Below are 72089 nucleotides of genomic sequence, written 5' to 3' on the forward strand. Positions count from 1 at the left end.
GATTTTTAAGACAAAATTCAATGAACTTGGCGAGGTGGAAAAATACAAAGCAAGATTGGTGGCCAAGGGCTATTCCCAACAGGAAGGTATTGATTACACTGAAGTTTATGCACCCGTGGCAAGAATGGATACAGTTCGTATGATTATTGCTTTGGCAGCTCAAAGAGGATGGAAGATTTTCCAACTTGACGTGAAATCTGCTTTTCTTCATGGAGAACTAAGTGAAGAGGTATATGTAGAACAACCAATGGGATATGTGCAGAAAACAAATGAGCAGAAGGTGTATAAGCTACGGAAAGCCTTGTACGGATTAAAACAAGCTCCGCGAGCTTGGTTCAGTCGACTCGAAGCACATTTTGAAAGTGAGGGATTTCAGAGGTGTCACAGTGAACAAACCTTGTTCATTAAAAACAGCGATGGAGGTAAAATTCTTATTGTAAGTGTTTATGTAGATGACTTATTATATACTGGTAATAATGAAGTTATGATGAAAGATTTTAAAGAATCCATGTTAAGGGAATTTGATATGTCTGACTTGGGGGGCATGAGGTTTTTTCTTGGAATAGAAGTTTTTCAAGGTGCCAGGGGTATATACATTTGTCAAAGCAAATATGTTCTGAATGTTCTCAAACGATTCGGTATGGAGGATAGCAATGCTGTTGGTAGCCCAATTGTTCCAGGATCGAAGCTGCATCTAGATGAAGATGGAGTCAAAGTGGATGACACATATTTTAAGCAAATAGTTGGTAGTCTGATGTACATCACTACCACGAGACCCGATATGATATTCGTTGTGAGTTTGATTAGTCGGTTCATGTCCAAGCCTACAGAGTTATATTTGCAAGCTGCCAAAAGGGCTCTCAGATACTTGAAAGGGACAATAAACTACGGCATTCTATACACAAGGGATGAAGCTAAAAAACTTCTTGCTTTTACTGATAGTGATTATGCAGGAGATGTTGATGATCGCAAAAGCACCTCTGGGTATGTGTTCTTGATGAATTCAGGAGCTGTTTCATGGTCTTCAAGGAAGCAACCACTGGTCACCCTATCAACCACCAAGGCTGAATTTGTAGCAGCTGCTGGGTGTGCATGTCAAGCTGTGTGGATGAGAAGGATATTGGAAAAGATGGGGCACAAGCAAAACGGAAGCACTACAATCATGTGTGACAGCAGCTCGGCTATTAAGCTCTCAAAAAATTCAGTCATGTATGGCAGAAGTAAGCACATAGATGTGCGTTTCCATTTTCTGAGAGATCTAGTTAAAGATGGTGTTATTAAGATGGAATTTTGTGGCACAAGAAACCAAGTTGCTGACATGATGACTAAGCCTTTGAAGTTGGAAGACTTTCTGAGATTGCGACAGATGCTAGGAGTTTGTGAAGTGATAAACTAAATATTTACAAATGTTTAGTTTAAGGGAGGGAATGATAAGTTAATAGTTGTATAGAATAAAATCCCTATTTATTAGGAGTTAGTTGCGTATTCTTTTGAGTTATTATCGCACCATATTTTAGTGGGTTGTTATTTTCCTTTCAACTTTGTAATGACTATTTAAGCCAAGTACCGTCATTAAATAAGTGAATCATTCACCCAGATCTTCTTGTTCTATTTTTTACACATAAAAGCAATTTTAAGCCACATGGTTTAAAAAATCTCGATTATTAATCATAACCTTCCATCCTTGACAATCCAGTTAGCAGGTTTGGGCATCTACGTTCATGTTATCGTGGGGTGTCATAACACCCATCGAACCCCCTTGCGTTCTCAACAATTAGCGTGTTAAATGAAATAAAAACAAATAAAATTGCATTCTGGTACTCACATGCACACGCCACTCGCCAGCCACAGCTTGAGGCGCATACGCACACGCCTGGAGAGCGCGTGGGAGTGGCAAATGGAGCTGACCCACTACCACACGGGCATTCTCTCATTTTTTTATTTTCTATTTTTTTATTTACATCTCTTTTATCTTTTTTTTTTTTTTTACTAAATCTGATTTTATGAAAAATATTTAAAAATTCAGAAAATTCCTACCGATCATCTAAGCAACGGTTGTTCACGAAAAAATAAAAAATTCATCTATAAATCATTAATTTCTACAAATTATTTCATCAATCCAAACACATTATTCTACTGCATAAACCTCTCCCAAAATCTCCTCTACTATTTTTTTTTTTGATAAAATCTTCTCTACTATTATCTTCTCACAATTCACAAATCCCACCAAATTATTTGTATTCTCAATTTGGTTTACACAATATTTACCTCAATTTCCAAATTTTCCGTTTTTTCCACAACATAAGAAGATATAGAGGTGTGTTGGTTACTTGTCGATTATAAAATCCATAAAAAGAACACGACATGAAAATATTCGTGTGTAGGTGTTTGGTATGGAGCTCAAAGGCGTTATTCAGATAATTTGGAAATTGAGGTGGAAATTGCATACAACCAAATTGAAAATTTTGATAGTTTGATAGAATTTGTGAATTTTGGGCTAAAAAAAATTTCTTCTCACATGTTTGAAAAATTCACGAAATTTCTAAAAAATTTCTTGATATTTTCGTCCATTTCGGAGTAAAAAAAAAAAATAAATTACATAAATAAACATTAAAAATGAAACTGAGATGACGAAAATAGTAGAGAAGAGATTTTGGGAATGATTTATGATGTAGAATAATGTGTTTGGATGAATTAAAATTGCATTAATTGATGATTATTTATAGATGAATTTTTGAAATTTTTTTGTAAATGGTTTTGGAATTTTTTTTTTTTTATATATATAAATTTAGATTTAGTAAAAAAATTATTTAAAAGAGATTTCTAAATAAAAATAGAACATGTTGGAGTGGGCCAACTCGCTGCTCGGTCAGCCGCTCTCGCGCCTCCCCAGGAGTGCACGTGCAACACATCTTAAGTTTTGTGTGTGGCACATGCATGCAAGCGCCAGAATGCGATTGTTTTTACAAAAATTCAATTAACGTATTCATTGTTATGAATACAGAGGAGTTCGGTGGATGTGTAAGTGTTATAACATCCATTCACATTGGTTGTAACGTGACTTGGATGCTATAACATCCCATGATAATATGAATGCAAATGCTTTGATAAAAGAGAGGTGGTGATATAATGTGCACGTGACATGTGGACCTCATACTTTTTTAAGAAGTGGCATGTCTTATAACACAAAAGAATATGGATGCCATACCGTTCATGAATCACAAATTATGCTTACAGTTAACTAACTGTTCGGTTCGAGGGTTAAAAGAAGCTCGACCCATAATCAAAACCTTCTTTCCTTGACAGTTTTGGTCAAGGTTCATGAATAGTCGGTTATGCTTATGGTTAACCAACATTGATTAATCATTAAAAAAAATCAAAGCAAGTTGACCCTTGAACTATGTTGCATGGATACGGGTACGGGTATTGGATCGGATACGATACGGGTACGACGATACGATAAATTTTGAAAATATAAGATACGATACGGCTAGGATACAGCTAGGATTTAAAAAAATAATAATAATATATATATCTAGGATACGGCGGCGAGCAAAAAACTTCAAGGTCCAAGGAGTGGTGTTGGTTATGATAGACGATGAGAAGCAGATAAAGAAGAACTGACGAACCGAAGAAAGAATCGATGACTTATGGCTTTTAAGCCCAATTCATATTAATATATTTATTAAGTAGTCCTCATACATTTCTAATTTTTCAATTGAACCCTTAAAACTTTTAATTTTTTGCGATTAAACCCTAACGTACCCGGAAAACGTACCCAAGCCGTATCCAACTGGTCAAACTTGGAAAAGGTCAACGACACGGGTTTTGCCGTATCCGACATACGTATCCGCGTGTCGTACCCGTACCCGATACTCCAAAAAAAAAATTGAGTACCCATGCTACATAGCCCTTGAATAATCAAAATGTATTACATGTACATATAACACGACCAAGAACGCACAATAAAACTTTATACACTATAGCTCTGTGGTAGGGAACATATTTAATAATCAAAGCTGGAGAGTGGAGAGAGGTTATGAGTTCAATTTTACATCTACACTTTGTTTAAAATCAAAGCCCTGATCCAATTTAAACCGGGGCCCAGCCCATTGGCCAAATTTGACAGGTAGGAACCATTCAGTTTGTCTATAGGCGGGCCAATTGCAGCTCATCACGAGTAAACCCATGATTTTTTTTTTTTCAATTTAAAACAAGTGTGAACGTAGAATTGAGTTTCTGACCTCCAACTTTTATGAGTAACTCTTTACAAGTTATAAGATCTTATTATATTACACATTTTGATTATTCAAAATTCAATTCACTTCGGTTATTGTATGATTAATTTATTAGAGAAACAAATTCAAGTGACTCTTACACTTACTTTGTTCATGTTCACAATTATTTTATTTTATTTTTTTTAAAAAAGGATCGAACTATATCGGTTGGTTGACCATAAATGGCGGTTTATGAACCGAATTCAGAATCGTCAAGGAAGGTTATGGCTAATGGTCGAGCTTTTTTGAACTGTCTAGCCAATTATCCTAAATCGTGGTCATGTCTAGTTACTAGCTATTCAAGTCAAACCTTAGAAATTGTTTGAACCTAGCTCCAAATTGGCCTTCTCAGAAAGACTGAACACTAGAGAAAGCTTATTAGCTTGGGTTCAAGCCCAATCGCCCAAGCATAGTTGTTCATTCTTGTAGAGAGTTCCATCACCCCACAAATCAATGTTCTCCTGATATATTGCTTAAAAAATAACACACGACCAGTATCACTAAGTAAGATTTTTAAATCTATTGGGGACAAAACAATGTAGTTGGGGGGGAGATGCAGTCATTAGAAACACCTAGAAATTAGTAAGAAATACCTGAAATAAATTTTAGGTTTGGTGAAGGGAAAATAAGCATCAATCCAGTGCATATCCACACCACCTGGACATTAAAACATGAGGATTGGGGTTTAACAAAAACATAAGCATTCAGGTTATCATGAATATCATTAGACAAAGTAGACAATAGATAACGCGTTGAATCTAGTCATTTACTTGGCATATATGATCCTTATATCTTGCTGTTCTGTGTCACGTGTAGGAATATCGCCGCACATGAGAATCCCAAGGCTCAAACATGAGAATCAGTTGGTCATTCAATACCAGTAAAACAGTTTCTTTCCATCTCCTGCTTAGTCTCCCACAACTATTTCTTTACATTTTCTTCAAGAAAGCATGTGTTTAATAAATATCAGATGAATTCTGGAGGAAATTATATAGTTCTGTATCAAAGGAATCATCAGCATGGACATCATTCCCACTTAATGTTTCTAACTTCTACCCGAGATTAATTGTTTCCAAATTCATACAAGCACATAATGAGAGCAACTAAATCTCTTTGTTTAACATTCACTTCAATATTTTCAGTTTCGTGGTACCAAATTTCCCCCAAGAAAAACCCACTTGAGCTTGATGCGCACTTGTATAGCACCTATGAATAGTGTGAGGATCAATACAAGGCACTAACACATCACAAATTCCGGAAGAACACCGTATCTTATTGTACAGTTGTTGGATTAATTTGAAGGTTTTAAATAATGACCACACTGGAAGTGAAATATGAAGTAACTAACAATCCACCAAGACAATCTCGTGACTAGACAAGTGCAGTTGGTTAGTGAAGTATTTTGTCACCAGTACAGGCAAAAGATATATGAAGAGAAATAAATCGGTTAAGACACTAGTCTAGTAAAAAATTTCCTTGCTGGAGGAAATAGCTTGGCCATGTCAACTAATTTTAGAAGGAAAACAAATTAATTAGCTAGAATAAATTACAGAAAACTTTATAATCAAGTCTTGTTCCAACTTTCAAGATACTAAAATTAAGCAGAAAATTTGATGAATATAGTTTTCAGCTGACTAGCTAAGATATTTATTCTTTTACCAAATTCAAAATGATGTCGTTGGAAACCATCATATATGTAAGGCGGATGAAGACAAAAGCCAAATATAATCAGTGAAATCAGAAGCTTTCAACACTCCAAATAGATAGAGTCAAATAAATTTTGTGCACATGAAAGTCTAGCTTACACTTACCTCAAGAAAAATTTGTTCTTAGGAATATGAAACTTACTCATTGCTATTTCATTGGATTATTTATTAGCGATTTATTAGGTCTATGACTGGATCTCGTAAATTAGAATATTCTACACAATATGAGTGGGGTTAGAGCATTATAGACTGGACTTTAGCAGGAGAATGTTTAAATGTCTGTTATAGATTAAGAGTTTTAGTCTATAGTTCTTTTTTGCATGAATCAAAAGTTATAGTGGATTAATACCAAATATAGTAAGAAAGGAATAGAATGGTTATAACATCTTCAAACCTCTATAAAATCACTATCTTATTGTTTAAAGTTCGCTTCACCAAGAAACTACAAAATCTTAATCAGTTCTAACAATAAAATATTTTACAAGTCCAAAACTATTTCACCAAATCTTTTATGATCCATTGACTCCATTACTGTTTCTCTTCGTAATCTGGACAAACAAGTGATATCAAGGGAGGGTTTCTCTGGTTAGTGAGAAAAAATAAGCAAAATGTACAACATATTACCATATCAGTTAACAAAATCCCCAGTTTTCAAAAATTGGGATATCAGCACATAAAAGACCACGCAAGATGTTGATATTGGGCTTGTGATCACATATGGGCCCCACAAAATGGTGAAAAAGTCAGCCCATCCAGATCCTCAGATTACATTGAAAGTCTTGCACAAAGTGCAACAATGAAGATAGGAGGAAAGCAAATTTGACTAAACTTTAAAGAGGCCAAGGATGTACTATCCAAGACCCTAGACAAGGACATGTTTGACAAGGTCAAAATGTGCACTACACCATATGAAATCTAGAAGGTTACCGAAATATGGAAGGAAACTTTTGAACTCGGTAAAACAAGTTATCTACAGTTGTACAAAAATTTGAAATATTAAAATGAAATCGGGAGAAACAATGGATGAGTTCAACAAAACATTACTAGTCTACTAAATGCATAATCATCATAAAAAAGGACTACTCTAGCTGTGAAATATAAAAAAATCTAAGATCGTTATCCGGAGAATGAGATATTAAAGCAATCGAAATGTGTGAGCTTAAGAATCTACCAAAACCAACTATTTTAAAAAAAATAAAGGGATGTGGATACGCAAAGAACAGAAGTAAAAACATCTACAGACTACAGCAAGCAAGCTATAAGCGTTACCAAGATTCAGTTCCACGTTATCAATCAAATACACCAGTAGAAACTCCACCAGTAAGAACGGAGAGTGGAACAGATAAGTAATGTTGCCACTGGTGAAGAAATTCAGCAAATTTTTAGTAGTACTAACAAAAAAGTTGTTGGTAAACATAAATTCAGAGATCAAGTAAGCCGAAACCCAAGGAGTAGATGAATAAAACGTCTGCTAATCATAATTGCAGGAAACCAGACCGCTTCATTGCATCATGGAAAAAATCCTAAAGAGGAAAAGTACTATCTGCCTATCCGGGTACGAGAAGCAAGGAAAGCTACAATAAAAAATGTTAAGCTGGGCTGACAAAAGAATCCTCGGAGAGTAATCGTTACTAAGATTCAGTTCCACGTTATCAATCAAATACACCCAAACATACAAATAACCAAGAAATATCACCGAGATTCATTCAAAAATCCATCATTTATGTGCAAGAAAATGAATTTACCCGATCATTATTATAAAAAAGAATGGTCAATATTCATTTCCAACGACAAAAGAAAGCAGCAGTGAAGGGACACATTCATGAAAAAAACAAGTTACTAGCAAATGGGTGAATTACCACCCTGGGAAGTTTCGACGCGAGCGTCGTCAGGAAGTGACGCCACCGCTTTCCACCACTTGTAGTGTCCTGAAAGCGAACCAAGAAAAAGGGGGGAGCACCATGAAACAGACTGAGAGACCGTTTGGATTTTGCAGTTATTTTTTAAAATAAGTGCTTTTTTAAGCTATAAATTTTGGCTTTTGAAAAAACCCTTTTTTGGACTTAAAAAGTGCTTTTTTAAGCACTTATTTGCTCATCCAAACACCTTATTAGCTGAAAAATCACTTTTTTTTAAAAAAAAAAGTGCTTTTTTGGCCTGGCTTTTTATCCCAAACGGGGCCTGAATGTCGCAATCGAGGGGACGGTTTCGGGAAGTCAATTTTGGAGTGCTGATTTGGGCCTTAGTGTGGGTTCTTTCTTCAAACTAATATATGGGCTTTTCTCAGTCCTCTCATGCTGGATTCTAATTCAACTACATTTATTTAGGCCCATCACTGCTTGAAGTGGAAATTTTTGTTTTACTCTCGAAGAATATGGTGCCATAATATATATCATGATATAAATAATATTGTTGTGAAAAAGTAAAAATTTATGGTAAAAAGTAAATACTCCAAAACTCAAAATATATCAAACTCTACACTTTATAATATTTTTCTCTCAACTCAATTGTATTTTTCATCACAAATAAAGACCTATTTATAGATCCACATTTGAGATTAGTCCAAAAATTAATGCATCATCATCTACATCATCACACACTAATTTTCCACATTTTACAACTCAATATTCAACATTCAACATTCAATATTCAATATTCAACATAATAATAATAATATATTTTTCAACACTTCCCCTTGTGATGATGATCGTGATATGATGACTGTCTTCATTACGTGTTTTATACTGCCTCGTTAAAAACCTTACTAGTAAAAACCCAGTGGGATAAAAATCATAGTAAGAAAAAAAGAGTGTAGCCACGTAAACTCCCCCTCATGTTAACATGAGTGATTCTTCACATATTCCGTAGATTGCGCATCCCAATATTATATATATGCTTTCTGAATATTGACGTAGGAAGTGCCTTTGTGAAGAGATCTGATGAGTTCTCACTTGATTGAATGTAACAGATATCAATATCTTTATTCTTCTCAAACTCTTGAGTGTAGGCAAAGAATTTTGGGGGGATATGTTTGGTTCTGTCACTTTTGATGTATCCTTATTTCATTTGAGCAATACATGCAGCATTATCTTCATACAGCGTCACAGGCTTCTTGTCTACTGATAATCCACAAGAAATTTGGATATGTTGTGTCATTGATTTTAGTCAAACACATTCACGGCTTGCTTCATGTAGCGCAATAATCTCAGCGTGATTTGATGAAGTTGTTACGAGTGTTTGTTTATGTGAACGCCAAGAAATTGCGGTGCCTCCACGAGTAAATACATATCCGGTTTGGGAACGTGCCTTATGTGGATCAGATAAATATCCACATCAGCATAACCAATGATGCTTTGATTGGTGTCTTTTGAGTACAAAAGTCCCAAATCTGTCGTTCCTCGTAGATAATGGAATATATGTTTAATTCCGTTCCAGTGCCTCTTTGTTGGATATGAACTGAATCTTGCCAATAAATTTACAGCAAAAGATATATCAGGTCTAGTGTAATTTGCAAGATACATAAGGGCACCAATGGCACTTAGATATGGTACTTCTGGACCAAGAATAACTTCATTATCTTCACATGGACGGAATGGATCCTTTTCTATGTTTAATGATCTTACAACCATTGGAGTACTTAATGGATTTGATTTATCCATATTAAAACGTTTAAGGATCTTTTTTGTATAATTTTCCTGGTGAACAAAAATTTTACATTCTTTTGGTTCGATTAGCAAACCCAGACAATAATTGGTTTTTCCAAGATTCTTCATTTCGAATTCTTCCTTCAAGTACATCATAACTTCTTGAATTTTTTTATTCGTTCCAATGATGTTTAAATCATCAACATATACAGCAATAATTACACATCCGGATGTTGTTTTCTTGATAAAAACACAAGGGCATATTGGATCATTTACATATCCCTTTTTCATCAAGTGCTCACTTAGCCGATTATACCACATTCGGCCGGATTTCTTTAACCCATATAATGATCTTTGCAATTTTACATAATAAAATTCTCTGGGTTTTGAACTTTGTGCTTCAGGCATATTAAATCCTTCAGGGATTTTCATGTATATATCACTATCAAGTGATCCTTATAAGTAAGCTGTAACAACATCCATAAGAAACATTTCCAAATTTTCAGACACTGCCAAACTAATCAAATATCAAAACGTAATTGCATCCATAACAGGAGAATACGTTTCTTCATAATCAATTCCAGGCCTTTGAGAAAAACCTTGTGCAACAAGTCTAGCTTTATATCTGATTATTTCATTTTTCTCATTTCGCTTTCGAATAAAAACCCATTTGTATCCAACAGGTTTTACACCTTCAGGTGTGAGGACTATAGGTACAAAAACATTACGTTTATTCAGCGAATCCAATTCAACCTGGATGACATCTTTTCATTTGGCCCAATCATGACGAGTTTTACATTCACCAAAAGATTTTGGTTCATGATCCTCATTTTCATTTATGATGTCACAAGCCACATTATAAGAAAATATCTCATCAATATCTTCTATGTCTTTTCGGCTCCATATTTTTCCAGTATTAATATAATTGATAGAGATTTCACGATTCTCGTCCGTTTGTGGTTCTGACAGAATATTTTCATCATCAGGTGTTTCTTCTGGAACAACATTTTCTATTTTATGATCATCGTGCTTCTCTATGCCTTTTCTTTTCCGAGGATTTTTATCCTTGGAAACGACTGGCCTTCCACGCTTCAAGCGTTTTATGACATCATGAGTGTCTTCAATTTGTTTTTTTGGAATTTCAATTCGAGCAGGGGCATTTACAGCATGTATATATGATTTTGTTACCCCTTTTGTGTCTGCAAATGCATCTGGCATTTTATTTGCAATTCTTTGCAAGTGCACAATTTGTTGTGCATCTTTCTCACATTGTTTGGTCCTTGAATCCAAATGTAACAATGATGGTGCATACCATGTGATTTTTTTTTCGATGTGTTTTTTTTCTCCCCCTAACATTGAGAAGATTTCTTCATTAAAATGACAATAAGCAAAGTGTGTTGTAAACACATCGCCTGTCTGAGACTCAAGATATCGAATGATTGATGAACTATCATAACCGATATAAATATCGATTTTTCTTTGAGGACCCATTTTTGATCGTTGAGGTGGTGCAATAGGCACATACACCATACATCCAAAAATTCTCAGATGAGAAATATTTGGTTCTTTACCAAATGCAAGCTGCAATGGGAGAATTTATGATATGCACTTGGTCTGATGCGAATTAATGCGCAGCATATAAAATTGCATGTCTCCATTTAGAAATAGGGAGTTTTGTTCTCATAATCATTGGTCTAGCAATCAGTTGTAGACGTTTAATCAATGATTCAACTAATCCATTATGTGTATGAACATGAGCAACAGGATGTTCAACAGTAATTCCCATTGATATACAATAGTCATTGAAATTTTGGAAAGTAAATTCTCCAGCATTATCAAGTCTTATTTTCTTGATTGTATAATCGGGAAATTGATTCCTCAATTTTATTATTTGAGCCATTAATCTTGCAAATGTCACATTCCGAGTTGACAATAAGCATACATGTGACCATCTGCTAGATGCATCGATCAATACCATAAAATATCGAAATGGTCCACATGGTGGATGAATTGGCCCACAAATATCACCCTAAATGCGTTCAAGAAATATGGGTGATTCTGTTTGGATTTTAGCTGGCGATGGTCTTATAATAAGTTTTCCAAGAAAACATGTTTTACATTGAAACTTATTATTCTGAAAGATCTTCTGGTTTTTCAATGGATGACCATGTGTATTTTCAATAATTCTTATCATCATTATTAAACCAGGATGTCCCAATCGATCATGCCATTTTGTTAATATTGAAGAACTATTAACCACCATATTTGATTCGATTGGACTTATATGTGTATAATGCAATCCAGTAGGAAACATTGATAATTTTTCAACCACATATTTCTTTCCTAATTTATATGTGGTAAGACACATATATTTTTGATTTCCATCAGTTATCATCTCAGTATTATATCCATGAGAATATATGTCATTAAAACTCAACAAATTTCTTTTCGATTGTGGTGAATATAAAATATCATTTATCAGAAATTTTGTACCATTTGGTAAAAAAAATTGTGCTTTACCACAACCTTCAATCAAGTCTACAGGACCTGATATTGTATTCACCATTATTTTTGTTGGTTTTATTTCCAAAAAATATCTTTCATCTTGCAGAATAGTGTGTGTTGTACCACTATCCGGTATGCAAATTTCCATGATATTATTTTCATGTTTGCTCATAGCATTTTCCATATCAAACTTCACAAAAATGCAATAAAGAAAAATTAATTACAATACAAATGCAAAATATAACATGCTTTATAATACAAGAATGCATGAAAAATACAAATTTGTTACAATCTAGTCCCACCAATCTTTTAATCAATGTCTTCGAAATCATTCAAAAAATCTGCAACATTGAAACTAGTTGAACTAATTAAATGGTCACTATTTTCAACAAAATTGGTCTATTTTCCTTTCCCCTTTGTCGATTCTTTATAGAGCTTACATAGGTGCTCAGGGGTTCGACAAATATGTGACCAATGTCCTGGAGTGCCACATCTATAACAAACACTCTCAGATCTTTTTAAGTGATATTTATTTTCACTCGTATTTTCATGCTGTCTTTTTGGTGGGTGGTTCGTATCGTTCTTTTGAGATGAGTTATTGAAGTAACTATCTCGATTATTTTCATATCCACGGCCGCGACCATGATCGCGATCATTTTTACGTCCACGTCCTCGACCTCGTCCACGACCAAAATCTGGTCTATGCCTTTGATTTTGGTTTTCATTTTTCATTACGACATTTGCTTCAGGAAATGTCGTTGATCCAGTGGGTCGGGATTGATGATTTCTTATTAACAATTCGTTGTTCTTTTCCGGCACAAGAAGACATGCAATGAGTTCAGAATATCTCGTAAAACCATGCACTCTATACTGTTGCTGTAGAGTTATATTTAATGCGTGAAAAGTGGAAAATGTTTTCTCAAGCATTTCCATCTCTGTGACTTCAAGTCCACATAATTTTAATTGCGAGACTATTCGATACATCGCAGAATTATAATCACTGACTTTTTTAAAGTCTTGGAATCTCAACGTATTCCATTCATCACGGGCGGTCGGAAGTATCACTTCCCTTATATGCTCAAATCTATCTTTCAACCCTTTCCATAAAATCATTGGGTCTTTTTCTGTGAGATACTCACATTTCAACCCTTCATCAAGATGTCGGCGTAAGAAAATCATTGCCTTTGCTTTATCTTGTGAGGTTGATATATTAATTTCTTTGATGGTATCACTTAGACCCAATGACTCAAGATGCATCTCTACATCGAGAGTCCATGACATATAATTTTTTTCAGTGATATCGAGCACAACGAATTCAATCTTTGCCAAATTTGACATGATGGTACTAGAAAAATAACAATGCATTTTATTAGTTAATTTTCATTAATATGACAATACAAAATAATGAAAGAACGAAGATTACAAGTGCGTGTACAAATAGAGAAAAAATATGTGGTGAAAAATCACTGGTGAGTACAAGACTCGTGAGCATGATGATCATAATCGTTATGAAAAATAGCCTTAGAAATGTCATCATCTTCATCTTCGAAAAATCGAGGAGAAATTATTTTGAAAGAAAGAGTGAATTTGGTGTGATTGAAAATGAGTTTGAGTGAACATATTTATAGGGCAAAAACTAGTCGTTTGTTACCGTTGGGGTAAGAAAAAATCGAGTATGTGTTGAATAAAAATTCGTGATAATCATGTGATGCATATAATGATAATCATAATTAAATATACGCAATAAAATATATATCATATCACGTTATTATAAGGTCAGTGTCCTAGACAACCTCTTATATAATAACATGAAATTACATATTGATATTGTTAGTATATATACATATATCATATCACGTTATTGTTTAAAAACCTTAAAGGTTTTTATACTTGTCGTATCCCTTACTGGGAGTGTGGGATGTCGTCTTAACATTCTCCCAAGATTTATAACAAGTTTTTAAAAACTAATTTTTTTTTTTTGATCATTTCTGATAATAACATGATATTATATATTAAATATATACACAACAAATAAATAAACAATAAAATAAATATTCTTACTTTTGTTACCTTTTTTCTTGTGCTTTGGAGCTTGGAAAAATATGGAGGACTTTTAGAGCTTCGTGCTGATAACGTGTTGTGAAAAAGTAAAAATTTATGGTAAAAAGTAAATACTCCAAAACTCAAAATATATCAAACTCTACACTTTATAATATTTTTCTCTCAACTTAATTGTATTTTTCATCACAAATGAAAACCTATTTATATATCCACATTTGAGATTAGTCCAAAAATTAATACATCATCATCTACATCATCACACACTAATTTTTCACAATTTATAACTCAATATGCAGCATTCAACATTCAATATTCAATATTCAACATAATAATAATAATATATTTTTCAACAAATATAAAATATAATTGAAAAACAAAAGCCAATATAGTAGATAGAAATTTGGAGGAAATAAAAAAAACGAGAAATAAAAAAAAAACAAAATAGGGGGAAAAATGGGACATACCAACTTACCAAAAAGGCAAACATACATATATAGAGTAAAAATTAATTTGGTTCATGAATTATTGGTTAAATGTCAAATTGATACACAAATTTTTGTTAATGATTTAATTGGTACATGTTCACCTGATTTTGAACAAATTATGATGAAGAAATGAGTATAATAGTCTTTTGATAATACACATTAATTAAACAATGATTTTATTTTGTTTCAAAATCAGTCTCATCATTTTCGTCCGTAAAAAAAAAAACCGAGAACGATTTTCAGTTTATTATTAGTCATGTTCCTTATAAAATTATTGTATTTAAATAAACTTTCAATTTTTTATTTATTAATTAAAAATATGTAGCACGTTATGGCGGAGTTTAATTTGTGTTTTGATGAGTTTTTCTTATAAATTTAATTTTAAATTTTAAATTAATTTTTAATAAAATTTACGTAATATTTTTATTAAAATTATATATTCAATAAATTTTTACATAGTTAAAATATTAAAAAAAATTATCACGATCACTACTAATTTAATATTTTTTAAAAAAATATTATCGAGAAAATTATGTATACAAAAATCAAAATTTAGCTAAAAAAAATATTTATTTATTTTATATAGTATCAATTTATTTATTTATAATTATTTAGATATTGTATGTTTTACTATATTTTATCTCATCTTTCTCGTTGAAATATATAATCTATTTAATCCATCTAATATAATAAATATTATGTACAAATAAATTTTTTCATCAAATCAATTTTTACATACAAAAATATAATATACAAATATATATAATTAAAATAAAAAATAAAATGTGTATTTTTTTGTAATAAAGGGCAAATTGGACATTTACATAAATGTCACCGGAAATTGACCGAAATCCGGCGGACATGTATCAATTAAGCCATTAACAAAAGTTTGTGTACCAATTTGACATTTAACCAATAGTTTGTGTACTAAATTATTTTTTACTCTACATATATATATATATAAAGATTAAGATTGAGATGAGATGAGATTAATATTAATATTAACATTAACATTAACATTAATAGAGATAGAGATCATAATATTATTTATAAAATATAATATATAGCTAATTACCAAAAAAATATAATATATAGCTATTAATATATATATTAGGACGGTTTTATTAAAACATATTACCCGTCTTGGACTTATTTTTCAGACCCGCTTCAAAACAAACTCGTTTGGTCAGATTCAAACTTGCCCCGAACGAGATTAGTTTAATGTGGTGTTGAATTTAAACTAGATACGCGATCATCGGTGGAAAAAAAAAGGATAAAATAAATGCAATGATACATTATTGTGTTTTTTGCCCCCTCAGTTGAGTTGCAATGAGGGATAAAGAAACTAGATTAGGTAAATTGACGTTACACTTGCACCCCACCCATTAACAATCACGTACAAAATAATCTAATCCGGCAAGTCTCACGTTTCCCATCTATTGAAGCAACGAAAATAATTATTTATATAAACTCTTACGCCTCCTCCAACTACTGACATGGACATTTTAAATTATTTTATTTTATTTAACATTCCAATCTATATCACGATCAATTATTACAAGTTTATTATATTACGGGGCTAATCTACAAAGTTGGTACAGTTGATCGGCATGATCGCATCTTTATTTGATGGTTAAAAAAATTTATCTTATTCTCAAGATAAACTAATTTTTTTTTTCTAAAAATAGAGTTCTCCAGTATCATATTTTATGAAAGTTTTCATATTCAATTTTCGACTCTTGTTACAAAATTCTCTATGACCCGTGATCTTATTCGATACCATCAATAAAAATATATTATTTTTTATGTTAAAATTATTGTTTTCATTGTACACGCATGTATTGGCCGAATTAATCCGTCATATGGATATATTTTCATGAAACTGTCTACTTTTAGCTGACTATTTGACGCAATCTAAACCTATGTATGTGCGTGTTTAATCGTGGCCTAGTAGAACTGGTATTTAGGTTGCTTCGAATGACTGGATTTTATCTTGGTTCATCGCATTACTTCGAAAATTTGGAGAAATTTATCTTAAATCGTGGTGTATTATTAACTTTTGCAACGATATCTATTCTGTTATTGCCGTGAAATTTAACATTTCCAAAGTTGCTAAGATCGTTGTTAAAAAGGCACATATATAGAAGTATGGCATATCCTTTTGGGAAAAAAAAAAAAGTTAACAAGGAAATTATCTGAAAACTCTACCAATTTGTATTATTGTATCTATTCAAGTGCAATAATACATGGAAATGCACTAGCTAGGTAGCTGACGCCCCACATAATTTGTCCTCACCCTTTTGCATGCTTTTTTTGTGCGTGTTTGTGTGTCAAAATATTTAGGCAGTGGAAACTATGTCATGTTTCCAATGGATTAATGGGCACATTTTCACATGTCAATTGATTGTCTTTTACAATAATGAGTGAATCTTATTGTTTACCTTGTAAATTGGAAATATGAGAGGTAGTTATCCGAAGGAACGATGAAGACAATTACGAAAAATAAGTTTTGTTTTTCCTTTTGTTTTTCGAGTATTTACTTGCGGTGGTGTTGGGACACGTCTCTTGAGAGAAATTTAATTATATACGTCGATTCACCTATAAATGGTGGTAAAAAATGAGTTTTGTTTTAATTTTGTGCAACAACAGATAACTTTGGTAAAAATATAATTTTTCTTTCCCAATCAATCAATGGCTCGATGTGCATGTTTTGCCTTCCTTGTTGGTTCAAAAATTCCAGAATTTGGATCAAGAACAAGAGAAATTCGATGGCAGTGTCCTCGTGATGTATCCAAGAGCTCAAAATTATGTCATCATGTGGATCCAGATGCATGAGGTTTTATGAAAATCAATATAGTTATTTTTGGGAATGTCGATGTTAGCGTGCATATAGTTTAATTTGAAACCTCTATTCCTTCACTAAAATAATGAAAAAATACATGTTAGTTATTGCCATAGTCAAATAAAAACATCACCAAAAAATAAAATTATGAATATTCAATCAAATGCTAACCATTGACTTTGGTTGTATATGAGTGGTCGCGCCATTGAGCCTTTCGTATAAACGAAAAACGGTTAACATAATTTGTGTCACAAACAAAGTGTTAAAAGTGTCGAGAATTACTCCACAACAATTATCCAACTTCAAGTCAGTGCTATTATAAAATAAAGTTATCCATATCCGTCTCGAATCCAAAACCGATACCCATCCCCATCCCGCCTCAATCCCTAATTTTCTAATTGTGTGTTCCTCATCCCCCAATCCTCACTCTCGCTTCAATAATATATATAATATATGTTGTCGTCGTCGTCATCATCATTATTATTTATCACAATCTCATCCCCGCATGGCTGCCTCATACCCCCTTATACAATTCTTCAAGCACAATATAATATGGCAAATGGTATATTTAGAGTACAATTGTGCAAAAACTTGTCAATGTTTCTAATTGATGTTTTAAGCAAATATAGTTCAACCGAGTCTTAGGTTATTGCCCCAGGTGGTTTTCCTATGAGACGGTTTCAAACATCTATATATGTTAGATATATTGACTCGATTCATATATAGAGTATTGAAACTTAATATTTTTGTCATAACAATAGTAAATTTTCATAGATCGAGTTGAATAAGAAATTAATCTCACAAATTAACCCGTGAAACGATGTCGTAAATTTTTTTGTGATTCATCCAAAAGGATACTCCATATATAACTTAAATACAACATTAACACGATCAAGATGATGTTTGTCTAGAGCTTATCAGCTCTTAAATTTTGTTCGATAAAAATTTTTCCAAACAACTTATAACTAGCTGTAAAAAACGAGGGTTACCATATTTTTTTTTAAAAAAAAATTATTTTAATATAATATCCTTCATTCATTAAATATTAAATATTATTTTAAAAAAATTTCAAATAACATAATTTTTCTGAATTAAATTATTAAAATAGTTTTATTTTTTAATATAAGTTTATTCTAAAACTATTTTCGTATATATATAACTCATTACATTATCTTAATCAATGTTTTCATAATCGGATCATCGGTGATCGAACCGGTCTACCTTAAAAAAATGGTCAAACCGGTCGGACTTTTTTAATCGAACAGTCGAACCGGAAAAATCTTTTATATAATATAATATAATATCTTTTAAATTTTAAAAACCTAAAAAATATATATAAATAGACAAAAATATATTTATCATAGTTTAAAAAAATTATAATAATACTAAAATAATATTTTTAACAAAGTACAAATTCTAAATAATCATGTATATATAATAAAATATTAATTTAAGATTTTAAAATTAAAAAAATAATTTTAAAAAAATTAAAAAAATTCGAAAAACCGATTTTTGGACGATTCTTGAGACCGTTTCTTGGCCGGTCTTGACCGATTCTTAACCGGTTTAACTGTTAAACTAATTTTTTAGGGTGTTTTGGACCGAACTAGTGACCGGTTCCCGATTAAACCGATCAATCCGGTCCGATTTTGAGAACATTGATCTTAATAGCATTCATTATACACTTCTTGATAATTTTGACGAATGTTAATACAATAGCAAAAATATCAAATCTTTAAGTTTTTTTAAAATAAATTTACTCAAAAACTTTACCGTTTATAAATTATTTTAAAAAATTTTCACCATTCATAAGTTGAGTAGAATTTGAATCAAACAAAAAACATGGAATCAACTAATAACTCGTCATTCACATTAACCATCCTTAAGATGAGCGTCTGGTCAGCCCGTTCCACATCTATTGGGTAAGTTTCAACGGATTTGGTGGAAGGTGGGTTTGGTAACCAACTCAACAAAGATTAACGAATCCCATAAATCATTCGATTTATGACTTTTGGTTTTGGGGGCCATTTCCATTCCTATGTAATGCGTTGCGAAGCTTCTTTGATATTTTGAATCTTTGATTAAGTCTCAGTCTTTGGGTCGTTCGAGTCAATTCAAATGGCTCCGGACGGCGGCTGCAGCCGTGTCCGCCACCGTCTATCCAAACCGTAAACTCTCATTCATTCTCTTCATTGACTGGTTTTTTTTATTTAAATTTAAATAATCAAAATATAATAAATTTACTGTCTCTACGATCCATCGTCATTAACAAGATTACCCAATCACCAAACCTACCAAATCTCATGCAGTACAATTACACATAATCACGCTGGTGTTGGTGTAGTACAACCATTTCCTTTTTCAATCCTTTGCCTTCAACGTTCTAATTCCTACGCCCCCACACACAGATTTGTCATTCTCCGAGCTTTCTGCAAATATATAAAGCTTATTCTTTTTCTTTTTTTTTTTCAATTGAAAACACGCATAGTCGCATTTTTTTTATCTTCCTCCCTCGGCGTCTTAAGGGTTTTTTTTATGGCGCGGAGCATGACCGGCCTGCAGCTGACGGCGGCTGCCGGGGCGGATTCGGCCGATGAGGAGGAAGGGTTGCTCAGCTCATATGACCGGCGTAATCCATCTAATCTGCGTAGGATTCAGGTCAACGTCACGGGTATGACTTGTGCCGCGTGCTCCAACTCCGTTGAATCGGCTCTCAACGGCCTCAACGGGGTTGTCAAAGCATCAGTGGCCTTGCTTCAAAACAAAGCTGAGGTTACCTTCGATCCTGCCTTGGTCCAGGTCTGCTCAGCTCTCTCTCCCTCCGTCGTTCACATAATCGTCTTTTAAGTGTTTGATCAGTTGAATGCATGTGCACGGATTGACATTCCTGTGTGTTACTAGCTCGAAAGCAATGACTTTCGTTTTATTGCTGAAAATCGTTTGGGGTTGTGTGGGATTTTGAAACTCTTGATGGATTGGCGGGATTAGATCAGTTGAATGCATCATTAATATCTCCCTATTATTGGGCAATAAGTTGCGTTGACTTGATTTCCTTGTGGTATGTTTATTGATCAGAATCTGCCTACTCTTTTTACGTTCCTGGGCTGGATTGAATTGGTTAATTTGGCAAGATTGCTCACAATGACAGTGTTATATTGTGGAATGTGCGATTATAATGCTGCAATGAATGTTGTTCGGACTGCTGGAGTTTATGTTTGGACTGGAAAAACATTATTTTGAGCTGATAAACTCCATTAATTGGCTTTGATATTTTGCAATTGAGATTCAAGCTGTAAGCATGTAGATTATCACTCTTTGTTGTTCAATTGGATCCAAGAACACTGCAGTCTTTGTCTGAACGTAGTTACTTGCCCCCTAATTTTCCTGCATATGAATAAACTACACAATCCATTCAAAACTGCTAAAGTGAGACACACGTTATCATTTCAGTGCTTATCTCCCTTTTCCATTTCTGCACTACCTTGAATTATGTGATCAGTGGCAACCTCTCTTAGCTTATTTAATATTTGCTGTATGAAAGGTTGAAGTATTTATATTATTTTGGTCCTGCCAGACAGCCAGTTATGTGATCCTTTTAATGTTTTATCCTTTTTTGGGTGAAATTGTTGAATTGTGGCGATTAACGTGCATCCTTCTTCCTTTGCAGTAATTTTACACTTCAAGAACCATAATTATTCCTCTCAATTGATGATGTTGATTGAACTGTGAGTTGTTCCATATCTTGTTTCAGGATTATGATATTGCAAATGCAATAGAAGATGCTGGATTTGAGGCAGAAATCATAACTGAACCCAGTGTATCTAGTTCTAAACCACGTGGGATGTTAATAGGCCAGTTTACAATAGGGGGCATGACATGTGCAGCATGTGTAAATTCTGTGGAAGGGATTCTGAACAAGCTACCAGGTGTTGCGAAGGCTGTAGTTGCCTTGGCTACATCTTTAGGAGAGGTCGAGTATGACTCAACCGTCATCTGTAAGGAAGATATAATCAATGCTATTGAAGATGCTGGATTTGAAGCTTCATTTGTTCAGAGTAACGAGCAGGATAAACTTGTGCTAGGTGTTACTGGGATTACTAGTGAAATGGATGTCCAGATGTTAGAAGGAGTTCTTGGTAACTTAAATGGTGTGAGACAATTTAATTATGATCGAACAGCAAAAGAATTAGAAATCCATTTTGATACAGAGCTCCTTGGTTCCAGAACTTTAGTTGATGGCATTGAGAGTGGCAGCCATGAAAAATTACAGTTTTTTGTCAAGAACCCATATACCAGAATGACTTCTAAGGATCTGGAAGAATCTTCGAAAATGTTTCGACTTTTCACCGCCAGCTTGTTACTCAGTGTGAGTTACTTCATTCCTGGTTTATTCGCACTTAAAGACCTTGTAAAGTTTCTTTGTTATGCAATGTTATCTGGAAGCAATTTCACACTCCAAACTGATTAGATTATCACATTTGATATATTGATTTTTGAAACTTGACCTTATAATTTTTTAATTTTTTTTATTGTTTTCAATGAACACTTTTTTTTCTTTGTTAACTCCTGCTAAATTTTTATCAGGTTCCCGTCATTTTTATGCGAATAGTCTGCCCTCATATACCTCTTTTATATTCTTTACTACTTTGGCGTTGTGGTCCTTTCCGAATGGGTGATTGGCTGAAATGGGGTTTGGTCACCGTTGTGCAATTTGTTATTGGCAAGCGTTTCTATGTAGCTGCTGGGAGAGCACTCAGAAATGGTTCAACAAACATGGATGTCCTGGTTGCGTTGGGAACTTCAGCTTCATATTTTTATTCTGTATGTGCGTTATTGTATGGTGCAATAACTGGGTTTTGGTCTCCAACATACTTTGAAACGAGTGCAATGCTTATAACATTTGTACTTTTTGGTAAGTACTTGGAAACTCTTGCCAAGGGAAAGACATCAGATGCCATCAAAAAGCTTGTGGAGCTTGCTCCTGCAACTGCTACGCTGCTTATCAAAGACAAAGGTTTGCCTTTCTTACTTAATTGTACAAGAACTTGTTTCGATACCTTGAAATGGACTGATATTTTGGCAGACAAGGTTGTACTGAATATATCGTTAGCATTGCAGTTGGCAAAGTAGCGGGGGAAAGAGAAATTGATGCTTTGTTGATTCAGCCTGGGGACGTATTGAAAGTACTTCCAGGAACAAAGATTCCTGCTGATGGTCTGGTTGTATGGGGTTCAAGTTATGTAAATGAGAGTATGGTCACCGGTGAATCTGCTCCTGTTCTAAAGGAGGCCAGTTTGTCAGTTATCGGAGGTACGATAAACTTGCATGGTTTGCTTCACATACAGGCCAACAAAGTCGGATCAAACACAGTCCTAAGCCAAATTATATCCCTGGTTGAGACCGCGCAGATGTCTAAAGCTCCCATTCAGAAGTTCGCAGACTTTGTGAGTATTTTTAGTTTGATAGTGCGTTAAATTGAAGATAGCATAGTATTAAGAAATCCGGAACGGTTTTTGCATATTATTTTGTGAACAAAATTTTGTATGATGGAACTTTTTTGGGTCCATTTGTTGCTATATATCTCTTGTTGTTTTTCTGAAATTTATCCATCCCGGAGATATTTCAAGAAGATGAAATCGTTTATTTTGGCTGTTTTTCTTTTATACAGATCGCAAGCATTTTTGTCCCTGCAGTAGTAACTCTGGCATCATTCACATTGCTAGGATGGTAAGGTCACTATATTGCGTGTTGATTAATTTCCACAAGCTATACTACCTCTTTTTGGGAATGATTGCCTTGTGGTCAGAGAAGACAAAGAACCAGTTTAAAAAATTACTCCTAAATTTGAATCTTTGAACTTTGCATTGTAGGAAGGTGGTTTAATTTGTGTACAGTAGAGTGGCAATAATCTTTGTTGTTAATTTTACTCTTTATACTGCTTGTAGGTATCTTGCTGGAATTCTTGGAGCTTACCCCAAGGAGTGGTTGCCAGAAAATGGCAACTATTTTGTTTTTTCCCTTATGTTTGCGATATCTGTAGTTGTAATCGCATGCCCATGTGCACTGGGGTTAGCCACACCAACTGCTGTCATGGTCGCAACAGGGGTTGGAGCTAACAATGGAGTTCTTATAAAAGGAGGAGATGCATTGGAGAGGGCACAAAAGATCAAATATGTCATATTCGATAAGACAGGAACCTTAACCCAGGGTAAAGCCACAGTCACCACTGCAAAAGTTTTTTCTGGCATGGATCGTGGTGAATTCCTTGCATTAGTAGCTTCCGCAGAGGTATTAAAATACTTGCTGTTGGAATTTAAGTTGTGTTTGATTATTTGGTTACCTGGTTTTTGGTTTTGCCATTCATACAGAATATTGAAGCTGCTGATTGGTGATAACTGTTGATACTTTATTTAGTACCTAGTGCCACTAACAGCTTTTGGATATAGGCTGAAAATTGTATCAATTCTTATTGATATCGAGTAATGAATTCCTCCATGGGAGATGTAGTTGATTGATCTCAATGAATGTTCCTTTGGTGCAGGCTAGCAGTGAACACCCATTGGCGAAAGCGATACTTGAATATGCTCGCCATTTTCATGAATTTGATGAACCTATTACTACAAAGAATGCTCAAACCCCTAGGTTGGAGTCTAAGTCCTTTGGATGGCTTCATGAGGCATCTGATTTTTCTGCTTTGCCTGGACAAGGTGTGCAGTGCATTATTGGTGGGAAAAAGATTTTGGTGAGTTTTTTTAATGACAACATATGTTTAACCTAATGAAGAGAGAAAGGATTAGACTGCTCGGAGAGCATAACTTGACCTGTGTTAATCAAATCTTGTATCCTTTGAACAGGTTGGAAACCGGAAGCTGATGACTGAAAACTGGATAACCATCCCAGGACACGTGGAAAATTTTGTGGTGGAGTTGGAAGAAAGTGCCAAAACCGGAATACTTGTGGCCTACGATAATGATCTAATTGGAGTTCTTGGGGTAGCAGATCCACTCAAGCGGGAAGCTGCTGTTGTTGTAGAGGGCCTCATGAAAATGGGCGTCAATCCGGTCATGGTTACTGGTGATAATTGGAGAACGGCTAGAGCTGTTGCAAAGGAGGTTGACATCATAGCTTTGCTTTTTTTTCCTTTCCGCTGCTGTCGAGGCCTTACTTTACCCTGTTTGCAATTTATGAATGCAGTAAGCTTCATTTCCCTCTCTAATTTATCCATTCCGATGCAGGTTGGCATTACAGATGTGAGGGCAGAGGTGATGCCTGCAGGAAAAGCAGATGTGATTTGCTCACTGCAGAAAGGTGGAAGTGTAGTGGCAATGGTGGGGGATGGCATTAATGATTCTCCTGCCTTGGCAGCAGCAGATGTAGGTATGGCAATTGGGGCCGGAACAGACATCGCAATAGAGGCAGCTGACTATGTGCTAATGAGAAGCAGTTTAGAAGATGTGATCACTGCTATTGATCTTTCAAGGAAGACTTTCTCCCGGATCAGATTGAATTATTTCTTCGCAATGGCATATAATGTCATTGCCATCCCTGTTGCCGCTGGGGTTTTATTTCCTTGGTTAAAACTCACGTTGCCGCCTTGGGTAGCTGGTGCGTGCATGGCCTTTTCATCTGTAAGTGTTGTATGCTCTTCTTTACTTCTTAGAAGATACAAAAAACCAAGACTTACGACTATACTGGAGATCACTATAGAGTAGAAATTAGGATGATTGAATGTATGTTAGGTATTAGCTTGTTACCCAGTTTTGCACATATGTATCACATATATATATATATATCCATCCTTTTGCCTTTTTGACCCTCTCCCCTTTTTCGTTCTTTCCATTGTATTCTTTCTTCCACTGGTATGATGAAATGTAAATGGAGCCCTCCCACATTTTTTCCGGAAGTTTGTTCTCACTCTTTCAACTTGGGTGTATTGATTGTTGTTGTTTAAGGTATGAATGAACTTGTATACATGTTTGGGTGGTGGTGGTGATTTCCATTCTGGTTTTCATTAACCATGGTCTTGTATTCTGTTATATTTTTGTCGACCAATAAACGGATAATTTGCATCTACTTCCTCTACTTTTTACGTGTTTGACGCTTTCTTTAATATGTTACAATTTTTTTTAATGAAGTGAGAACTCGCGACCGTTATGTTTTGGTATGTATTGGGTAAACACCCGAACTAATGTAATAGCTTGCACACCACGCTTGTCAGGTAAACCGCACTAGGCAAATCTTGTGCGACAGGCCAGTCCAAGAACGTGTTGGTAGAGAGAATCAAACTTTTGGTCAAACGAACTTTTGTTGGCTAAACGTTCATTTATTTCATCAACTTGAACACTTCTTAAGAACAATATGTTATAACTTTATATTCTGATAAACGTGGTACTTGTGCATATTAAGTACAAGCAGGTGAATGTGAATAACCCAGCAATAAACTATCATTCCATAAGTCCCAAATGCTCAAGTTTTTTGCTTCTTTTTTTTTTTTTTATTGTTGAAAACTCGATTCTCTGCGCTATTATGAATTTGAAATTTAAGTGATTGAAAACTCGATTGAAAACAGAAGTGATTGAAAACTCGATTCTCAGCGTTATTATGAATTTGAAATCCAAGTGGTATGGAATTTTGAATTATATTATGATATGACTTTGATGCGGTGAGATTTTAACTAATAATATGGTCTCATTAATTAGATAAATAACATAAGAAGACTGATATTAGTAATCCATGGAGAAATTAAAAGAATTTTAGTGCTATTCAAATTATTTCTTGTTTATAAAATGCTCTGCATGAAAGATACATTCTGTTACTATAAAAAACTTTATTTTATGAGATATATATAGATTAATTTAGACGAATCTTATGCTACAAGAATAGTTGTTTTTCAAAGTTTATTGTTTTTTTTTTTGAAACCAGTCAAAGTTTATTGTTAAAACTAACACTTATGTCATAGGCTCATAGCCTCCGAGTGCAATGCTTGACAAATTATTTTTTAAAGATTTATTTTGATCAGTTAAATTTCAAAACACGTCAAAGATATCAATTTTTTGTACGTCACAAAATATCGGCCAAATCGGATGAATGATTCATATTTAATAATATTCTTGTACTTTTGGGTCCACGATATGTGCTTACGTAAGTTATAATTTCGTTTTGTTTCAAAAAAAAAAAAGAAAAAGTTATAATTTCGTTGAGAATTTTGTGTAAAGTGTAATTGTATGTAATTATTTCTTTTGCATCGAATTAAAACCTGTATTTTGTTATCTTCCTAATCTATCTATTAGACATCATTTTTTATTTTACCAAAATTATACTTATGTGATATAGATATTACACTTTTATTTTTTTAAAAAAACAAATTTTAACATTTCAAATTACAGTTTAGTTCATCGATAATTTTTACAACTATGATAGTTTAGTTCATCAAATTGATTGCAAAAATATTATACAAGACGTGCATCAATACATTAGTATTTTATATTTGAGATAGACCGGAAGATAGTTATAACTAAAGAATTTTGTTTAACCAATAACATAGTGAGAAATCATAAATATACATACAATATAATTAATAGGAATATTTTTTATGACGCGAAAATTACAATTTACAACCGCTACTCATCGGTGCACACTGGATGAACCCTTATACTAAGACATTAGCATGACACTATGCTAGTTAGGTAAAATACATTGAACAATTCCTATGCGACAGACTCGTCCGAGAAAGTGTTGATACAAAGAATCCGACCATTTGTGAAGAACCAGAGCCGTATTTGAGATTTCTTAACCTGAATCGAATTTTTTGAACGTAGGTTCTCTTAAAATGAGCGATGCATTTTCTCAAATAAAACTACAAAACACAAAGTAAAATATACAAAATTTTTAGGAGCCATTATTTATATATAATATCTAAAAAAATAGAACATTCAAAATATTAATGTGATTTTAAATTTATTATCGCCTAAAATTTTTTCTAACTAATGATGTATATTAACAATACATAAAAAATCTAAGATTAAATAGTAATTTTGATTCACATTGACAGTTATCGACATATCATAACACACAAACTTATGATAATTAAAACGCTGGTGTTGTCTTATGGTGTTGACAACATTAGAGACAACATCAACTAATACTTTTTTATAGAAATACTTGATAAGTTCAAATTAAAACAATTAAACACAATTAATTACGCAGCCAAAATAAATATTAAAATAATAAAAAATTAACACACATATTAATATGCTGCCTTATGGCAAAAACGATAATTATAAAAATGTAATATGTGATTAATAGAAAATCAATATTAGTAATTTCTACGAAAAGTCAGATTTCTCTAACACATTGAGAAAACCGAACTACACTCTAAAATCAATATTAAATTGAAAAGAAAAACCAAGAGTGTAAAACAAAAATCAAATATCTCAAAACATACAAAAACAATTTTAATTAAAAAGAAAATAATTAAAGAGAATTTATGTCTTGTATGCCCAAACATATTTTTCTTTCACACATAATCCATTATTTTGTTACTAAACATTTTAGTTTGCACACACACGCACATACACGCACACACCCATATGGTTTTACTACAAAAAAAACGAGGATTAGATCGGTCTCTATTTACAATTAGAGACCGACTAGTGACCGATTTGATCAGTCTCAACCACCTTGGTCGCTAATTGAGAGAGATTGACACCAGAAATCCGCGTTTTTCTTGAAGTATTATGTTGTGTTTATTATTGTTGTTGTTATTTTAGATTTGAGTTTGGGTGGTTTGAAATATTGTTTCCTAGCTGAACAAACTGCTTTGGTATGTCAAGAACACACCAAAATATTATTCCACAAGTAAACTTCATGCTTTACATTGATTTCTATTTTTTAAGTTTAATTAAATATTTAAAAGTTTCTTATATTACCCTTCACATCTCACAGTATCTTGTGTTGTTTCTCTCTCCACAGCAGAGAATTCGGATCCAAAAGACAACTCACATTCTGACCTCCACTACTTCACGTCTTAATTTGATAAATTATTTATTCAAATTTACTTCTTGATAACAAAAATAAAATTTTACTTCATAATAATTAATTTTTAAGTACACACGCAAAGTGTACGTGTGCTCGCCTCTGATTACAAGTATATTTTATTAAAGTTGAGAGGTTGATATGACCAACTTTTCTTTATTTTATCCTTTAATTTAGCATTAATTTAATTATCAAAATGACATTTTATTTTGTCCATTGATAACTATTTATTTACGAAAATGCCACGTTTATAAAATTTTAAAAAAAAATCAAAATTGTTCTCTATTTTTTTGGTTTTTATTTTTTAAAAAACGCATTGCATAAGCACGCAAGTTGCAACGCGTGCTCTCGAGATAGTATATAATTATATATATAATTTTTTTGGGCCCCTCCAATTAGCTTGGATCCCTAAGCAAATGACTTCGTCAAATTGTGCTCAAATCCAATCCTATCAAGAATTTACATACACAATTCACCAGCTGGGACATTCTTTTACTGGTGTAGAAGAGAAGGAATTCGTCAAAATGTTGGAAAACAAAAAGCAGATTTGGTACGTTACTTGCTACTCGAATTCAATCCACCCTTTGTTTTTTTCCTTATCATAATATTCTTCTTTGTTGACTTGACCGACCCACAATATATATTTACGCCATAGATCGCGATACACTTACCTTCCAAGAAAATCACTGCTTTCGCTATTCGTGTAAAATTAATTATATTAATTAGAGCTTACGTTTTCTGATGTCAACATTTTCAACTTTCTTGGAATCACCATCGCTCCCAAAATCGTGCGAAAAACTCACCTTTGAATTGTACACATACATGCAAGTTCATAATTGGTTAATATGAAACCAAATACAAAAAACATGGGCGAATTTCGATGGTCAAATTAAACTGCCGCATACGCTAGCTAGCAGGTCATTTTCACAGAGATTTTTGTATCTTCTTGCCCAAACAAATTTGTATACCTTCATGCGATAAAAAAAATTATAATTACCATTCAATTAACGTCGAAAATTACTTTCTATGTTAAATGTCAGATGGACACGCGAAAACGAATATTATCTGTAACCATCGTATTTCGATAAAAAAAAAAAATTTCTCTTTAAATTTTTAAATGATCAGTCACCTATATATATATAAAAATAACAATTTGTTATAAAAAAAAGGTCATTTTTAACGTAAAAAAAAATTTAATATCAAAAAAAAAAAAAAAACTATATATGCATATATGGCGTGAAAATAACATTTGTATATATATAGGGTACAGAAGTTCACATCGCACGTGTCTCTTGACTCTTAATTAAATGGATGACAAAGCATTCCCATTGATGGTAAGTATTGATTCAGTCAACTTTGGCAGTATTAATACTAACACCTACTACCCACACATAAATTCTCAGTCGTCTTAGACCAACGTACAATTAATTGCAGGCATGGAGCTTCTGCCTGTTCCCACTCATTCTAATGGTATCATATCCAGGATTATACTGTTTTATATATATAAAACAATATATGTTACATGTACAATATGAATATATATGAGTTACATATTGGATTACACCTCGTAAAAAAAAAACTAATAAGAAAAGAAAAACACACACAAGAAATGACAATGAACTTAGGAAATTTTTATTTGATTATAGATTTTTCAATTCATATATTTTAACCACTGGCTAGCTAGCTTCCAGGAAACACCAAATAAATACGCGCAATATTATTACATTCATCACACACATATATATTTATATATTATAGGTATATATAAGTGTAGGTCTAAATTAGGTGGTGGATGTGTTTATGTCATTGGTATATACGGGCTAGACCGAGAAATTAAGAAACATGAGTAACGACCAAATACTAAGATATTATTATTCCCCTGAAACTGCCAACATACAATACCATGATCCATATACCATCTCAATTAGTACCACCGCTACTACCACTACTACTACTACTACTGCTGCAGTTTCTGCAGAAAATTTGATGAAGCAGCCGGTACAAGTACCGATCACCAGTCCCCCGAAACCAAAACGAAGGCGGGGCCGAGGCGGCAGAATGGCGACCACCACTTTCCTCAATTCGACCATCACCAATTTCAGGGAATTGGTCCAACAACATACGGGAATGGGAAGCAGTAGTGGTACCACACCAGCTGCTTCTTCTTACTATGCCACCTGCGACCAGAAAGGCCCCATCACGCTATGCTTCGCTGATAATTCCTCTTCATCGCTCGGGTTTCATCATCATCCAAACCAGTATTAGTTAGCGTACGTGTCGACCGATCGCAGTTATAAGAAATGGGTTTTTTCTTGTTCCTACGTCAACGACGAGTTCGAGTTCGAGTTCGAGTTCGAGTTCGGGTTCGGATCAGATTTGGATCATAGATGTATTAACAATATAATATGGTATATATACATATACGAGCAAACGTTCTGTATTAGTTAATAATGTATGTATTATGTATATATCATAAGATCAAAACATATATATCATGCATTTTACTGAATTATGAAACCTATATGTGGCTGTTGATCGATGTTTGATCCTCCGTACATATATATATAGTAAACATGAGTTAATTGAGTTCATGTTCGCCTAAGAGTGTAAAACTAGTACTTAACGCTTCATCGAGGAGTACTTTGAAATTGATTTGAACACGTGAATGTATAAAAATATAAAGACCCTATGGTGGGTATTAAGAGTAGAATTTGTTATAAAGGTGTATTTTGAATTCTAAAAACGTGTACAACAACAGCAGTAATGGCTACAACAACTAGTCGAGGTGAGAGAATCTCTCTATCCGCAAGACGAAATTGTCCGTTAACAGTGCTCAACGTTGGCGGCAATCGTCTCTAAGATACAACGACTAACGATCGTGATATAGCAGCACTACAAATATCACGAACTTCAGCGAACGAAAATAAGTTTCAACTTTTCTTTGAGAAAATGAGGGAGAGATTTTTCATTAATCAGAAATCTGATATATACGTTATCAGATGTTTCTGTGTTACTTTTTTGTGTTATAACCAACGTATATATAGTCTTATATATGAAACAACACGTTTGAAGGCGTAAGGATGCAACCCATGACAGAAAAAGCCCAGAAAGAGTCGTGACTTTTCAGAACACAGAAGGTGCGCTCGGGCGGTAATTTTCTACCGCTCGAGCGCCAATCTTCTGTCTCGCACCTAATAGGTGTCGCGCGCGGGCGGTAATATTTTACCGCTCGGGTGCACACCTACTTTGAACGGTGCGCTCGAGCGGTCATTTATTACCGCTCGGGCGCCCAACTTCTGTCCCACAAACGAGGTGATGCACTCGAGCGGTAATTATTTACCGCCCGGGCGCACTCAATAAAATAATAAAATATTATTTTAAATAAATTTTATCCAAAAAAAATAATTTATCATAAGATCTCGCCGAGCCGGCCGACCGACCGCGCGCGTGTTTGTTGCATCGATTAGCGTCTTGCCCCTTTACAAAACATTCGGTGCCCTAAGGGCCCAATCCCATAAACCAAACATGGGCTATTTAAGGTGAACAATAAATTGGAGTTGTTCCAATGTGGGACAACCAATTTTCCATTTCCCTCCAATTTATTTCACCAAATTTTTGAATTTTTCAATACTTAGGACAAGTGTTTCAAGCCATTTGAGTCAAGGGTGAATTGGTGTTCAGTCCATAAATCCAAAAGCAAATTAAGAATTAGTCCCTTGTCAGAAAAAATTTGTTTGCACTCCCTGGGCCCACATTATTTTACTCGAATAAAATTAAGTACAAAACATTAAAAATATGATACAAATACAAGATATTTGAGCACTAATTGTTCAAGATCGAGTACAAAAATATAATTTTGAGTATAAAATCTAAACATCTTTATTAATGTGAACTTGCAACATGTGTTTGAGTACTCAAAAATCATATATTTGTACTCGATCTAACACATTGGGTACTCAAAAATCACATATGGGTACCATATTTTCAATGTTTTGTACCGATTTTCCTCCAAATAAGATAAATGTGTTATTAATATCAATATTTTTTAGTTCTAGAAAATCATATATTTATACTAGATATAACACTTTTGATACTCAAATATCATGTATTTGTACCATATTTTTCATGTTTTGTACCGAATTTTATCCGAAACAAAACATGTGGGCCCAGGGAGTTTAAACAAAATTTTTTTCTGACAGGGACTGATCATTAATTTTTGTTTAGGTTTGGGGACTGAATTATAATTAACCGTTGGGTCAATCATTTCAAATCCTTTCAAGCCCATTTCTTCCAACAATCATAATTCATTCAATATTTCCAACAGAATTTATTTTAGTACATGAACTATTGATAAATTGAAAAATTAGTAAGCGAACTATTGTAAATAGTTTAATTAGTATATTATTATAAAATTAAAAGGTCAAGTTTATTCTTAAACTAAATTGCTTTTAAGTCCAACTAACATTATTGAAATCAATTATGTATACAATTTTATTTTCAAGGTAATTTTATTAATTTTAAAAATATTATATTTATTTAAAATTAAATTGTGATAAATGATTCTGAATTCAAATTATACAACCAAATATATTTTAATATATTGATGAAAATATGATAAAATAAATATAGTTAACGGATCCCGATGACACTATTTTTAGACTGTTGAAATAAACGTAATCACCATTTTAGTTTTTCAGTTCTAGTATTGATATGTTGAGAATTCGAAAAAGTATCCAATATTAAATATGTAGATAATGAAAAACAAATCTTTTAGGAAAAAAAATATCACTCATTGTCCTGATTTGCGTGATTCTGGTAGTCTAAAATTTTCGCGCTTGATTTAACTATTTTTTGTAAATTTGTGATTTTTTACTCGTGTTTGAATTTAAATATAAATAAAAAATATTTATACTATTATATTTTTATCGATAAATTAAAATATATTTTACTCGTGTATATGATTTATTTATTGAGTGTTATTTTATTAACAATATCAATTTCTTTTAGGAAAAAAAGATAATACTTTAATATAGATAGGGAAAAATATACCATTTTATTATATATTTAATAATATTATGAAAATTTATTATATTTGAGTATATAATTTATTAATCAGTAAAATGTAAATATATTTTAAAATAATAAGACTCTTATTTATTATTATTTTAAATATATATAAAGTTATTTTTATAATTTTAATCAATAAAATAAATTTGAAAAATACAATGTGTCTTTTGTTGAATTTACTAAAATAATTGACTTAAAAGAATTTTTTTAAAGAGTAAAATTATTATTTTTAGCTGAATCATGTACTATTTAAGTTATTTACAATAATTCATGTATTAATTTATCACTTTATTAATAATTTGTGTACCAAAATGAATTTAAATCATATACTAATTAATTTGAGACACAAATAATATATGATACCGTCATATATACCAAAATTTTGTTCAACTAGCTTCACGATCCATTCAAATAATATACAAACAAATAAATAACAGAAAATATCTTTTTGTTAAATATGTTTTCTACTTAATTACCCTTTAAGGCTTATATATATATTTTAATTATTGATAATTTGATCAGTTTCTCCATGAGGAAAATTGATGTTACATTATGCGTGATACACCATCATGTTGACGTCACATTATATCGTATCATTATAATGTTAACGTCATATCAAAAAAATGACCAAAATGATAGAAACTGTAAATATATATAAAAGATAAGAATGAAATAAAAAAATCGCTAAAAAATTAAAAATACAAAACTAAAAATGCAATTTTCTATATCCTTCAACTACAAAAGTTTCATTTTGTTAAAATTTTAATTAAGTTTTTTCAGCTATAAAGTTTATTGTATAAACATAAATTTTTATCGCATCAATGACTTTGCGTTCTTTTTTACACACGCACCACGGGGTATTTGATTACTAGCTAATACTATATTTTAATTTATTTAATTTTTTGAATTTTAAATTTTTTTAACGTAGCAAAAATTCAGATTTCCACGATTTATCCATGCCTTCTATGTTCATATATAACTTAAAATATTATACAGCAAGTTTAAAATATTATAAAGCTAGCTAAATTTGTTCCGTGTGATGAGATTTATTAATTAATTATTATGATATTAATCAAAGAAATGGGGAAAAAGAAGACCAATATTGTAAAAAAAGACCAAAATAAAAAAAAAAGTCTTTCAAATTTTTCATGAAAGCTCTTCTAGTCTCTAGAATACATATTTGTTCCACAATTAATTTTCTCTCTCAATCCACAGATGGTTTAGAGAGCGCACTGCATGATGTCATATACATATATCTTCAGGGAGAACAAGATTTTTATTTCCATGGAACTTAAATATTTTTCATTTTTTTGTCTTATCATCAGCACTCATGATTCATGAATTATCAGTTTTTAATTCAATATCGGTCATTTTTCATCGAATATTGACGTAGTAACATAAAATAATAATGTGATATAAAAAAATGATGACTTTTAACATTACTGAAATGACTGATGTTACGTCAACATTCCGATCCCGATGAATTGGTTATTGTCTAATTGGCTGTGACCCTGGTGTGGGAAACTACCAACCCTGCCTTTGCCATTTATTATTATTATTATTTTTTTTTCCAGTTTTTCCCACGGCTGATTTTTTATTTTTTTTCATTTACCGGTTTAGATATATTTTAGATATATATGTTGACAAACCAACGAGCTTCCATGATATATGTTAAGAATGCTTTTTCACTTATTTAATAATATAAAATAGGATGATTTTACTATAATATTTAATTATGAGATTCTTGAATTAATTTTATAGACGTTGGAAAGAAATTAAATTCTTTACAACATGACTATTGCCATGTTTCAAGGTAATTAATTCGTGGACGTGGACATGAAAATGGAATATAATGTTAAATAATGCTTATCAACGTACGTATTTATCCCTTCGGCCTCAAGAAATTCTTGCGATTGGGAAATTAATAAAATATGTATATATATACACCATACTATTTGGAGTTAACTAAGTCAATCGAAAGACTAAGTACAACATTTACTTTTTGTTGGTTTTAGCCGAAGACCCAAATATTTTTAACATGTTAACGAGTCAAGTTCAACAACACATGCATGCAAGTCACCCTTGGAACATGTATACATTACCATACGTGTTCACATTTTAGCTAGTAGTAATGGCGGAACCAGAAATTTTAGTTTATCCGCGCTAAAATTCTAAGTTCTCGTATCCTTTAATATTTTGAATTGAGCTACCCGGGCTAACACCAAATTAAACCAAAATTATTCAAAATTTTTATATACATAATTCAAAAAAAATTCGGGCTCGGGTGCCCTTGAATGTGGCTCCGCCACTAGCTAGTGGGACCTATCTACCCGATCGGACAACACAAAAATTCTCATGAAACAATCTCACGCGCGGGTCAAGTTTGTGAGACAGATCTCACTTGAGTCACTCGTGAAAAAAAATAATTTTTTATGTTAAAAATATTACTTCTTATTATAAATATGAGTTTGATTAACTCATTTTATTAAGATTCATGACATCGTCTCACAAGACAATGTTATCAAACAATCTTTATTATTTTAATTTTTATATATAATCTGATGGTAAATTGGTAATCATATATTTCACTGGAATTGTGTCGGATAATGCATGATATATAATCAACTACCCTTGAGCCAAAATAGAATATGGAATTTGTCAAGTTTGACGGTTGGAAATGGCGCGAGGTCCGCAAATTATTTTAAGGGAAATTTGCTTATGTATTTATTTTTATCATGTTTGTCTTTTGCGATCAAACTTCTAACTTAATCTTTCTATTCACCATAAAAAAATCTTAATCTTCTATTTTTGTTTTTTTTTTATTTTTTACAAAAAGACCAATTTTAGTCATTTTTTTTTACATGGTGTTGCATGTGACACAAATGCAGCGTTGATGATGCTGAAATGTATACTATATCAGAATTTTCGATTAAAAATAAATAAAATTTTCAAAAATTATAAGATGCATGATTAGAACGTGAATAACATAAAAGATTAAAATCACAAATGGTCAAAATTACGTAACAAAATGTACAATTTTTCCTTATAACTTAATTCAGGACGGTACTACTTGGTCAACCTATATCTTCGCACCACCATATATATCATTGTTTAGATTGTTAATCACTATCGTAATAATTTTTTATTAAGAACGTGAATATGCTAAAGAATATAAAACATATTTGGGGGACGGATAATATACTGATATTGATATTATATATAGATATTGATCACCATCATATATATTATTGAATATTATTCCAAATATATTGCGTACCTCAAAGGAAAGTTGGGCAAATTAGACAATGACTGACATATCGAATCCAAAATACTGAATTTTTGAGATATCGTATCGAAATTTTTTCGATATACAGACATTTTTTTGGTATACGAAATTTTTTTTCGGTATCTATACGGTATCGATATGAATTTTTTCTATATCAAAATTTCAGAATTTCAGTATCGATATCGATATGAATTTTTTTCATACCGATATTTTTTATATGGTATATCGATAACCCACCCTTAAATCAAACGAGTGTACGTGCGATTTAATTAAGTTTCCAGGATAGTTTCCAAGAAGTGTAAACACCTTAATTTATTACGTTCCCATATAGTACGATGTCATCGTCAGGTACTACAGATACTAAGAAAAGGTCAACATTCAACACTTTAGGTATGACAAAGAATTACTATGGATGGCTCCCAAAGGATGTATAAGTTGGTGGAGTAGGTGAACTCTTGGCCAGATGTCAGGAGTTCAATTTCTCCTATCAACACTTTCTTGGACTAACCTGTCACACATGATTTTGCCCAGTGTGGTTTACCTGACTAGCGTAGTTTGCTGGCTATTGCGTTAGTTCAGGGGTTTACCCAGAGCGCACCGAAAGGTAGCGGCTGCGGGTAGGGGTGGCAAATTTTACATAAATCCCGACCCGTCCCGATTCCCGACCCGAACTTTTCCCGACCAAAATCCTGACCCGATCAATTTCGGGATCGGGATCGAGATAGGCCACTCTTCCTGACGGGATTCTCGACCCGATCCGAATATAAAAATAATATTTTTTTAATAATATTTTTAATTAAAAAATAATTTTTTTTAAATTTTATGTTTTAATATTAATGTTTTATAATTATATACCATATAATTTTTTTTATATTTATCTTTTTTAATATTAACATTGAGTTATAAATTTTTATTTTGTTTTTTTATTATTATGAATAATTATATGTTTTTTTTATTAATCAATTAGTTGTTTTAGTTTATTTGTAATGTATTAAAAAAATGTTTTAATTTTAATGGTTATATATAAAGAAATTTTAATTTATTTGTAATGTATTAAGAAATTTTTTGATTTTTTCATAATTTTTTTTAAAAAAATATTTACATAGAATATTTTTTTTAAAAAAATATTATTCGGGATTACCCTCTCCCGACCCGACGGGGTCCCGAATATTCGGAATCCCGAAAATTCTGGTCCCGACACTTTTCGGGTGCGGGATCGGGAGAAAAAAATATCTCAATTTCTATCGGGACGGAAATCAGGTAAGGAGGTTACGGGACGAGTCCCGACCCAATTTCACCCCTAGCTGCGGGTTCCCACGTCACAAAAAAAAACAATTACCATGGATGGTCCAAAGATGGTGTCCAATTTGATGAAGTAGGTGAACTTTTGGTCAGAGGTCAGGAGTTTAATTCCCCCTACCAACACTTTTTTAGACTAACTTGTCACACAAGGCTTGCCGATTGTAGTTTACCTGGCTAACGTAGTTTGCAGGCTATTGCGTTAGTCCAGGAGTTTACCAAGTACGCACCGAAAAGTAGTGGTTGCGGGTTTTCACGTCATAAAAAAAATAAAAATTACTATATATGGATGGTTTTGATGTCCAAGTTTGGTCGTATTTGGATGATGGTCAGGTATTCGATTCTCCTAACAAACACGTTTATGGACTAATGTCGTACAAGGCTTGTCCAATGCGGTTTATCTCACTGACGTGGTTTGCAGTCTATTGCGTTAGGCGGATGCGGGTTCCCATGCATGGTCAAAAAAAAAAAAGAATTACTATGGATCGATACATAATCATTTCATTGAAAAATAATTTCTTAATTGAGATTGTGCTTGGACGAAGTCAATTTTTCTTAATTATAATTTTTAAGAGAATTGAATTGGGAAAATTATATGTTTTGATTCTAATTTTCGGCTCTTTTCACCATACTCTGTTAAAAAAAACACACACAAATAAACACCGTATAAGGTTTGTGCAGGATTTCGGATTCATTTGGACGTTGTTTGGATGAATTCTTGTTGGGTGTTAATCAATATTGGCAAATACAATATTAATTACGATGTATTTCAAATATTTTCATCGAAACGAAATCTTAAAATATACCGGATTAAACAAGGTTTTCTTTTCTTCTTTGTTTTTTTTGGGGCACGAAACAGTAAAAATGTTTTTCTCGATCTAATTCTTGTAGTCCAAGCCAAGTCTAAACGCTACCCAAAAATGAAATAAAATAAAATAAATTACTCGAAACATAATTAATTTATATTCCTACTATATAACAACATTTAAGCCGACGCATAGTTTTCCAGTCTCGAACTCGCAATTAAGCCACTTGACTTCTTCATACATAAATTCTTCTTTCCCCTTCATTGATATTCATCCATCCATATAATATGCAAAGCTCCGATAATGAAATCTTTTGGCCGCAGAAGTATTCCCAAGAATCTGATGATTTTGTTACGTGGAACAGGACTTTTGATCATGCCAGTACTGATCATAGCATGAATTTGGCTTCGAACCATCTGCTGCCGTATAATTGCACTTCCGGTGGTTCAGTTCATCATAAAAACAGCTCCGGGAAACCCATCCGAAGGCGATCACGGGCTTCGAAGAAGACGCCTGTAACGCTCCTCAATGCCAACTCCAGCAACTTCCGGGCCCTGGTGCAAAAGTTCACGGGCTGTCACAGCTCACCTTCGACTTGTTACAAAGGCCCCGTTACCTTAAATTTCCAACGCGGGTCCAGCTGTGTTAATTCCGACAACCATTTGAACTCGCATAAAGAGCGATCAGATCAAAGCTTGGTCTCATTCGGCACCAATTATAATCTTAACAATATTAATGCGTTTACGTCTGATTTTGATCCATTATTTGCGTCGTCTGCAGTCGCGGTGACTATGTATCCTCCCAGCGAAGGAGGCTCGTTCACTTCGGAGAATTTCGACGTGGAAAACTTTAGCGGACTTGGCGATTATAGTACTTCGACATGGGAAGGGAGTACTGCTGCTAGGAACGATGAATCTTGGAGTTATAATAATTAGTGTTACGAATTATAAATATAGCATCTGTTTATTACGTCTGATGTCTCCTATTTTATTTCAAGATCTTTTTTCGAATAACATGTAGCTGCAAGAAAGAAAGTATGTAATATTCTTGAATAACAGATCGTCAATTGATTAATTAATTTGATATCATAGTATATATGTTTTATATACAAAACGAAAGACTGTTTCAAGGCGCTTCAAATCCCATCTCTATAATTAACAATGTTATTTTGAAAATTGGAAGGAGGGGACTAAACTGATCAAGGTCAATTAAGGTCCCCCTTGATCCGCGGTGATATGTACACTTGCGGAAACAGTTGTCTGCGATTGAATCACTACTTTGTTACTCGATATGTTTCTCAAGGCATGGACAGGGAAAGAGGTGGCGTCGTCCGCGATGAACGTGTAATATGCACGCTTAATAAGGTCTGGAAACACAAGTGCTGAGTTGAAATCTGCCTCCCATAAGCTGCTGTTTCCTTTTACTATTTTTCTTGCAGTTGTTGATCTAAGATTCATCCCCTTCACGTTGTTCGCATCAATCACAACCTGATCAATCTGCTTGAAAGCGCCATTCGTCTGATCTAATTGCACAACGTCGATTCCCTTGTCGGAACCAGTGAACATGTTATCCACCACGTTCACTCCACTCACCACACCCTTTATGGACTTGAACACAATGTATGCATCCCCTAGGAAAAAACTATTCGATATGGTGAGTTGCACCGGATCTTCGGCCACAATGCCGGTATAGTCCAAGTAAGAATTCACAATCCTTGTCTGTGCTAATCCAGGGAGTTTAATATAAATCCCCGTCCCACCAAAACCAGTGGCCTTGTTGTAGCAATGGACCGCGGTTATGGTGTTGGCTTGACCGGAGAGCATGATTCCTATGGCCGCAGAAAACACGACCACATCTGTTATTGAATTATCATTCCCCGCCAGTTCGATGCCTATGCCTGTGACGTTCCTTTCGGCAGGATCGCCACCGGCGGTGATGTGTTGGCCCACAGTCGAATGCCTGATAGAGGTCTCGTGGCCACCTTTTACAGAGACGCCTACGGTACTAAAATGCGTTATGTAACAGTTGTCAATGTTTATTCTCAGAGATTTAACTACTTGAATTCCTCCACCACGATAGTTGCAATCCAGAAAAAGATCTCGCATTGTCACAAACTCGTAGTAATACTCTGCATCTGATCCATTCGTGGTGGCGGCCGGTGATAAGTCTATCAAATAGGTGCCATTTGGAAACTCGTTTGATGCCTTTAGTGACCCTCCTTGAATCTGTTTGTCAAATGTAAACACATACTTTATCATCATATCTGTTATCCAAATCATGATCATTTAAACTCAAAAAAAGTACTACTCACAAACAGGTTTCCTCTTCCGGGGACGGGGAATTGGATGGGACGACTGATCAAGTAATTGCCACCATCAAGATCAATTCGCGCGCCTCCGAGATTCACAATTCCATTGATCAACAACCCAGTACTTGGTCCATTAAGTGCATCAGACACAGCTGCCATGATAGCATTCGTGCTGTCTGTTTTCCCCGTCGGATCTGCTCCGTAAGAGGTCACATGATATACATGAGTAGTCGAAGCATTAGCCTGCATGCCCCCCGAAGCAATATATAGTTATCGATCGATCGTTATTAATACATCGTATCAACAAACAAACCAGACAAGTTCCTATGATTTTTTGTGGTGCTTACCGTGGCTTTATGTTTTGGCAAGTGATGGCGCCGATGAAGATTAACATGTCCACTGGAATTTATATTTACATCAACCTCGGGGTGTGCATACACTTGTGTTGTAATAAAACTGGCTAGTCCAATCACGATCATAAACTGCAAGAAAATTGGGTACTTCTCCATTCTTCTTATCATGACCCCTTTCCGCGGATGCAACGATCACTGAAATTAAAAACAGTTGGTTATCAATCAAAGTCTCCATTGGTATATCACGAAAATGATCATGTGTTAATAAATAAAATAATATCTCTATTGGTATGATATTTTTTGGACGGTCCCAAAAGGTAAAACCATGAAGGCTTATGTTCAAAGTACAATATCATATCAATGTGAAGATATATGAATTTCATTGATTAACAAATGGCCTCGTCTGTGGGAACGAGTCATGGTCTGATCGAGCCATGTGATTGGAATCTTCTGATACTTAATTAAACAAAAAAAGGTGAGGGCTCTCGGTAAGATCCGTGATAAGCTCTCGGGGATGATGCTCTCGGTATTTCATGTAAGGCGTGTGGTCCAACGCATTAAAGAAAAGTAACATTGAAGAGGGTGGCCTCTATTGGAGGACGGATTGAGGGGAGACTTGAGCCATGTGAATAATAGTGGGACTTCGTTTGAATAAATGATTGTTGGGATATCAATCAAAGTCTCACATTGGTAGATCAATGAAATGATCATTAATTAATAAATAGAATAATATATAATCCCATTTATATGAGGTTTTTTGGGTGGTTCAAAAAGCAAAATCATGAGGGTCGGGCTTTTGTCCACCGGTACCCAAAGCAAAATCATGAGGGTTTGTGTGGACAATATCATACGAATGTGAAGATATACGGATTTCATTGATTAACAAAAAAAAAAAACAATTACAAGTTATATATAAAGTAGTACTATATGTATGTATAGATTACATGCATGAATGTCAATCTCCTTTTTACATGTAATATCATGCATCTAAAGATATGATGAAATTTATAAGGCATGAAAATGATAATTTGGTGGAAATCAAATGTGCATGGGTTAGGATCGAGGCAAGCAAATATATCAGAGAAATCGAATACCTTTGTTGTATTGAAGGATAGATGAAATCGATCCCGTCAATATTTCAAACAAAATCCTACTCGATCTCAACGGGTACTGTACAATATATATATTTATATGTGTGTGTATATATATATGTGCATATATACAAGAAAGAATATTTGCTTTTGCTTCCGTCAATCGATCTGGAAATCCTAACAAAAGATTAATTTGTCATGTTAACAATTTCCAGGTCGAAGAAAATACTCTGATTATCAGATTTTGGCTCGTTTCTGTTTTAGCTTGTAATATCTATGATGAGCTAGGTAGATATATGTGCGTGTGCATGGAAATGGAAACTTTGTCACCCATTTTGGTTGAACTTTTGCGTTTTTCTAGCGGCACCATCCCAAATAGAAAATTATATATATAATCATTTAAAATCCGTAATGATCTCCTTATCATAATTTTTTTTCCGGTTTCAACGTTTTTCTTTTATTAATTAATTGAGAAGCAACGAAGCATTCATCATGGAAATTTGAGATAAGTTTAATTAAAGTATGTCTCGTGATACGGGCTGACTCGACTCATATCTATAATGAAAATGAATACGTTTGACATAAAATTGAATTGAATATGATATATGTCCTGCAAAAATGATATTGGTGATTTAATCGATAGTCTGTTCATGGATAATGATTTGAGATATCCGAAAGTTAGGATGGATCGATGCATCTCCTCGAGTAGTAATTATTATTTTTAAAAACAGTGAATTTTATTATAGCTAGCTTGATGTTCATCGATAAGAGTTGGATGTGCTGAATATTAATGTATGTTCACAACCCCACCAAAAAAAAAAAAAAACTATACATCTTCAAATTAGCATCTTTTAAAAAAAATATTCTTTGACTGATATATACTAAAACCAATAATTTCGATAAATTAATTAGATAATAAGCTTTAAAAAACTATAATTCCATCAATATTGTAAATTAATATACTGTAAATTAGTATGATTTAGTAAAATATGATTTTGTTTTTCATGAAATTTAGCCGTTTCGTTTCCGTTTATAAATATGGGTGTTATCGAGCCGAGTCGAGCCGAGCTCGAGCTCATATTTTACTACTCGAGCTCGATCGAGTAGTAAAATATGAGCTCGAGCTCGGTTGTAGTTCGAGTACTCGAGCTCGAGCTTTTATATTATATATATATATATATTAAATAAATATAATATAATATTATATATATTATAAAATAAATAAATAAATATAATAAATAAAATAAAATAAATTAAATATTATAAATAAATATATAAATATTATAAATTAATTAATATATAAATATTATATTACATTATATATATTATATTTATATTTATATTATTTTTTAATATATATATATATGTGGCTTATCGAGTAGCTCGCGAGCTACTCGATCACATAGTTTCAAATCTCGACTCGAGCTCGATTGTATGCTCGAGCTACTCGAGCTTGAACTCGGTCAAATCGAGCTCGAGTCGAGCTTTGACCGAGCTACTCGAGAGTTGCTCACGAGTAGCTCGGCTCGTTTACACCCCTAGATCAAAATACTCAAAAATTAAAATTAATTTACCAAGACCAAAATTTGAAAAATTAACGGACCAAAACCAAAAAGCAGACACATTATTGAACCAAAAAAAATATTTTTTCTTTCTAAGTTGGTGAACGTAACACAAACATGTGATATATATAAGGACATCTACAGTGAATGAGGCTTGCATTGCTTACGTGGACGATGATGGATGAATAACATGATAATAATAACTGAATATACTTAGATAGAGAGAACATCTATTTTGATTCTTATTATTTTTCATTTTTTCAGAATGGATTTTTTTTTCCCAGATTGTCATGTTATAAGAAGATGTGTAGCCCAATATATAACCATTGTACATTAATGTGGTAAGAAATTACGTTACCCAAAACTAGGAAATCTAGGTGAACACTAGTACTTTGAGAGACTAGTTGCTCTATATGCATCCACGCTAGCAAAATTTGGGGTCGTCATCTGCGTCACAAAATGAGATTAGAGGCGTTGGGAGACACCCGACAAAAACCTCGACATTCAAATCAGCTATCACCTTAAAATATGCATTCACAAAAGTAAAAAAAAAAAAACTTTTCAAACATAAATTGAGAGAATGCCCTTTGAGAAAAATCTTCTCTTTAATCTTGTTGAAATATTGTCCCACATCGGTAGGATAGAGTTACTAGAAGCTCTTGATATAGACAAGGGCAACCCTAATCTTAGGTCCAATAAATTTTGAGGTGAGTTAGGTCCAAATTAATTTCTAACAAATCTTGGACTCATTGTCAATAATGAACTCATGAGCATACTCTTGCTCTCATTATATTATTTATTATCTTTTTAATTTATTTATCATAATTAGATTAGTAATAAGAAAATTAATGATCATTGCCCATCATACATGTAGCATTTTTCAGACTATATATAACTTTACTTAGAGTAGTTAATTAACAATAATAATGATGGGTTAAAAAAAAAACAATAATATTTATAAAATATAAATTTTCAAGTTTTTAAAAACTAAAGTTGACTTTATTTTAAAAAATAACAAGAACCGACACAAAATTAAGGAAAATAATGCAAACATGGAGTTATGTAAAAAGAGCTGCATGCGAATTATTCTTCATTGGCACATGAAACGACTAGGAATATCATGAGCCAACCTGACGTCGAACGACGCCATATCCTTTCATTTCCCAACATTTTTTTCTTTTTTCAATGATCGATTTACTTATCCATTCATTTACTGGACGTCCCAAGTTCGCTCCTTTAATCAGATTTTGCTTAATTGGTGCATGCATTTTGCACCCATTTTAATTTCCCAAGAGAACTTACTTAAGGACTTATATCTTCACGCAACAATTTTACGATTATTTTATCTGTGAGAATATATATTTATCTGGACTTAAGGAATTTGACGCTTCCATGGGAAATAAATTGTTGAAGTGCGAAAGGACGATGGAGGGAAGGAGATCACTTGAAGATCATGAGTTCACTGATATGGTGCTTTCGTGGTCACTTGAAAAAATATTTGACACGAATCTGTACAAAAATCAGGTCAATATTGTTCATTCCGGGAGCACTGAGAATCTGCATGAGTCATATATATGAACTTGTAATTTATGTATATGTGGATTGAATTCAGTCGGTTATTTTTCATTCCTTAATTTTCAAAATACCCATCTGGAAATTTCTTGTTTCTTTGCAAGATTTTCGGAGAAATGAACGTTGAGCTGCCTATTTGAGCTTTTTTCTCTGGGTGATTGTGAGATAAATTTAACGACCAAAGTTCAAATTTAACATGCTTTGATGTTCGTATTGAATTATTTCCAGAGATTTAAATGTTTGAAGTTACTATACCTAATACCTTGTTGTGATGTGCATGGGAGATTGTTATCTGCCTCATTGATTTTTTTCATTGTCATTTGTTGATGAATACAATTTTGTGTTTGCCATTTAGGTGGAGAAAATTCCTGAATCGTTTCAAAGTGTTGATCAATATCTTAGTTCATATGTCTTCCCTTTACTAGAAGAAACCCGAGCTGAGCTTGCTTCTGCAATGGAAACAACTCACGACGCCCCATTTGCTAAAGTGAATTCTATAACATCGTTAGGACCTGAAAATTTATTGCATTCAGTTAAAGTCGATTTCTTCAGAAACAGAGGTCGTGGTAGGGAACCGTACAGAACTTTGCCCGGTGACATTGTTTTGCTGTCTGATTTGAAGCCTGAATCTCATTCCTACCTTTGTCATGTTGTGACAACCTTTTCTGAGGATGAGAATGGTGACGCTTTTACATCCACCAGATTCGAAGTAAAAACAGCGACTAGCATTGATGTTGGAGCGATACAAAAGGCAACATTTTATGTTGTTTTCTTAATGAACCTGGCAACAAACAGAAGAATATGGAATGCATTACGCACTCATAAAAATTCAAGCATCATTGAGAAAGTGTTGGACAAGAACGAGTTAGTAAGTTACTGTGCTGTATTACTTTGCAAACAAACAATGTCGCTTGCTCTGTCGTGCCTGTTATTCGATTTAGTTACTGTCATAGTTTCAAATCTTCATGCATCCATGTGGGTGCAGTTTGATGGAAAATTCTGCCTTTTTTTCAAAAAACAAAATTGAGTTGCTTTTAATAATTATATTTGTAAATGTCTGCATCAGGACGAGGAACATTGGGAGTCTTGCCCGATGAAGTGTCGTAGTCAAATGGAGGTAGACTTTGAACCAACACCATCATCCCGGTTGAATGAATCACAAAAGAATGCAGTTTTAGCTTCTCTAATAAGAACTGGATGTAAGCACAGGGCTTCTGTGGAACTCATATGTGGTCCACCTGGGACTGGAAAGACGAGAACCTTAAGTGTTTTGCTGCATAATCTATTAATAATGAAAGTCAGAACTCTCATCTGCGCCCCGACAAATGTGGCAATCCTAGAACTAGCCTCTCACATGATAAGCTTATCAAGAGAATCATTTCAGGACAAACGGAAGATGTTTTTGTCTTGTCCTCTAGGAGACATGCTTATCTTTGGGAATGAGGACACTTCGAAAATTGGCTCTGACACTAAGGAGATTTTCCTTGATTATCGTGTTAACAAGCTTATAGAATGTTTGGTATCACCAACTGGCTTGAAGCATTGGATCAGTTCCATGCTAGATTTTCTTGGGGATTATGTTTCTCAGAATCATATTTATCTTGATAACAAGGTAATAAAAGTCGAAGAAAATCAAGAAGGTGAAATTCGGCAATCTGAGTTCAAATCATGTTTGAAGAATGCTAGAAGGCGGTTTAAACGCATAGCAACTTCACTCGTAGACTCTTTGTCAACATTCATCACTCATTTACCAAGAAGTTTCATTCTTGCACAGAACCTTCAGAATGTGGCTGAACTCATGTCCCTTCTTGACTCTATCGAAGCATTGTTGTTTGAAGAAAGCTTGGCGTATGAAGAATTAAATATGGTACCTTTAAATCAGAGAGCGACTAGTTCTCAATCATCCTTAGCATATATGAGGAAGGAGTGTTTATGTACTCTAAGATCTCTTCAGTCTTCTCTCGCAGCATTCGGCCTTCCACTTGGGACATATAAAACCAGCATTTCAGACTTCTGTTTCCAGAAGGCTTCGTTAATATTTTGCACCATATCATCTTCATATACACTTCACTCGATGGATATACAACCGTTTAATTTAGTGGTTATAGATGAAGCTGCTCAGATAAAGGAGAGTGAATCGATTATATCTCTTCAGTTTCCCGATGTGAGGCATGCTATTCTCGTCGGAGATGAGAGGCAATTACAATCAACAGTTAAAAGCAAGGTTAGTGTCGTTACCTGGCTTATAAATTAGTAACTCGTGGTAAGCATGTCTAATGATTTTGATCACATCTTTTCCATGAATTTATAGCTCTCTGAAGATGCTGGCTTTGGAAGAAGTTTATTTGAAAGGTTGCGCTCATTAGGTCACTCTAAGCATCTCCTTGATATGCAATACAGGATGCATCCATCAATAAGTCGGTTTCCAAATTCAAACTTCTACGATAAGCAAATGTTAGATGCACCTAGTGTCCAGAGTGAAAGCTATGAAAGATGCTATCTTGAAGGGAAAATGTTTGGTCCGTATTCTTTCATTGATATTCCTGGAGGAAAAGAAGAGGTGGACGACGTTGGAAACAGTATAAGAAACATGCTTGAGGTAGCTGTGACGTTGAAGATTGTGCAGAAACTCTACAATGGTATGCAGTCTGCAGAGAATATTTGGAGGAGATGTTTGTATGCAAATAGCTGATGTTTAGTAGTCTGACCATTTTTAATGCCTTTCGCCTTTCGGAGCATATCTTCTAACTATCTGTGTCTTTGTATTTCTAGTCTGGAATAGCTCGAAAGAGAAACTCAGCATTGGTGTGATATCACCCTATGTTGCTCAAGTTGCGGCAATTCAGGATAGGATGAATCAAAACTACGGAGACCTTGAGAGCTTTAAGGTTAAGGTGAAGTCTGTTGATGGGTTTCAAGGTGGAGAAGAAGATATTATCATCATATCGACTGTAAGGTCTAATAAAAGTGGTTCAATCGGCTTTTTAGCCAATCCACAGAGAATTAATGTCGCCCTGACAAGAGCTCGGTATGTGATCACATTAATATTATCCTTAATTTTCGTGATATCTATGTTTGATTAAAATTTTGAATCTTATGGGTTCTCTTTCTTTTAGTCATTGTCTCTGGATCTTGGGAAATGAAGGAACATTGAGTAGAAGTGATTCACTTTGGGAAGCACTGATACGTGATGCAAAGCACCGTCAGTGTTTCTTTACAGCAATTGATGATTTTGACATTCGCAGAACTGTTATTACTGTAAAGAAAGAGCTAGATCAACTCGAAGATATACTCAACGGGGAGAGTATACGTTTCAAATATGCAAGGTGGAAGGTATATATTTCAGGCATTTATTTTCAATGGGTCTGGTGCTACATGGAAATTTCATCTATTGATTCTGCCATCTGAATCACTTCTCTGTCTTGTGATCAAATTTAAAGGTTTATTGGAAACATGATGTACCAAAATATTCTTTAGTGATGCTTTCTTCTATTCCTTCAGGTAATATTTAGTGATAACTTCCGAAAATCTTTCGGAAAACTGGAACCTTATTATGTCAAGAGCTGGGTCATAAATATGTTGCTTAAGATTGCCAGCGGATGGCGACCCAAGAAAAAGAATGTGGATATGGAATGTAAACGCTCTAACTATGTTGTGAAGCAATTCAAAGTTGAAGGATACTATGTTTTGTGCTCCGTTGACATAATCAAGGACTCCATCTGGACACAAGTTCTGAAAGTGTGGGACGTACTGCCTCTGATGGAGACACAAGAATTGTTGAAACGACTTGATGACATATTTTCCATTTTGACCGAAGATTATATCATTCGCTGCAAGGAGAAATGCATAGAGGGTATGTTGTTTTGTTTGTATTTTATTGAGATTGATATTTAAGTGATCCACTTAATCCATAGTGGAAGAAATGGTAACCATCTATCACCATCTTCTTCAGTACCTGTTAGTTCTGTTGATTTTGACATGGTTGTAAAAGAAATTAATCCCATGAAGTTCACTTTTGTTTTAGAAATTTGGAGGTTCCGAAGAGTTGGTCAAGTTTTGATGACATAGTCAAATCTAGGGATCTCTATGGCACCAAATCCAGCACAAATCCGGCAGGTGACTGTAGAAGTTACGTCGAAGATTCCAAAGTGAGTGAAAGCTTGCTTCTAATGAAGTTTTACTCCTTGTCTTCTGGTTCTGCGAAACATTTGCTTTCTGACAATGAGGGTATAGAAGTAGAACTCCCATTTGAGGTCAGTAATGAAGAGCGAGAAGCAATGGTGTTTCCAAGAAGCAGCTTCATTCTAGGTAGATCTGGCACTGGGAAGACGACTGTTTTGACTATGAAGCTGTTTCAGAAACAACAGCAGTACTTGATTGCTTCAGGGGATTATGTAGCTACTCCCAACAAAATGCTTGCAGGTGAGAGAGTTGATGACAAACAGTGCCAAGGACAATCTACCTTGCGCCAGCTCTTTGTCACCGTGAGCCCAAAACTTTGTCATGCGGTGAAAAGACACGTGTCTCAGCTCAAAAGGTGCTTTCATAAATTGTGTGCTCATTTTATTCAAATCTTCTTGTCACTCCCGATCAAAAGTATTTCGAACATGTGATGGATTAGAGGGGTGAATTTAAAACGTCCATTCATTTTTAAGTCGATCTAGCCAAACACAAGTTTTTAGTTGGCTTCTCAACACATTAAAGTTATCATGCATTTTCCTGTTCTGTCTGCATGATGTATTATGGATTTTCATGGCAACTTTTAGTAACAATGTATCTGCAATAGCTAATCTTCAGTTCTTTGATAATATTTTGTACAGATTTAGTTGTGAAGACTTATCTGCCAGTAGCAGTGTCACTGATACTGATGATATAGAAGAAATGGCTGCATTTGAAGATATACCAGACACATTTGTTGGCATTCAACCCGAAAAGTACCCACTTATCATCACATTTCATAAATTTTTAATGATGCTTGATGGTACTTTGGGCAATTCATATTTTAAGAAATTTAATGGTGTAAGAGACCACTCTCAATACAAATGTAGAAGTTTCAGATCCATTGCACTCCAGACTCTCATGAGGAAAAACGAGGTTACTTATGATCGTTTCTCGTCCTTGTATTGGCCCCATTTCAGTTCAAACCTTACAAAGAATCTTGATCCTTCTAGAGTGTTTACAGAGATTATGTCTCATATTAAAGGTGGTTTGCAAGCAGGGGAAGCATGTGATGGAACTAGAAATAGGAAAGACTATGTTTCACTATCGGAGAGTAGGGTATCCACTTTAAGTGCTGAGAAGAGAGAGGTGATCTATGATATATACCAGGTCTACGAAAAAATGAAAATGAAGCGTTGTGAGTTTGATGTTTCCGATTTTGTGAATGACATACATCTTCGACTGAGCAAGGAGAATTTAACTGGTGACAAAATGGATTTTGTTTACATTGATGAAGTGCAAGACCTTAATATGAGGCAAATTGCACTTTTTAGGCATATCTGCAAAAATGTTGATGAAGGATTTGTTTTTTCTGGTGATACGGCTCAAACAGTCGCCAGAGGGATTGATTTCAGGTTTCAAGATATTCGATCTTTGTTTTACAACGAGTTTGTTTTGAAATCCAAATATTCTGAGTCTCCGGGAGGAGTGAAGAAAGGCCTTATATCAGATTGTTTTAGTTTGTGCCAGAATTTTCGTACTCATATCGGAGTGTTGAGACTAGCGCAGAGTGTCATTGATCTTCTCTTCCATTTTTTTCCTCTGTCTGTTGATGCATTGCCTCCTGAGACCAGTCTTATACACGGCGAGTCGCCTGTTGCAATAGAGCCTGGAAGTGATGAAAACTCAATCATAACAATTTTTGGAGGCGGAGGAAGTGGGAAGGGGAAATGGTCAGGTTTTGGTGCTGAGCAAGTTATACTAGTTCGTGATGACTCTACTAGAAAGGAAATTTCTAAATATATTGGTAGTCAGGCTCTCGTTCTCACTATAATAGAGTGCAAAGGCCTTGAATTTGAGGTAATTAATTGGATTATGTTATTCTATATTTGTTTTATTTCAACATTTGAATTTCATCGTGGATATGTTCGTTTTTCGTTCTGCATCTTTTAATTGTATCTCTGTCGGAAATGAGTAGAAACTTAGTTTGGGGTTGGTGAGGTTGATACCAATTAGATATTGTCATCTTCATAATCATACATCAATCTCTTTCTTGCAGCTCACATTCATTTCATTCTTCGTTTATTTTACCCTTTACTTTTGAATACTAGGATGTCCTGCTGTACAACTTTTTTGGCTCTTCACCTCTGGGCAGTCAGTGGAGAGTACTGTACGAGTTCTTGATGCAAAAAGATCCGTTTTATCCAAACTTCCCGAAGTCATTTCCAAGTTTTAGTCCCTCGAAACATAGTATCATGTGTTCCGAACTTAAACAATTATATGTGGCAATAACCCGAACAAGACAAAGATTATGGATCTGTGAAAATGATGCAGAGCTCTCCAAACCTATGTTTGACTACTGGCAGGGATTGGGCCTCGTGCAAGTCAGAAAACTAGACGATTCTCTAGCATTAGAAATGCAAAGGGCAAGCAGCCCAGAGGAGTGGGAATCGCGGGGGATCAAGGTTGGGCCTATCTTGACTTAGTTTCTTGGTCTGGTTATTTCATTATCTTGAGAAGTTTATGTCATGTTTTTTTGTAGCTGTTTTGGGAAAAACACTATGAGATGGCAACCATGTGCTTTCAAAGAGCGGGAGAAAGAATATGGGAGAAAAGGGCCAAGGCTTCTTGGCTTAGATCATCTGCTGATCATCTTCGCATTTCAAATCCCATGGAGGCACGTGTGTTGATTAGAGAGGCTGCAGAATTATTTGATTCTATTGGAAGAGCAACTACAGCTGCCGAATGTTTATGTGAATTCGGGGAATACGAAAGTGCAGGTATGATCAAGCATCCTGACCTCTGTACTACAAAACAAAATTTATTATAAAAAATCTGTGATGCCCTTATTATTGGTCACCTGAACTTGTATAGAAATTAGAAAAGCCTTATTATTCATGCTTTCTCTAGGAAAACATAAGCTGTTGAGTGGTTTTCTTTTGGATTTATGAATTTATTTATTTAAAAAAAATCAGAAAGCTATCTATTCATAGAGAAAAACATTACTACTCATGCATTCTTTATTTATGTATTCTTACTAGTCATGCTTTCTCTAGGGAATTGTAGAAGTTGTTTTGATATGGATTTCATTTTTTTCCTTCTTCTTTGATATTATGGCTTCTGCTGTTATATTGTGTTAAAAAATTATGGTCCAGGAATGATTTATCTCAACAAATGTGGTACGTCGGAATTAAGAAAAGCTGGTGAATGCTTCATATTAGCTGGATGCAATAGAACTGCGGCAGAAGCGTATGCCAAGGGAAATTGGTTCCCGGAGTGCTTGTCAGCCTGCATGAAAGGAAAACTTTTTGAAATGGGTTTGCAATATATGGAGTTCTGGCAACAGCAAGCAACTTTTAATCCTGAAATTATGTCAAAACTAAAGGACATCGTGAAAATTAAGCAGGAGTTTTTGGAAAGTGGGGCTTTGGAGTATCATAGAACGAAGAATGAGGTTTCATTTATGAAATTTGTTCGAGCTTTTGGTACAACAGAATCCAAACGCAAATTCTTGAGGTCTGTAGGATGCCTTGAAGGGCTCTTAAATTTGGAGAAAGAGTCTGGAAATTACAAGGAGGCAGCTGAAGTTGCAAAGCTGATGGGAGATATTCTTGCTGAGATTGATCTGCTTGTCAAAGCAGGGGATTTTGCCAATGCCACTTTTCTCATTGTTTCCTACGTGCTTTCGAACTCTATATGGGTGTCCACAAACCAAGGTTGGCCCATGAAATCATTTCCTCAGAAGGAGAAACTCATAAGCAAATTGATGGCCTTTGCTGAGAAGGTTTCCGGAAATTTTCGTGCATCCATTTGTACAGAGTCCAAAATTTTGTCACATGAGCATACGAACTTGTTTGAATTGATGCAGAGTTACATTGCTTCGGGACAATGTGAAAGTCGAACAGGCGAAATACTCTGTGTTAGGAAACTGCTTGATGTGCATTTTGGAATCCCTGCAGCAAAATATGAAAGGGATCATGAATTGCCCATTGATTTAAAATGTTACTCTGTGGGAAAAATTTCGAGGAACAAAGTGTCAGTTATAACCCTTGTTTATCTATGGAACATGTTCAAAGAAAATAGTTTGGAGATCATAGAATCTCTTGGTTGTCTTGAAAGGAGCGACAACCACAACTTCAAAGGTACCATAGAATTTTGCTTACATTACTTCGGTGTGAGGTTGTCTCGTGATTCAAGTAACACCTGTCATTTGATGAACCCTAATGCTAAATGGGTTGAGAATGTGCATGGGAAGTTTATGCATCGGAACAGAAAGGTAAGGTCTCTTCATGTTCGTCATTTCGTATCAGCCGCTCGAGAATACTGGTACCAAGAGTTAGTATCTGTTGGATTTCGAGCTTTGGAAGCACTTCGATCGTTGTATGAGTTCTCTGTGGTGAAAACCTCGTCCTTGTACTGCCAAGGCATATGTTTAACTTTCATTTTTGATATAACCAAGTTCTTGATGGAGTCAAAATATCTTGACTCAAAGAAATCTGGATACTCAAAGCTTGAGGAATTCTTACAACTATCTACCAAGTACTTTGAAATTGCTTTCCCTTTAGACCCCCGGCAGTCTTTATCAGCAAACCTGATACTCCTTAGGGAAACTGAACTTTCCAATAATTTATTGGAAGAAGTTGTGTCTAGATGTATAAACACAAGACATTATTTGACCCCTGGGCAAATTGGGAAGGTGATGATGATTTGGCTAGGATCTGGCAAGGCAAAACACAGTCTTTGTGAGAGAATATTGGCTAGTTGTTTGCCTGAGAACTCGCACTGGAAAGCAGTCGTCGAGATCCTTGGCCACGTCATGAAGCCAGGATATCCAGTGGGCTCTGGCACAAACAATTTGGCTCCACAAGTTCTTCTAGATACAACTTCCGGGAATGTAACTATTCAATCAGGAAATTCGCTACATTCTCCATTAAGCAGCTCCGGAGAATATTTGAGTGACAGACTTTATAAAGCTCTTGAGGAAACTTGTACACCCAATAATATGCCACCAAATTTTTTCTTATATCTTTTGGAGCGCCTTCTGATTTTAGCACCTCGCCCTGATGGCTGTTTTTTCACCACAAAATCATCTTTTGTGGAGTGGATTGTATGTCAACCACCAAATGCTAATCCAAGTCCAGCTTTAGCCACAGACGTTGAATCCTCTCTGACAAGCATTGACGATTTGTCCTTCGGTGTGGTTAACCATTTTCTTGACAAAGATACCGACTTTCTGAAAGAATGGATCAGATGTTCCAATATTGATCATAACTATTTTCCGGTATTAGTACTAAAATTGATAATGATTTTATGTTTGGTGTGTCTGAACTCTCGGATGTCCCTCGACATACTCTTTGAGCTACTTGCAAGACCTCTAATAAGATCCCATCTGCAAAAACAATTTTATGAGGCTCTGATGTGTGGAAAGGCGAATAATAGTTCATCTATAGTTACAGTTGCTGCAGCACTGAAAGCTATTGGGGATCCTATGGTGATTGTGACTTTGAGAGAAAATAATTTCAACTTAGTTTGTCCTGATGCCATTTTTTTAGACCTCGGCTTATTTTCATGCAAAAGCGACGTCATTAATGTGTTGTTTCCAAGAAGCACCGGAACATCAAATGCTCGAGTGGGTACAGATGAAGGGAGCGTGATTGAATCTGGCATTGGGTTTTCAGGAATTGGTCACATTCCAGGCAAGAGTACTACTGCTTTAGAAATGATGCCAAAAAGTACTGATGCAAACTCTGCTTCAGAGAATGAAAAAGTGGAACTGCAGTTGAGGTGGGGATTTCTTGGGGACGTACTGGATATGTTACTATTTCATAGAAGTAAAGAAAATGGAAATCTGAAAACCGTGGCCCCCGAAAAGAAGGTAACTCGAAGTGGGTTTTTTTAATCTTATATTTTCTTGAATGACAAGGATCGTCTAATTAAGATTTTGCTACTTTTTCCAGTTAGAAGTACAGGAGCACATGAATTTCTTGGCAGCTGCATTGCTTCAGCTAACTGAACATGAATCTCGTCTTAGCATGACAGATGAAAACATGTGTGAAGCCCAAAATACCATAGAGGAATTGAAGCAGCTTTCATCTTTGTTAGATAAAAGGTTAGTTATCAGAACAACTGGTAATATAAAGCAATCATATACATATTTGAAACCCACCAAAATATATAAATATCGGTTGTAGAGTATGTAATTATATCAATTTCTATTAAAAAAATAATAATATGCCTCCATCTAGTACTTTTCTGAGATCATCTCATGCATGCATTTCGATTTCTTTTGTCATGCATGAACTTGTTACCATGGTGATTTTGATCTGGCTATAACAGTAACTTGGACGGTGACGAAGACTTGTCTGAGATAGAAGAACTTGTGAAGAGTTTGGAGTTGAGAAGGCCTCGGTTGGAAGACATGTTATCAAGTGTGCTCGATACAAACTCGAGTAACACTAAAGTACTGAACTTTGGGAAAGATTCACTCAGTAATCTTGAAGACTGGCAAATCTAAGGATTTTGCCGTTGATTTTCGGGAAAGGTGGTACAAGAAACTAAGTCAAGTTATGTAAACATTCATCCCCTTTCCTCCTACAAACTATCAGATGATATATGGTGGTAAACTTAAGCTTTTTGGACTGATTGATTGCCCCACATTTTCTATCATGGGATTATTTCTGAAGAATATGTATATGTTAATGAAACATGTCTGTTATATATTTTCCCGGCCATACATGGCAATATTTTGTGTGAAAAATTTGTGTGGTAAGTCAAGTTTCATTCAATTTTATTTTGCCAATAATAACGAGTATGTACATATGTACTCAATTGTTTTTGGTACAAGTTATATATCTTTAATTTCTTTTGCCGTAAACATTATTCTTAAAAACCGAATTTATTTGCTGGAATTTCGATTTATCATTTGCTATTTGTAACATCAATAATAATTAGTGGTATATATCTTTCAAATTAATAGTCAAGACTTGAGGAAAATTACTGTGAAATAAAAAATTTATCGGTTTAAAACTGAAACTTTACCCGTTAAGAATCCAATTGGATCAATTTAATTAAACAATCAACTTTGAGCAACGTGAGTGTGTTGTGTATGTGCATGCTTTTGTACTTGACTATTTTGTAACTCAGGATTTCAGTATTTTATATTAAGGTTGGTTTCCTCTCAAAAAAATAAAATAAAAATTTCAAACAACATCCATATTAATAATTAATTTATCTAATTATTAAGGTCAACTTTAAATACGCTTTTTGTCTTAATTCGTTCATCTCCTTCATTAATTAATTGCTTGCTTTTAATTATCAATAATATACATTACTGGGTAAAATTTGCGTCAATATTAAGTATTCCTATATTATTTTTAGAAACTCGAACTATACTTGGAGTTGAATTGTTGTTGCAATTTGCATACCGTATCTTTTTGGCAAAATGTATATTTAGTGCACATATAGATCAATATAGGGCTTGTTTGGTATCAGTACAATTAATTCTGGTATACTTTATCCTAACTAATACTCCGTTCTTCTCGTCATATTATTTATTTATTTATTAATTATTTATTTTACGTCAATCAAATCATTAATCATTTATCTTATATCAATCGAATCATTGAATTTAAATTACTATATTACCCTTATAAATAATATTATTTTTATTTTATTTATTCTTAAAAAGGACAAAATGGTAATTTATTATTTTTATATAAAATTCAATCAATCAAATCAAATAAACTATAATATATCAATCAAATCAAATACTATATTAACTATCATTTTTTATTTATTTTATATTACATTATATTACTTATCCAAGTACTATTTATCCTATCTTCGAACCAAACGGTACCATAGGGAATTGCATAAATTCAATATGACGAATTTAAATAATTATTTTAAAATCTCTTTCTTCAAACATTTCTTTCCCTTTTTTACTCCTTGCACCTATTTTTTTTTTTTTTACATGAAAATCCGCAGCCGCTACCTTTCGATGCGCTTTGAGTAAACTTTCGGACTAACGCAATAGCCTGCAAATTACGCTAGTCAGGTAAACCACACTGGGCAAACCCTGTGCGACAGACTAGTCCAAGAAGCTAGGTGTTGGCAAGAGGAATCAACTCCTGACATCTGGCCAAGAGTTCACCTACTCCACCAATTTGGACATCCCTTGAGCCTGCACCTAATTTTTATTTTTGTTATACTCCTTAGTGGTCCCAAATTTGACTTAATTATATAATTAGTAATTAATCTTTTGCATGTGACATTGTTTTATTTATCGAACCAGCTCAGGCCATGAAGAACATCACTAAAACAAAAGCGAGTTTTCGCAGCATGCAAATTAGTTAGATGCACGTTGCATAGTAGTAAGCTGTAGAAACTCATGGGTGTACGTGTCAATTCAAGTCGGCCCGCCCCGACCCGCCATCAGGTGGTGCGGGACGGGACGGGACGGCCCGAATTGATGGCGGGTTGGGAATATCCTAGCCTAACCCAACCCGTCATGGTTACGGGTTAAGCGGGCCAACCCGCCAAAAAAAAATATTAAAAAATATTTTAAAAAAATAAAATATATTTAAAAAATCATACATAAACAATATAAATGATATACATATTTAAAAACTCATTCAAAATAAATAAATCATTATATATAATATAAATTTCTAAAATTAATCAATTAAACATAAATTATAATAAATTATATAAGTCATTTAGAACTTATAATCATATATAAAACATTTCAAACAATATAAATTATTCAAATCTTATCAATCATACATAAAATCAGTGTTTTCATAACCGGACCGGTGATCGAACCGGTCTATCTAAAAAAAATGGTTCAACCGGTCAGACCGTTTTAACCGGACGGTCGAACCGGAAAACCATTTATATAATATAATCTAATAAATAATATATTTTGAATTTTAAAAACTCAAAAATATATATAAATAGACAAAAAATATATATATTTGTCATAGTTTGAAAGCTAAATAAATATGTAAATATATTCAAAATGTCAATTATACTTTTAAATTATTTAAATAATTAATTATTTAATTTTTAAAAAATTAATAATTATTAAAATAATTTTTTAATGAAGTAAAAATTCCAAATAATCATGTATATATATATAAATATATTAAATTTAAAGTTTTTAAAATAAAAAAAATTCAAAATTTCAAAAAATAAAAATAAAAAAAATTGAAAAACCGGTTTAACCGGTAACCGGTTATTGACCGGTCCAACCGGTTCTTGACCGGTTTTGACCGGTTCTGACCGGTTGGACCGGTTTTTCGGTTCCCGGTGAAGTTACGGACCGGACCGACGACCGGTTCCCGGTCGAACCGGTCGAACCGGCCGGTCCGGTTTTAATAACATTGCATAAAATATTTAAAGTATTAATTATAATATAAATTTTAAAAAAAAAAAAAGTGACGGGCTGGACCGCCCCCGACCTGCCACGGCCCGCGGCCGAAACGGGCCGCCCCTATACGGGCTGTAAATTCTTCAACCTAACCCGCCAAAATGGCGGGGTGGGTTGGCCCAACGGGAAACTTACATGTTGCACGCTGCAAAAACATTCATCGACAACGTGCTAGATATGTTGCGGATATATTATTGACTGCCTACAATGCACGCTGCGGTAAGAATTTGCATGTTACGATAATATTTTTCGCAGCCTACAACGCACACTGCCAAATTTTTTCGTCGCCTATAATGCAGCCGCAAAATTATTTTTTGCCGCCTACGATTTTATGATTTAAATGTAACAAAAAATTCAATCAAATAAAAAAAATAAAATGAAATGAAAAACTAAACAAAATATTTCAATTTTATTTATGAAAATCAGAAACATAAGATCTTTACAACAAACTGCGTGCAAGTTTAGCTCTAATATATATAAAGTTAATAAAACTAACTTGTCAATTTGACGCATTTCACTACATTGCATTTGTAAACGGACTGATAAATAAGGGAAAACACATGCATGTAGTTTGCCTTCTCCCTATACTTGGCTATCGATGGTAGGATTCTCTTTTCCCACTACCTGCAATGACATACATCTCCCACCTAATGAAGTCATTGTTCACCACATGTATGTACAATCTTCTACACCTTGGCATTCTCTGTACAAGTTTCTCGCCAAAATGGTTAAAGGTGATGGTCAATTGTATTCCCGAATCAGGAGTCCACTGCCTGCACAAACTTTTTGTGCAGCTCAGGCATCCAATCAACCTCCATACCAATTATGCAGTCACTAATATTTTCTTAAAATCTTAAAAGTAGATAACCTAAAGTTCATAAACAAATTGTTACGCAATGACTGCGGTGATGCATGCGACAAATAACATAATAGCATAATCATCGAATTATATCTAGATTAATATCATATATACTTTCAAGTTACTGCCATGTGATAAGTGCATTTTATTCACTTAATTTATATATGATTTGACTTGGCTTTTGTTATGTATGGAGTGGATTTTATGCGTGTTAGTAGTTGTTTTGTGAGATGCAAGGAATGACGCAAAAGTAGAGAGAAGAAGCGGAAAGCTAATTACGGGACAGAAAACTTCAGAAAATTACTGGGACTTTTAGAGAAATCCAAATCCAATCTTTACCGTTCACAATGAATTTTGGGATGTTTTAAAGCTGGTGTCAAAATTTCAGCTCAATCCGACGGCTAGAACTCAAGTTATGATTTTTTCAAGAATGCTGCGCGAGTTGGATACACTATAGCGCACCCGCGCCCGGAACCGGCGCACCCGCGCCTTGTAGCTTTTATTTTGAGACAATTATTGGCGATCAGCGCCCCTGAACCCTAGGACAGCGCACCCGCGCCCTGGAACCCAAAAACGCGGCGCACCTGTGCCCGAGGGTGGCGCACCCGCGCCTGACGTGTCTTATTTTCGGAAAATTTTAGTCTCAAACTTGAAAAGGACTCTTTGGCATATATCAGATTAGAATCGAGGGTTTTCATGAGTTTTTGAAGGCTAGAGACAGCTAGAGACCAAGGAAAATGGAGAAGAAGAATTCTTGGCACGAAGACAGACGAAGCGACTACAGGAGACGGAGAAGCATCATCTACCTTCGTTTTTATTTCATTCTTTCTCCTAATTTTTTAATGATGTTCAAGAACATGCTTTGTTTGATTTTTATTTTCATTATGAACTTTGTCTAGAGGGACGACGTAGCTTGACTTGAAACCATGTTTTTGATATTTTGATTGATATATTAGAATTATTAATTCGGTTTATTTGTATTTTCCTGAATTGATTGCGTTCAATTTACTGGTCATAGATTGAATGATATTTTATTTAGAATCTATCACTCGAGAGAGGAGATTTTGAGTACGACATAGGAAAATACATCTTTGGTGTTTTTATTGTTCGAGATGCATATAACTCCATAAGAAGTCATCGAAGAATTCTTGTGCTATTTACCGGATTTAATAATTGAACTTTGATAGAGATATTGAGTTTGCTATTGAATACGAATTTCTGCTTGACACTCGAGATAGGTAATAGAAAATAATAGGAAACTAATTAATTTTATTTATTGCAAATTTTAGTTTGATATAACTCAAATCATTCTCGTAGCTCTACATAGGATTAAGATTTGATTAGTTGCAAATATTTAATATAATATCATTTTATTCATTCTCTGTGGGATCGACTTGGACTCATTTTCTATATTAAAACTTGACACCGTGCACTTGCGGGCACAAAATTATGCAACAAGTTTTTGGCGTCGTTGCCGGGGAGTAAATTTTATTTGATTTATATTAAATTATGCTAATTAGTCTTAATTTTGATTTAGAGCATTTTATTTTATTTTGTTGGTTCTAATTTAAATTTTTTTTTTGTCTATGCAGTTTATGCAAAAAAGCCAAAGTTACGACTCACTGCTCTTTGATCCGGAAATCGAGAAAACTGCTAAAGCTTTGCAAAAAGCTAGAAGAGAAGAGTTGCAACAAATGGCTGAAGAAAGAGAAAGAGAACGAGTTGTCAATAATGCTCCGGTGCCTATCAGAGATCACTTTTGACCGGTGATCAATAATCATTATTCTGGGATAGCTCGGCTGAACATCACGGCAAATAATTTTGAGTTGAAGCCAGCTCTGATTAATATGGTGCAGCAGAATCAGTTCAGGGGTGCAACTACTGAAGATCCAAATCTGCATCTGCGTACTTTTCTGGAGATTGCTGACACAGTGAAGATTCATGGTGTTACTGAGGACACCATCAGACTACGATTGTTCCCGTTCTCTCTTAAGGAAAATGCTCGTAGTTGGTTGCAGTCACTACCTCTTGGGAGTATCACTACATGGGAAGACATGACATCCAAATTTCTGGCTAAGTACTTTCCTCCTTCCAAGTCTGCCCAAATGAAAATTGAGATCACTACTTTCAAACAGCAAGATTTTGAGCAGCTTTATGAAGCTTGGGAGCGGTACAATGAGTTGCTTAGGAAGTGTCCGAACCATAATTTTCCAGATTGGGAATAGATCGAATTATTCTACAATGGCTTGAATGAGCCAACTCTTATTTCTGTGGATGCTGCTGCTGGTGGTTCGATATTCTCTAAATTTCCTGCAGATGCATATGAGATGCTTGAACAGATGACTATTAACAGTTATCAGTGGCCGAGTGAGAGATCTGCGATAAGGAAGAATGCTGAAATTCATGAGGTTGATGCGTTCACTGCTTTGACTGCTCAGATGGCTACTATTTCTACACAGTTGGCTGCACTGACCAAAGGCAATCAAGTTTCTATTAAGACAGCATCGCTGGAAACTGCCGTAAATTCTGCTGATGGATTTGAGAGTGTGGAGCAAGCTCAATATGTGAACAATAGAAATTACAACAACTATCGAGGTAATCCTGTACCCAATCAATATCATCCTAGTTTGCATAATCATGAAAATTTTTCATATGAAAATAATAATAATGTGTTGAATCCTCCTCCGGGATACAATACAAATAAGGGTGAGGGTAAAGCCTCCTTTGGAGGATGTTGTTAATGTTTTTGTGCAGGAATCGAGCAAGAGGATGGTGAGGAATGAGACTCGCCTTGACAGCTTAGAGACGCATGCGGCCTGTTGGAAAACGTGTTCAGATCAATTAAGAATTGATACCCAGTGCAGCGAAAGTTTAAAATTTTTATTTTATTATATGGAACGATTCCATATCAAGGGTATCAAAACTTTTACGATTAAATATGTGTAAGTAAAACAAATAATCACAATTAAATATTTTACCTTAAAATCTCGAAGCGAGATTATGGACACCAACAGAACTTAATCTGCTCTTCTTGTAAATCCCGGGAATCGATGGCGTCACGATCAATCACCGGAATTAGGTCCACTAACGAAAAACAAAAACCCTCTGATTGACTGCACTAGAAATCAATCAGAAGTTTTACGTAGAGAATAAACAGATTTGATCTGTTAATTCGGATTGCAATTTTTCACAAAAATCACAAGCCGAATTTTCTCAAAAGGGACAGAGAATTCGAAAATCCTCTTGAATAATTATGCAGTATTTTTCGAAAATTCAAGACTGAATTGTGTATAATTTTCGAACACTGCATACCTATTTATAGATAATTTTTAGACTAGATTAAATTATAATTGTATTAGGACTCTAACTTCTTAGGGCCCACAATCCATAACTTAAGCCCAACAAGCCAAGCCCGTTGTTATAGAAATTAATATAAAATTCATCGTGACTCCGATTGATAAACTGATTTCACCAATGTGCACAGAAACCATTTCTGCATCTTTTAGAGTCAAGATAATTTTTCTGAATCCGAATTCAGTGATTTCCAAAAATGTCCATCCCTATGTCATTTTAGGAAATCCCACTCCCTTTTAGTTAAGAAGTCCAACTTCTCTTTCATTAAATTTAACTCTTTAAATTTAACTATCTCTACGGGGTTTTAGTAATCCATTACTTGTGTAACCCTCAATGGTTCAGGGATACAGCTAGCTAGCCGTGGGCTCACAACTCCTTGTGACTCGGAACAACAATTTCCGACTTACCCATCGAATCATGGTAAGAGCGTCTAGCAACATCGCCCCATGATTTCCTAGGTATCACTGATAGTGCCTGCAAGAACCAGTAGATTTTGGTTAGCGTACAGTACAGTGCCTTCATCCATATATCCCGATCGAATCAACAACCATTGGTACATCGAGAGTTGTTCGAGATTCGATAACTATGCAATGCATCTTGAAGATCAAATAGTGGCATCGCATGTGCTACTAGGAAACCAAGTAACCTAAATCACATCGAGTACTCTGGCCAGAGATTTGTCACACTAATATCTCCTCAGATCGTATAGGATATCCACACTCGCAAGTATGTGGTGAATCCTTGACAACAAAGAATCGACTCCTATATGTGTCGTAACTGTACCCAATCCCGACACCTGATGACCCCAATAGAGTCGGTAAACGAGTCAAAGTACAGTACTAGCATATAAAGTCTCAATGATGTTTCAAGTAATAAGGACTAATGGTGTACAACCAAAACCGCGGACTTTATCCACTCGATAAGTCATAACCACTTGGAATGTCCGAATAAGGTAGTTCGATCATTCATCATATGAATATCCATTTGCATGCTTTGAACATCTCCATGTTCATTACCAATGAAACGTGGTACTTGGCATCACAAATGCTAGTCTCAATCTCGAGCGATCCTTATCCTTATTTGCGGACGGCTCAATTGACTAGGAACTGTTTAGAATATACAGTGACTATAAGATGTGTTTCATAATAATGATCTCTCTTTATTCACTATCTCATCTTACTTACACTATAGTATATTCAAGGTCTTTATCAAAACAGCAATAGTATATCACAATATCACAATATGAAGAAAGATAAAGAAAATGTCATTAATGAATATAAACTATATTAAACAAAGATTGTTTATACATAGAGTCATAAAAGCCCTTTAGCCACAAGTTGGCTAACCGGGCACCCACTCTTTCAATCTCCCACTTGCCCTAAAGCCAACTAGTCATACTACGTAATCCCATTGCTTCGCGATATTTGTCAAACAATGGTCCTGGCAAGGGCTTAGTAAGTGGATCAGCGATATTGTCTGTAGAGGCCACTTTTTCGACAGTGATGTCTCCTCTTTCCACGATCTCCCGGATGATGTGGTATTTCCTCAGTACGTGTTTGGACTTCTGATGAGACCTTGGTTTCTTTGCCTGAGCAACGGTACCCGTGTTGTCACAGTACACCGGGACTGGACCAACAGCTTCAGGAATTACACCCAACTCTTGGATGAATTTCCTTATCCAAACCGCCTCTTTAGCCGCAGCTAATGCTGCAATGTATTCTGCCTCAGTGGTGGAATCCGCTGTGGTGTCCTGCTTAGAACTTTTCCAAGAGACAGCACCGCCATTGAGTACGAATACAAATCCAGGAAGCTAGAGTCAGTATAGCCTTCCAACTTCAATTCTCTCCCTTCATAAACCATGAATAAATTCTTAGTCCTTCGCAAGTACTTAAGAATATCCTTCACGGCTTTCCAATGCATTTGACCGGGATTGGCTTGATATCTGCTCATGACGCTCAGAGCATAGGCCACATCCAGTCTGGTAGATATCATCCCATACATGATACTACCTATGGCTGACACATATGGTATGTGTGTCATCTTCTCTATCTCTTCATCAGTCTTGGGACACATAGACTTGGATAGAGAAACTCCGTGACACATAGGTAGATGTCCTCTCTTGGACCCATCCATTGAAAACCTTTTCAATATGGTGTCGATGTAGGTTGATTGAGTGAGTCCTATCATTATTTTAGATCTATCTCTATAGATCTGTATTCCTAGAATATAGGATGCCTCACCTAAGTTCTTCATCGAGAATCTACCTGATAACCATATCTTTGTTGACTGCAACATCCCTACGTCATTCCCAATGAGTAGGATGTCATCAACATAAAGTACTAAGAATGTTACCGCATCCTTAACTATTTTCTTGTACACGCATGGTTCCTCCGGGTTCTTGATGAAACCAAAATCCTTTATTGTTTCATCAAATTTCTGGTTCCAACTTCTTGATGCTTGTTTGAGACCATAGATTGATCTCTGAAGCTTGCATACCTTATGCTCTCTTCCTATGGATGTGTATCCCTCAGGCTGCATCATATAGATCTCTTCCTTAATGTTTCCATTAAGAAATGCAGTCTTTACATCCATTTGCCATATCTCATAGTCATACCAAGCTGCTATGGCAATAAGGATTCTTATGAACTTGAACATTGCGACTGGTGAAAAGGTTTCATCATAGTCAACTCCTTGTCTTTGAGTATAACCTTTTGCCACCAATCGTGCCTTGTAGGTCAATACCTTACCGTCAGGCCCAAGTTTTTTCTTGTAGATCCATTTACACTCAATTGGAACAATTCCATCGGGAGGATCTACTAAAGACCAAACTTGGTTCGAATGCATCGAATCTATTTCCGACTGCATAGCTTCAAGCCATAAATTCGAATCCGCATCTGAAATTGCTTCCTTGAAGTTTCTTGGATCACATCCAATGTCGGGTTCACCTTGATCCCCTTCAAGAAGAAGACCATATCTAATAGGAGGCCTAGAAGTCCTCTCGGATCGCCTAGCAATAGGCGTGTCTTGTGATGATGCTTGAGGTGTAGGATCGTTATTTTGTATCTCGGGTTCTTCTCGAATTTCTTCGAGTTCCATCATCTTGCCTTTCTTATCCAATAAGAACTCCTTCTCCAAGAAGGTGGCATTCCTTGAAACAAACACTTTTGTTTCAGTAGGATGATAGAAATAATATCCGATTGAATTCTTCGGATACCCTACAAAATAACATAAGGTGGATCGATTATCCAACTTATCTCCCACTGTCTACTTCACGTAAGCAGGACATCCCCAAATTCTCAAGTACGAATACTTAGGAACTTTGTCATTCCATAGCTCGTATGGAGTTTTATCCACTGCCTTAGTGTGAACATTGTTCAACAACAATACCGCCGTTTCAAGTGCATAGCCCCAAAACGAAGGTGGGAGCTCAGTGAAGCTCATCATAGATCGAACCATGTCCAACAAAGTTCGATTGCGACGCTCCGAAACACCATTAAGCTGAGGTGTCATAGGAGGGGTCCACTGAGAGAGAATCCCATTCTCTTTTAGATAGTCCAAAAACTCGGTACTTAAGTATTCTCCACCTCGATCCGATCGAAGTGTTTTAATACTCTTTCCTAGTTTGTTCTCTACTTCAGCCTTGAATTCTTTGAACTTTTCAAATGCTTCAGACTTATATTTCATCAAATATAAATACCCATACCTAGAGTAATCATCAGTAAAGGTAATGAAGTAGGTGTGTCCAAATTTAGTACCAATACTAAATGGACCGCAAACATCTGTATGGATCAAATCCAACAGATTTTGACTTCGCTCAGGTTTTCCTTTAAAAGGAGATTTAGTCATTTTTCCTTTTAGGAAGGACTCACAAGTAGGTAGAGAGTTAATATCAGACATATCAAACATGCCCTCTCCCACTATCTTGTTCATCCTCCTTGAGGAAATATGACCTAGCCTAGCATGCCAAAGGTTTGCTGGGTTTTGACTATCGTTTTTCCTTTTATTTGTTGTTACCGGTTTATCAACATAATTAATTAGAACATCTTTTAATTTTAAGTTATATAGATCGTTTTCAAGTTGTCCATTTTCAATTAAACATTCATTCTTGTAAATATTGCAAATCCCATTCACAAAATTGCAAGAAAAACCATCTCTATCAAGCATAGAAACAGAAATAATGTTTTTAATCAAATCTGGCACAAATAAAACATCTCTCAAAAGTAACTTAAAATCGTTCTGCAAAACTAAATAAACGTCTCCCACTGCTTTAGCTTCAACTCTGGAACCATTTCCGAGCCTCAGCTGGGTCTCACCCATCATAAGCTTACGACTTCTTGTCATCACCTGAAAATCATTGCAAATGTGAGATCCAAATCCGGTATCCAATACCCAAGAAGTAGTATTAAGTGAAACATTTATTTCAATATAAAACATACCCTTTGCAGTTCGCAACTGTTCGAGGTATTCCTTGCAGTTACGTTTCCAATGACCGGGTTTCTTGCAGTGATGGCAAACATCTCCAGATATGTTCACGTTTGAAGCTTTTGTCTTGCTCTTCTTCTTTGGTACTATCTTCTTGGGTGGGGCAGAACGTTTCTTACCCTTTCCACTTGGCCCTTTCTTGGAGTAAGATGAGGAGCCAACCAAGAGTACCGGTTTTTCCTTCTTTAATGTGGCTTCATAAGACACAAGCATATTGACCATCTCTTCTAGGGTGGCCTCTATCTTGTTCATATTGAAGTTCACCACAAATCCGTCAAACGACGAAGGAAGTGAAAGAAGCAACAAGTCTGAATTCAATTCATGCTCCAATGTCAAATCGAGTGATACCAACTTCTCAATTAGCCCAATCATGTGTAACCCATGCTCACGGACAGAAGTTCCATCTCGCATGCGGCATGTCATGAGCTCTTTGACGGTGGCATACCTCTCCGATCTTGACTGAGCTCCAAAAATTTCCTTGAGGTGCACGTGTATGTCAGCAGCATTCATGGCATCCTCAAATTACCTTTGGAGTTCATCAGACATTGAAGCTTGCATATAGCATTTAGCCTTGATATCATGGTCCCACCATTGATCAAGTTTTGCTAATTCTTCCGGACTTATGTTAGCCGGTGCTTCCTTTGGAGGATTCTTTTCTAACACGTAGAAAATTTTCTCCGAGTTCAGAACAATCTTTAATTTACGAAACCATTCCGTATAGTTTGCGCCAGTCAATTTGTTTTGTTCGAGAATTGAGTATAGTGGATTGCGCGAATTCATTGTAATGAAATACTGAAAAGAAACAGACAATAATCAGTGATTGCTTAATTAATTTACTAAGACATAAAATATGGCGAGATTTATTTTATGAATTACACTCCCACTATTTTAACGATTTCACTACCCTCTAGTGAAAACGAGAAACCGATTTCCTTAGTGGGAACATGGAGTCCAATTGACAAATCATAGTCCCGAATAATATCAGCCAACCATAATTTTCAAAAGGTAGAGCCCAATTGCTTCCAAAGCAATCCCCATGTTTTTACTTCATGTCCAATAAGGACCCAATAATATGACGCCGTTTATTGTGACATGTCAAGATGACCCATCAATATTAAGTTGTGATGGACGGTCGCCATGTGGATCCCCAATAATATGAGCCAATCCCATGGGAGTTCCACCCAACTTATAACATGTGTCGATCCAATGTACAGCTTTCCGATGAACGGGCCCCCCCAATAATATGAGCCGGACCGTATCCGTGGGTAGCATCTCATACATTGATCGTTGATGGAAGGTAGGAATATTTAAACAATATTTAAATTCCCTTCTTATTAATCTTGATATCAATTTTAAATCACATTTAAAATGAGGGATTTTTAATTTTGAAAATTTGTCTCATCATGCAATTTATGTATGCTTGCGGGATTCATACAATTTAGTCTAAACATGCATACATCAATAATATCATATATTATTTAAGGATGATCGATCCCATTAACTAATCGACCCGTGGTTGCCAATCACGAGTCTAAGTCCAATCCTAGGTGATATGCCAGTATGCAATGCAATCCTATTACATTGAGCTTCCAATTTACATTTCTTCGGTCTTCATTGTCTGCTGGGCCCACCTTGTCTTCAAATCTTTGTCTCCCACTAAGTTTCATAAATTTACAATAAATTTCGATGACAAATATGGGATACATTTTAGGGGTGGGAACGGGCCATAAACCAGGCCCACTTTTTATTACAAATGACAATCATATTGGACTATAAACCAAGCCCATTAATAAAATCCAACAACAATAAGACAAATGTAAATTACCTAACATACACCTAAAACATTGGTCATGGCAATCGATCATCCTTTATCCAATAATTAATTCAATAATTAAATAATTGGATAAACATGCAAATGCATCATAATTTAAAAGATAAAATCATATTTTATCTTATCCATCCATAAGATCATATCTTATCATCAATTGTACCAAAATAATTAATTTTAATATTTAATTTAACGGATAAAATTTATAAATTTTCCAAAAATTCAAATTTATCCAAAAATCAATTTTAAAATTTTCGGACTCGAACAATTCGATCCGATGCCTCGTGAACCAATCAAAAACAATTTTCGATTGGATCAAAAACTAGAATTTCAAAATATTAAAATTTTAATTAAAAATTAAAAATTAATTTTTCCCGGGCTGCCCGGGACAATCCCGGGCAAGGAAGCCCGTCGCTGCCCCTTGGGCAGCGATGATCGCTGCCCTGGGCAGCGATGGCCCAGCGCTGCCCTAGGCAGCGACTCTCGCTGCCCGATTTTCCCATTAAATTTTAATTTTAAAAATTCGTTTTGTTTCAAAAAAACCGAGGCTTAAAAATTTTGTACAATCGATTAATTTAATCGTTTGATGTGAGCAACTTTTCTCTGATACCACTGTTGGAAAACGTGTTCAGATCAATTAAGAATTGATACCCGGTGCAGCGGAAGTTTAAAAATTTATTTTATTATATGAAACGATTCCATATCAAGGGTATCAAAACTTTTACGATTAAATATGTGTAATTAAAACAAATAATCACAATTAAATATTTTACCTTAAAATCTCGAAGCGAGATTATGGACACCAACATAACTTAATCTGCTCTTCTTGTAAATCCCGGGAACCGATGGCGTCACGATCAATCACCGGAATTAGGTCCACTAAACTGATTGACTGCACTAGAAATCAATCAGAAGTTTTACGTAGAGAATAAACAGATTTGATCTGTTAATTCGGATTGCAATTTTTCACAAAAATCACAAGCCGAATTTTCTCAAAAGGGACAGAGAATTTGAAAATCCTCTTGAATAATTATGCAGTGTTTTTCGAAAATTCAAGACTGAATTGTGTATAATTTTCGAACACTGCATACCTATTTATAGATAATTTCTAGACTAGATTAAGTTATAATTGTATTAGGACTCTAACTTTTTAGGGCCCACAATCCATAACTTAAGCCCAACAAGCCAAGCCCGTTGTTATAGAAATTAATATAAAATTCATCGTGACTCCGATTGATAAACTGATTTCACCAATGTGCACAGAAACCATTTCTGCATCTTTTAGAGTCAAGATAATTTTTCTGAATCCGAATTCAGTGATTTCCAAAAATGCCCATCCCTATGTCATTTTAGGAAATCCCACTCCCTTTTAGTTAAGAAGTCCAACTTCTCTTTCATTAAATTTAACTCTTTAAATTTAACTATCTACGGGGTTTTAGTAATCCATTACTTGTGTAACCCTCAATGGTTCAGGGATACAGCTAGCTAGCCGTGGGCTCACAACTCCTTGTGACTCGGAACAACAATTTCCGACTTACCCATCGAATCATGGTAAGAGCGTCTAGCAACATCGCCCCATGATTTCCTAGGTATCACTGATAGTGCCTGCAAGAACCAGTAGATTTTGGTTAGCGTACAGTACAGTGCCTTCATCCATATATCCCGATCGAATCAACAACCATTGGTACATCGAGAGTTGTTCGAGATTCGATAACTATGCAATGCATCTTGAAGATCAAATAGTGACATCGCATGTGCTACTAGGAAACCAAGTAACCTAAATCACATCAAGTACTCTGGCCAGAGATTTGTCACACTAATATCTCCTCAGATCGTATAGGATATCCACACTCGCAAGTATGTGGTGAATCCTTGACAACAAAGAATCGACTCCTATATGTGTCGTAACTGTACCCAATCCCGACACCTGATGACCCCAATAGAGTCGGTAAACGAGTCAAAGTACAGTACTAGCATATAAAGTCTCAATGATGTTTCAAGTAATAAGGACTAATGGTGTACAACCAAAACCGCGGACTTTATCCACTCGATAAGTGATAACCACTTGGAAAGTTCGAAT

At 34.6% G+C, this 72089-nt stretch overlaps 6 protein-coding genes and 1 non-coding gene across 7 annotated transcripts; 5 read left to right on the top strand and 2 right to left on the bottom strand.

Annotated features, from left to right (window-relative positions):
* Positions 1 to 19673: 19673 nt before the first annotated feature.
* LOC140887585 (copper-transporting ATPase RAN1) lies at positions 19674 to 25593 on the top strand. Its single transcript, XM_073294921.1, has 9 exons — positions 19674 to 20319; positions 21272 to 21886; positions 22105 to 22534; positions 22639 to 22964; positions 23189 to 23247; positions 23466 to 23808; positions 24062 to 24262; positions 24375 to 24632; positions 24756 to 25593. Exons 1-9 carry the CDS (start codon positions 20056 to 20058, stop codon positions 25230 to 25232), a joined length of 2973 nt encoding a protein of 990 aa, XP_073151022.1. The 5' UTR covers positions 19674 to 20055; the 3' UTR covers positions 25233 to 25593.
* A 14461-nt stretch (positions 25594 to 40054) lies between these two features.
* Positions 40055 to 43022, bottom strand: LOC140891671 (polygalacturonase QRT3-like). The gene is made up of 4 exons (XM_073300270.1): positions 42768 to 43022; positions 41668 to 41868; positions 41324 to 41563; positions 40055 to 41237 (listed from the first exon to the last, which is right to left on the bottom strand). The coding sequence occupies exons 2-4, from the start codon at positions 41839 to 41841 to the stop codon at positions 40221 to 40223; spliced, it is 1431 nt and encodes a 476-aa protein (XP_073156371.1). The 5' UTR covers positions 41842 to 41868; positions 42768 to 43022; the 3' UTR covers positions 40055 to 40220.
* A 3651-nt stretch (positions 43023 to 46673) lies between these two features.
* On the top strand, positions 46674 to 47934 carry LOC140889976 (uncharacterized). The gene is made up of 3 exons (XM_073297722.1): positions 46674 to 46877; positions 46965 to 47765; positions 47866 to 47934. The coding sequence occupies exons 1-3, from the start codon at positions 46674 to 46676 to the stop codon at positions 47932 to 47934; spliced, it is 1074 nt and encodes a 357-aa protein (XP_073153823.1).
* A 416-nt stretch (positions 47935 to 48350) lies between these two features.
* LOC140889977 (uncharacterized) lies at positions 48351 to 49966 on the top strand. Its single transcript, XM_073297723.1, has 5 exons — positions 48351 to 48537; positions 48671 to 48926; positions 49015 to 49231; positions 49400 to 49751; positions 49851 to 49966. Exons 1-5 carry the CDS (start codon positions 48351 to 48353, stop codon positions 49964 to 49966), a joined length of 1128 nt encoding a protein of 375 aa, XP_073153824.1.
* A 1011-nt stretch (positions 49967 to 50977) lies between these two features.
* On the top strand, positions 50978 to 55015 carry LOC140889978 (uncharacterized). The gene is made up of 5 exons (XM_073297724.1): positions 50978 to 51916; positions 52168 to 52521; positions 52599 to 52836; positions 53212 to 54950; positions 54995 to 55015. The coding sequence occupies exons 1-5, from the start codon at positions 50978 to 50980 to the stop codon at positions 55013 to 55015; spliced, it is 3291 nt and encodes a 1096-aa protein (XP_073153825.1).
* On the top strand, positions 54990 to 56752 carry LOC140893595 (uncharacterized). Its single transcript, XM_073302683.1, has 3 exons — positions 54990 to 55931; positions 56014 to 56165; positions 56393 to 56752. Exons 1-3 carry the CDS (start codon positions 55059 to 55061, stop codon positions 56568 to 56570), a joined length of 1203 nt encoding a protein of 400 aa, XP_073158784.1. The 5' UTR covers positions 54990 to 55058; the 3' UTR covers positions 56571 to 56752.
* A 5696-nt stretch (positions 56753 to 62448) lies between these two features.
* Positions 62449 to 62554, bottom strand: LOC140894023 (small nucleolar RNA R71). The gene has a single exon (XR_012153578.1). It is a non-coding gene; the product is annotated as a small nucleolar RNA R71 (small nucleolar RNA).
* Between the last annotated feature and the right edge of the window lie 9535 nt (positions 62555 to 72089).

This window comes from Henckelia pumila, chromosome 3 (genome assembly GCF_033568475.1).
Source record: "Henckelia pumila isolate YLH828 chromosome 3, ASM3356847v2, whole genome shotgun sequence".
Taxonomy (NCBI): Eukaryota; Viridiplantae; Streptophyta; class Magnoliopsida; order Lamiales; family Gesneriaceae; genus Henckelia; species Henckelia pumila.

Coding starts and splice junctions, on each gene's coding strand:
- LOC140887585 (XM_073294921.1), top strand. CDS start 20,056: ATGGCGCGGAGCATGACCGGCCTGCAGCTGACGGCGGCTGCCGGGGCG. Junction 20,320..21,271: donor TCGATCCTGCCTTGGTCCAG/GTCTGCTCAGCT, acceptor ATCTTGTTTCAG/GATTATGATATTGCAAATGC. Junction 22,965..23,188: donor TTCAGAAGTTCGCAGACTTT/GTGAGTATTTTT, acceptor TCTTTTATACAG/ATCGCAAGCATTTTTGTCCC.
- LOC140891671 (XM_073300270.1), bottom strand. CDS start 41,841: ATGATAAGAAGAATGGAGAAGTACCCAATTTTCTTGCAGTTTATGATC. Junction 41,564..41,667: donor TGCCAAAACATAAAGCCACG/GTAAGCACCACA, acceptor GGGGGCATGCAG/GCTAATGCTTCGACTACTCA. Junction 41,238..41,323: donor CCGGAAGAGGAAACCTGTTT/GTGAGTAGTACT, acceptor TTTGACAAACAG/ATTCAAGGAGGGTCACTAAA.
- LOC140889976 (XM_073297722.1), top strand. CDS start 46,674: ATGAACCTGGCAACAAACAGAAGAATATGGAATGCATTACGCACTCAT. Junction 46,878..46,964: donor ATCTTCATGCATCCATGTGG/GTGCAGTTTGAT, acceptor TGTCTGCATCAG/GACGAGGAACATTGGGAGTC. Junction 47,766..47,865: donor CGTATGAAGAATTAAATATG/GTACCTTTAAAT, acceptor CTTCTCTCGCAG/CATTCGGCCTTCCACTTGGG.
- LOC140889977 (XM_073297723.1), top strand. CDS start 48,351: ATGTTAGATGCACCTAGTGTCCAGAGTGAAAGCTATGAAAGATGCTAT. Junction 48,538..48,670: donor TGTGCAGAAACTCTACAATG/GTATGCAGTCTG, acceptor TTGTATTTCTAG/TCTGGAATAGCTCGAAAGAG. Junction 49,752..49,850: donor CAAGGAGAAATGCATAGAGG/GTATGTTGTTTT, acceptor CATCTTCTTCAG/TACCTGTTAGTTCTGTTGAT.
- LOC140889978 (XM_073297724.1), top strand. CDS start 50,978: ATGAGGAAAAACGAGGTTACTTATGATCGTTTCTCGTCCTTGTATTGG. Junction 51,917..52,167: donor GCAAAGGCCTTGAATTTGAG/GTAATTAATTGG, acceptor TTTGAATACTAG/GATGTCCTGCTGTACAACTT. Junction 52,837..53,211: donor CGGGGAATACGAAAGTGCAG/GTATGATCAAGC, acceptor ATTATGGTCCAG/GAATGATTTATCTCAACAAA.
- LOC140893595 (XM_073302683.1), top strand. CDS start 55,059: ATGCCACCAAATTTTTTCTTATATCTTTTGGAGCGCCTTCTGATTTTA. Junction 55,932..56,013: donor CCGTGGCCCCCGAAAAGAAG/GTAACTCGAAGT, acceptor TACTTTTTCCAG/TTAGAAGTACAGGAGCACAT. Junction 56,166..56,392: donor TCATCTTTGTTAGATAAAAG/GTTAGTTATCAG, acceptor TGGCTATAACAG/TAACTTGGACGGTGACGAAG.